A 72,089-nucleotide genomic window follows, 5' to 3' on the forward strand; every position below is an offset into this window, starting at 1 on the left:
TATGTCTAGATTGATGAATGTTGTATTTGTGATTAGTTAAGTTTATATCATATGAGCTACTAAGCTATGAAGCTTACTTTGTGTTATTTTTTTATGTTTTATAGTGAATCAAGGATAGCTCAAATCTAGGGGTCGTCGGGAACATCATCACACTATCAAACGTCTAAGTTGGTACTTTTGGATTATACATTTTTGGCATATGGCATGTATAGGCTAGTTTTGGTATTTTGGTTGTGATTATAGCCATGAGATTTGGCTTGTAAATTGTATATGTTTTGGTTTGTATATATAGCCATGAGTGATGGCTTATTTTGGTATGTTTGGTATGAATGTGATTATGGTTTTATAGTTGTTCAAATGGTTAATTGATTTGTGGAGTATAAAATGCTTGAGAAATGCTTTGATGAGGTATGATTTTAGATGTTGTGTAGTTATTTATAAGGAAGTTATGTGAGTGTGAATTATGGTAAATAAACTATATAGATTGATATTGTTTTGGCGTGTATTTGGTTAAGTAAATGGTAGTGACTCGAGATTTGGAATAGATGAAATGTAACAGCCTAATTTAGACCCTAATCGGAACGGTGGTTTCGGGACCATGAATCCGAGTTAGAAAAATATTTTAAAATTATTTTCTATGTTTACCATGTGTGAATTTATATATGTGAAACTTTCGTGTTTTAATTTTGTTGTTTGAGTGGCCGATTTAACAAAAGGGCTTAATTGCATAAAATGTAAAATTTGCATGCTAATTGTTAAAGTGCCTAATTGCTTTGTTCTTTTAATGTGGAGTACTTATAATGCAATTATACCATTGAAATTGGCATGGACACATTCGGTCACTAGTTAGTGGGTGGAAATAATATTATAATAATATTAAAGTTATAATATAAGTAATAATATGTATATATTATAACATAAATTAAAAACAACCATGCATGTTCTTTATTATTGCGAAACTAAAGAAAATAAGAAAGAAAAGAAAGCTTTAAGGGTTCGCAACTTATTAAGCTCAATCAAGGTATGTAATTAGCTCGGTTTTTGATAATTTTACGTTTTGAGATCGTTGTTAAGTTATCTACAAGACCCATGCTAGAATTTCGATTTTGATGAATGTTTTAAGTTATGCCATTGATGAATATTTGTGTTTTGAGATGTTTGATGATGAGATATTAAAATATGTTTTAGATTATCATGTTTTGTATTGGAGTTTTTAATGATTTTGAGTAATTAGGACTAAATTGTGAAAATAATAAATTGAGGGACTAAAATGTGAAATAAATGAAATAAATGGACTAGTATGAGAATAAGGAATATTCGGCCTAACAATGTTGTTGTGAGATTTTGCATATTTTGTGTTTTATGTAATAGGGACTAAATTGTGAAAAATGTGAAATATCAGGGGTAAAATTGAAATTTGCCCATTTGTGTGTTTTTGGATGAATTTGGTTGAATATTTGATTTGATAAATTTAATTTATATTAATTTAGATCAAGAAAAGAGAAAATCAGATTTAGATCGGGGAAAAAGTAAAGTTGTTGACTAGTCGATCCGTACCTGTTTTTCATAGTCCGAGGTAAGTCTTTAAGCAATTAAATATCATTTTTTTTATAACTTAGTTTAATATGCTGTTTGGAATCTATTGATTCATAAAAGAGCTAGTCGAATGTGTTTAAGCATAGAAATATTATATTTGAGTTTAATTCGACAGAGTTATATCATTTAAAAGTTTGTATGATCTATATGGAATATATGGAGTTTTTGTTATATGAATTGTGTCCGAGACAGCATTATAATAGGGATATTCGGGCTTTCAGCCTAGCAAGCTTTATTTGGTGAATGTAATCGGGCTTTATGCCTAGCGAGTTATTGCTTAGGTGAATAATATCGACTTTGAGTCTAGCAGGCCTTGTCTTGGGTGTGTGATTCAGGCTTATGCCTAGCAGGTTTTATACCGGTGATTTATTTTCAAGCCTATGCTTATAAGATTACGAGTTGATGTGGAAATTGATCAAGTAAATTGAGCTAAATGATCTTGTATTTATTCAGCCACATAGGCATGTACATATGTGACGTTATATTGAATCTTGAATATTTGACCATGAAGGTATGCACAAAAGTGATATTATATTTGAATTTGTATATTCAGCGATATGAGTAAGTACTTAGGTGATGTTAAATTTGATCTTGCATATTTGGCCATATAGGTATGCACATTTGTGATATTATCTTTGATTCTCTATAATCGACTAAATGAGTGATGTTGGCTTATAAAGTTGAGTTTGATTCACGAGTATATATATATATATTTGAATGTAAACATATTTGAGATAATGTTATTTTGAGAATGAAAAGTTGAATAACATTATGCTAAATGTGAATTGTTGGCATTCGGCCAAGGTAACCCTTTTGTGTAAAAGTATAAGTTAGAAATAAATAAAAGAGATGATATGATCGAGATAATGTACAACATCAATGTTTTAATTTGGTTAATTTTTAATGTTTGATTATTATTTTAAATGTTAAAATTGCTTATGACTTATTAAGCTAAGTTAGCTTACTCTGTGTGTGTCTTTGTTATTCTATTTTATAGATTTTGTTGTAAGTTACTGAGCTCGGGGATCGTCGGAAAAGTCATCCACTCTATCGCCAACCTTCGGTACTTTTAAAAGTCTATTTTCAAACTTATGGCATGTATAGGCTAATATGTATTTTGTTCGACCTTGAATATGTATAACTTTAGCCATGCGAAAATGGCTTAATTTTCATGATAGATTCGTTCATAATTGGATATGGTTTGAGCTTACTTTTAGTTGATGTGTTATAAATTATATGTGAATGAAGTATGTGATATATGTGGTATGTTTTAAAATGGTTAATTGATGTTAGTAAATTTGAAAGTGGATTGATGTAATGATCACTATATATATATAGATTTCATGATATAATTATTTGTTCGGTTTAGGTTTTTAGTTTGAGTAAAATATATTTGAATAATGAGTTTAGAAAATGTAATTTATAAGATGTTTATACATGTTTTCATATGTGAATATATATTTGTTAATGAAAATGTGATTATTCGAAAGGTATAGATTCGGTTGAATTTTGAGGTATGATTTGTAAATGCAATATGATAAATAAAGTATGTTTATTATTTAATTAGTTATATGCTTAATATAATTATGAGTATGACTTATATGAATAAGTGAATGTTTGGAATTTTGTTTTTGTTCAGTAACGCCTCGTAACCCCCGTCCGGCGACGGGTACGGGTTAGGAGTGTTACATGAAATTATAATGGCATTAATTGTGTATTTGGTTGATGATTTTGGCTACCTAATTGTATGATGAAATGGTACCATTTTGGTTGTTTAGGTGAGCATGAATAAGGGTAGCAAATTGGCCTTGCAAATGGCATATTTTTGTCCACACGGGTAGAGACACGGGCGTGTGTCTCAGCCTTGTGTGACACACGGTCATGTTACACGGTCGTGTGTCCCCTGGTGATGAAATTGAATTGAAGTCAGTGTACTCCACACGGTCTCATACACGGGCGTGTGACTTGCCGTGTGGTACAAGTCAGTATACCCCCTAATTGGCACATGACCTAGCACACGGGCGTGTGACTTGTTCGTGTTGTATAAGTCAGTATACCCTATAGTTTTGTCATGACCTAGCACATGGCCTGGCACACGGGCATGTGTGGCCACTTCAAAGGGCACACGGGCTAGACACGTAGGCGTGTGGTTGGCCGTGTGACCTAAGTCAGTATGTATGCCCTGTTTCCACACGGCTTGAGACACAGATGTGTCTGGAGCCATGTGCCACAGGGGCATGTGACCCCTGTAAGGTTGAAAATTTTTCTAAGTTTCCGAAATTTTCATATGTTATTGGTTTAGTCTCGAACCACTTCTAAAGTATGTTTAAGGCCTCGTAGACCCTTATAAGGAACAATGTGATTGTGTTGAATGATTTATGAGAACAAATGTTTTATGTTTGATAAATGTATGCTATATGTTGTAAATTGATCGGTAATACCTCGTAGCCCTACTCTGGCGACGAATATGAGTTAGGGGTGTTACAAATCTAAAATTAAACACTTAATTTATAATTCTTACTATAAATATCTAAAGAAATATGATTAAATCCTTGTAGTACTTATGAACAAAGCTTGGTTGTAGAGTTTTCTTCTTTCTTCACTCATTGGCTACACATTTTCCTTTGTCTACAATTTGGTCCCCTTATTTCTTCTCTTTTTCTTGATTTCCATGATAAACATATAAAATTTACTTGTTAATACCATAAACATATAACATATTTATGGTCAAATAATAAAAAATAACATGAACATCATGAAAACTTTCCATCTCTTACCTTAAATCCTTGGTAATACAAACTAACCCTAAATTTCTCTTTCCTTTCAAGTAACCATCAATTCCTTTTTCATGAAACTAAAGTAACTACCTTGCTCTACTCTTGATTTAGTTGAGAAATCATGAAAGAAAATTTAAGAAACAAGCTTGAAGGACTCAAAAATGGTGAAAATGACTTAGATGCATGGAATAAAAACAAAAGATGATGAAGGAGAGAGTAGGTGGGAGACGTTGGCTTGTTTTAGAAGGAAAATAGCTTTCATATTTTCTTCCAATTTCTACAGACTTTATTAAAAATATCTCATGATTTTTAACTTAAAAATGGTTAATTTGCTACCTAGTCTTTCATCCTCTCATCTTTGTACTTTGGCCCAATCATTATTCATAAATATCTTATTTTACTAATTACCATTTTGACCTTTATCATCTTTACAATTCTTGTAACAGCTCAACTGGTGAAATCTCTATATCTGGTTACTATTTATTGTGCTATGGTATTATGCGTAGTTCTGAGTAAGTAAAATGTTAGTTGGCTAAGTATAGGATTCCGTGTATGCTCCAATTGGCGAGTTCTGTGTTCTGGCGAGATCTATGGCTTGGCAGATTCTTCTGTCGAGTATACACCACCCTAGATGTTTAGGCGAATTCGTTAGATTAATAATTTATTAGATTTGTTTATTATTTTAGTAAGATAAATTAGTTTTCCAAGTGAGAAATGGTTAGAATGAAACTAAGAAACTGTCGTTAATAAAACTTAAATTATTATAAGAGCACATAATCACAAGAATTAAGAGTGTTAGCGAAATAATCTTATTCTTCCACTAAACATTGTCTCTGTGCTTAAGTATATAAGGATATCAGAGTCTTCACTGATAATCTGTGTTTTTTTTTGCATTCATCTTCCTCCCTGATTTCCTCTGCATTGTCTCTCAAAATTTAAGTCTAGAAACATTATTGAGGTTGGGTTCGCTGTATTTAGCCAACTTCTACGTTTGTTTAACTCTCTGGTAAATACTGATGAACCCTAGGTTATTTTCATAGTTATTTACGTGTTTTTAGATCTGCATATATTAGTCTCAGATTAGTATGTAAGGAAAGAAACTCCCTGAGTTTGGGTTAAGTGTTAATGTTTCTTGCATGCATGTTTGGATTCAATGTAGTAGTGATCTAATAAGTTTAATTATCCATATTTTAGCTCAAGATGCTATTGAAGGCTTGAGTAACAAAGGCAAAGGTCCTGCTATATAGACTTTGTTGTATTTTATGGTGAGTTCCTTCTTACTTCCATGGGTTGTAATATTCTTTGTTTTTTTTTCTAGTTCATGTAAAGTAAGTATTCATATTCTGATAAAGTGTAAAGTGTGAAAGTGATTAAGGGATTTTCTAGAGTTGTCAGTCTGGGTCTGTTATGTATGTGATAAGGTGCAAGAACCATTCTTTATGTTTAAGCCACTGCCTTATGTATCTGACAAGAATGATATGATACAGACTAATATATGGAAATGGTGTTAAGGAGATACGTTCATGGTATAGCTTTCGATGAAATGTACATCGAACTGGCATATCGCGATACATAAAAATGATTGTGTAGCCTCTATCAAGGCAAATGAATGTTGCAAACCAGATTGGCAAATCACGGTAAAGTATATGAAACCAAATGATTATGATATGTGGAGTAAAGGGGGAGAATGTATATAAATGGAAATGAATTATTTGAATCTGACTATGAATCTGGGTATGTGACTAACATGAAGAAGGTTTGTCTGTACTGTTATGTTGGTGTATTATATTCGCCAAAGGATAAGTAAATTAGCGTATAGTTTGTCTGAGTATGGTACTCGCCATCTGGTGAATTGTGTAATTGTACTTGCAGTTATAAAAGGAACTGCTTGAAGTATCAGTAAATATTTAAATGTTTTCATCTGGAACTCTCTAAGTTCTTTTTAACTTACTTAGTTACCTTTCCTTATCAGGCTTGCTGTTGAAGAAAAGGAATTTTTGTTGGACTACACTAAAGGACATCTGTTGCTGTGAGACTTTTGTTATTTTGTACTATGCTTGACATGAGGGGGCTAATGTCTAGCTGTCTATTTTGAGAAAGAATTTTTATATAAAATGTTAGATAAACAAGCTATGTTTTTATTGAAACCTCATTGAAGTTAAAATAGTTTTAAAGTGCTATATTTTGTTTAATGAATGTGTTTCATTATATTTTGAATGTTATATGGTTTATATTCTATTTTATAAAAGATAACTAGAACTACAATTTTACTAAGTCTATGTTAGATACTGTTTTTAAAGATAAATGGTTTCTAAGAAGTGACACGACATACTTGGATCCTCCTAAAGGATCGGGTTTGGCTTGTTACAATTCTCATGCATGAATCACATTTTATTTGATAAAATTTATTCCTATTCCTTCCTTGTTTTCCATCTATTCCTATGTTTCTAACTTAACTCTTTAATTTTCACTCTTTTGCCCCACTATTTTTCATTTTCCTACAATTTAGTCATTACCTTAAATCAAATTTTCCTATCCTGAAATTATTTCTAATTTCTATCAACTCTAGTTACTTTATATAATTTTACTCTAAAATTCCTATTTAATCTATTTTTGAAAATTCTCTAATTTTTCTAACCCGACACGCCACTGGACCACACCCTTTTATACTTTGAGGATGTTACAATGAAAGACATGTTGGAATATTAAATACAACAATATATAAAACTATGAGACATTGAGATAAGTATTGAATAAAAAGTTGGGAATTATATGATTAATGGTTTTTGTCATAAATTAAAAGTAGTGTATTTAATGTCATATTTATATATTTGCTTTAATTAGCCTTAATTTATTGATTTTGAATTATATTAACACCATTGAGTATTCAATACTTAGTGTACGGTTATGTTTTTTTTTGTGCGCATGTTTCAAATGAGAATTTCCATAGATTTAAAGTGGTCAAGCATCCAAATCAATAGCTCATCTCGAAAATCATCTTAACACCTCTTTTGTATTTATATACGTTTTGGTATATGACATATACCTAGGATAATTTTGTGGCTTGTTAATAAGCTAAAGTTTTGGTATTTTGGTTTAAGGTCTGAAAGTTGAACTTAATCTTGTGATTTAGAAGTTATTATGCTTGATCTTATAGACATTGAATATGCAAATTGGTTGACTATATGTTGATGCATTAGAACCTAGGCTTTGATGTTGTTGAATGTAATTTCATGTGGTGAACTGATGGCTATGCATAGATACTATGTTTGGACATTTTATAGGTACAAATTGGAATGAATTATAGGGCTTAAAATGCTCAAATTAGGTAAAGTTACTATTTAGTCTTGAGACAAGAAGAACATGTCTCGAGACCCTAAGAGTAAATTTTCCATTTTAAGGTGTTGTAGTAGGCATAGTCTTGAGACCAGTTTAAGAGGTCTCAAGACAACTGAGATTATGTCTCGAGACAAAGTAGCCTCTGTCTTTATCTCAAGACAAGAGCATATCGAATCTAAATTAGTTTTTCCCTATTCTAGGTCTTCAGACAGGGACCTTTTATCTTGAGACAGTCAAACATTGAAACTAAAATAAAAAAAAAAACAAAGGAAGCTTGTCTCGAGACATGCATTCGAATGTCTCGAGACATAGCATAGAAATTTGGAAATTGAATTTGGATTTGATTCCCAACTCCCAAATTGACTTATCTTAACTCCATAACTTGATTAATTAAATTACTAAACGCTATATATGTAAGTTTGTGATTCAAAATGGATGATTCAATTGATATAAATGATATTTGTGCATTGAATGATATGATTATGAAGTAAATTAGCCTGAGTTGCTTCAGTAACATAATGTGACATCACACATTCGAATCCAACAACCAAATCGGGTGTGGGGATTTACAGTTTATTAAGACTTGCTAGCATAATGAAGATATATTATAATCCTTACTAAACAACAGCTAAACTAGTCAAATACAATATAATAATAACAAAACAAGGTAAGCAAGGATTGCTGGCAACAATGACTTTAACGTTCCAATTCGTTCCAACTTCCTCAATCCAATGGATTTTATAGACTCAATCTAATCCAATTCAATTCTCCAAATAAGTTTCTTCAAATGATATGATCTTCATTGATCGGTTAATATAATCCACGATCTCAATTCAACCCAAAAATCAGGTTTAATAAATTTTCAATCATCTAAATATAGAAAGTAGCCTAGCAATGGTTAAAAGAAGTGGACACTTAAACACATCATAATCTAAAGCTTGTTCAAACTCAGTTCATTTACAACCTTATAAATTAATTAGAATGTAGTTCAATACATAATTTAAATATTCGCTGCTTTTTCTTCTGTTGATTTTGCCTTATGTTGGTGTTAAATTCTAACCACACCGATTCATATCAAAGCACGCATAATAATTTAAAACGAGTAAATTGAACTTACTCAATTCAATAAAATTGACTCAATTCTTAAAACATTCTAGAAAGCTTACACCTGAAGCTTGCTGACCTAGTATACAGTCCAATAACTTGTAATTTACAATGTTAATTTCAAATTTATTAGATAGAGACAATAGAGAAATTAAATTTCCTTAGAACTCTATCTTGAAGATGGATTTGCATCTAAGCCAGGGACTCAACTAGAGTAATTACTTTTAATTTTCTTACTTATTTCGTTTTAGCATTTTGGACAATTATTTGAAATTCTCAGTTTGAGTGTTGAAAGTAAATGCTTCCCCTAAAGTCATGCAACGTCTCATACAGAAGGTCAGCCAATGTAGACGGATAAATTGAAAATATTTTCTAAAAATGTTAATAAAATGATTCGAAATAATGTTTCGAGTGCATTAACATCCCGGATACGCATAAATTCAAACATGTTGTGGGTACCACTTGTGATTTTCCAGCTACTCAAAGACGTCCACAATCATAGCTGGTGTTAGCAATTTTGTCTCTAAACAGAATAATTAGGGTAATAATGCATAAGCCTCTTGCCAGCAAAGCAGAAGTATCATGCATGGTTCCCACCACAAAAGTTTCCAAAGACAACCAAAACACTCTCATTTTTCGCTCCTTTGCATATTGATCTAACGCTGCCCTTGCTGCTTTCATACCGGTTGGATCAAGGGCGATGCCCATGTTTTGCGATAAGCATCTCGCAAGCACAACCGCATCCTCTAACGATGCGGACCCACCTTGTGCGAGGAATGGAGCCATTGCATGCAACGCATCCCCGGCGAGTGTCACCGTCCCTTTACAAAATTTGGTTCGAAGCAAATCCCAAGGCGCTCGATACCTTATTTGATCAGTCAGATGTAAGGAGTCGACGTCGCTGTTGTTTATCATCTCCGTTATGTGGTTAGGGAAACCCTTTATTGCTTCCACAGTTGACTCTTTGATGAGCCTCTGGTCTTTCGAAACCATTGAATCTGCTAAATTTAAACCATTTATAGAATTTAGAAATCTGTCAAAAAATTAGACCAGAACAAGGGTTCCACTATTGGATCAGTCTAAGTCTAAAGGCTTCGAATTAAATCAAATTTAAGCTAATGCGTCAATATTATACATAAACCCGATCAACTTCGATCATGGGCTGAAAACCATGACGACATTTGATGTGATGAAAAAGTGAATAAAGTACCTGTGGAAGTTAGCTTCCGAGTTAAAAACCAATAGACGTCATTGTGATTGATGGGCAAAAGTCCAAGGCGAACACCATCATTGTCGAAAAGATAGAAGGCGGTGCCAAATGGATGAAGTGTTTGATAATGAGTCACACCTCTAATGGCGCATGTAGAGAAATGCCTCGACGAGTTTAGTCCAACAATGCTTGCAACCACTGAGTTCACACCATCACATCCAATTATAACCTGCATGCATGCATCCACCTTTATATGACTGATCCGACAGATCGAATATCGACCCCAGAGCATATATATAAAGTATTTATATACCCTGGGCATGAGCATAGTTCCATCATGTAGATGAAGAATGGAATAAGCAGACGTGTTGGCATCTACTTTTATGGAAACCACTTTGCATCCGAAGCGGACGGTATTTGGTGGCAATTCCTCAGCTAATGTCTTCATCAAGTCACTGCGTCTCAAGCATCTACATTCACCACCATTTCTGCCATTCAAACCCAGCTACCTTAGCTTTATCTCTTTAATTAATTTAAAACCATTGATTACATTATATATAGTACATGTATTTTAGTGTGATATGGGAATCTTGGTTTTGTACAATTATAAATTAACAATAATTGCATTTTTATTTGGAAAGTGTTGAATAATCTAGCCAAAAAATACAAGAACGGTAAACTTACCCAACCGGCAAATCTGTGTGCTTACCATCCTTAACCGTAATGTAATGTCCCCTACACGGAACCAAAATCATAGTCAAATTAAATACTTGGTTTTTTTTAAGCTTAAAATTTTACTTCTATTATTTGGTCAAAATATAAACAATTTGCTGGGGAAAATGAAAACCAAACATTTATTAAAGAAATCAAATAAAACCCCTGTTAAAATTAAATTTTAAAAATATATATAAGTTGAGAAAAACGAATAATCTTACGATTGTATGGGAAGAGCAGTTTGCCGAAGTTTAGAGGCAATGCCGAGTTGATTGAGAGCTCGCCACCCGTTTGGTTGCATTATAATACAAGCTCCGGTGGCTCTCAACTTCTCTGATTTTTCTAATACTATACTTTCTACGCCTTTCCTGCATTTACATTCACATTACATGATGCCAAATGCGCTGTGTGGTGTTTCATTTTGACTCAGTATATATTAACTTTTATTTTGATTTTAATGATAGAATTCAGATGTCACATTATTTTTATTTATATAATTAAATTAAAATTAAAATTTTATATATATAATTACATTAAATCAAAGTTGACACATGACATTGTATTTTGGATGAAAATATATATAATTGTGAGAGTGATCTCAAGAAAAATAGAATAAACAAAACAAATTAGACATAAAATATTTATACCATTATTTAACCTTTGACTGAGTTGATGTCATCAACTTGGTTAGAGAAATTATAAAAATATATTTCATAATTAAACTAAGTTATATTATTCAACGCTACTTTAGTTTTTTATTTTAAAGGCATAATGACATTTTTATCCTCTAACTTTACAAAAAAAATTATTTTAGCCATCTATTTAAATTTTCGCCTCTTTTAGCCCTTAAACTTGTATTTTTATCAAATCACCCCAAAATAGATAAAAAAGTTAATGTTTGTTAACTTTGTTAACGTATACACGTAGGTTGTCATATGGATGACATGTTAGAATTTAATTGATTTTTTAATTTTTTAAAATTAAAAATATAAAAATTATTTTAAAAATTAAGAAAACATTAAAATATTAAAGAAGTATAAATATTATAAAATATTTTTTAATTTTAAAAATTAATTAAATGTTGACATGTCATCCATATGGCAATCTATGTATATACTACGTTAGCAAAGTTAACAAACGTTAATTTTCCATCCATTTTGGGTTATTTTAAAATGTAAGTTCGAGAGCTAAAAGAAGTGAAAAATTAAATGGAGGGTTAAAATGATTTTTTTTTTTTTGTAAAGTTGGAGGGCAAAAAAAAAAGTCATTATGCCTATTCTAAAAAACAAAATAAAAAATATGATATGAACTCACACCAATTGCTTTAGTAAAACCTTAATTTTATCACTTAACCGAAGAGTGTTTTTTATATTTTTTATACATTTTAATTTTATTATGCATATTTATACATATTTCATATGTTATTATTATGAATTAGCTTCAAATCACACGTTTCACTATTTTTTTATGTTGTTTTTAAACGCCCTCTATGTTCTAATTAAGGACGTAATTTACACATGCATACATGTGTGATAAAATTTCTAGTATGTATAAAAGTCAATGAGACTTTGGCATTGTTGATTAAGACCAAGACCTTGGATCCTCAAGCACCTAGATTTGAGTCTCACTATGTGCAATTACAATGTAGGGCTTTCCGGCCCTATTTTGTGCACATGTTATGGATGAGTTTTGTTCAATTCTTTATCTATTATGCTTTGTATGAATTTGATTTTAAATTATAGCCACTCAAAATATGTATTTATATTTGTATGAATTTACTTTATTCATAATAATAACACTTCAAAAAAATATTTGTATAAAAAATTAACTTAAAATATTACATAATCAATTGGTTTAAATTTAATTATACAAATATAAAACTATATTATAAAAATTATTTTGATGTATCTGAAATTAAGTATGGAAGCAAAAGAAACTAGAAGCGAAGAAACGGTAGATAAATAGATAAACCTGTGAAGAGCAAGAGCAGTGGCAAGTCCACATATTCCTCCTCCAACAATCACGATCTTTTCTTCGTCACTCTTTTCCATTTCCACTCCACTCTTCTATGCTTCTATTCTTCCTCCAAGGAAACCCTTATCTTTTTATTATATGTGTATATATATATATATATATCACCTCTGCTAATGAATTGCCAAATTCTGTGTGTGTTTTTTTCTCAATAGCTTTAAAGCTACACTTAGATAGAAAGAAATTTGGTACCTCAAGGGTGAGACGCTCTTGTATATCTTGTTTGATTATAGCTTTAGGTTAAATTATTTTTAGGGCAAATTTATTTTTTATTTTTAATTTTAACTAAATGACTTTTTTTGAATTTCAAAAGAAATAATTTTAAATAATAAACTTGTGTTCGAATGCCTTTTACTGAAGCAAGGGAAATTCTAATACGCAAAGTAATTCTTACAAATATCTTAAACATGTTGACATCTAATATATATATTCATAAAAAATTCTTTAAAATAACTGTTGATAAAGTTGTTTAAAAATAAAAACAAAACTATTAAAGAATTATTTTCCATCAATTAGTTAGTTAATAATTAATTAGTGTAACATATAAAGATTGTGAACGTATCATAAACGACATCCGGAAATAGTGTCGTAGTTAATGGCCCACGCGAGACTGGTGAAACAGTGCATACATGCATAAGTTTAAAGTTTGGATAAACTACTCTAAAATAAAATTTATCATATTTTATCACTTTAATTTTTTAAATTTAATTACTCTAATTCAAATAATTATTTGAACTAATCAATACTGCGTTAAAAATTCTATTAATTAACTAACGGATTGTTGATATGATATAGCATATTAACTAATTGAATGACAAATTATTTTTTACAAAAATTTAAAGACTTCTTTATAATTATTACAAAACCTTTTTTTTTTCTTTCTCTTCTCTTTGTAAACCAGAACCGCCACCACCGTTTTCTCTTCTCTTTTGTTCACCACTGTTGCCGGCATGTGCCGAGGCAATATGTATTGCAGCATAAGGGAAAGGTTCCTTGCACATCATTAGGGCGAAGCTAGAATTGTTGAAAAGAGGTTAGGATATTTCTATGAAATGTATAAAATGCGGGGCCTACTTTTAATAAGATAATTTTAAATTTGGGATAACTAGCAAAAAATAAAATAAGTTAAAAGGTTCAATTTGTATTAGATACTATTTATATTTAGATATTACAATTGTTATATTTTATTTTACTAAATTAATATTTAAATACTAATTTGTATTAATTTATTAAATTAAACTAAAAATTACTAAATTTATCATTAAAATTGTTATGTAATAATAAAAATAATATTAATTAACCATTAATTAATTGAATATAATTGAATGAATTGAAAATAATAAAACCCCATCGATAAATAAGACATAGCACGTACATTTATGTGAAGATATGCGTTTTACTTTTTATTTTAAAAATACTTCAATATTATATAACTAATATTGTACACAAAAATTTTGAGTAGACTATTGACTTAAAATTTTGGTGTTAACAATTTTGAAAAGAGTTATAATTTTTTTTTTTGGATATTTTTTAATTATAAAGAGAATCCCTTCAAAAGGATGTAGTTTGCTTTAAGAGTTGTTGAGACTTAATATTAAAATTGAGTATGACGAGATGATTACTTGATAATTTGATTGGATTGGATTCAATGGTTTTTGAGACTTGATTTTGAATCAATAATGTTCGCTTGGTCGTCGAGACTTGATCTTGAAGTTGAGTTTATAAAAAATTTGGATCCAAGGGTTTTTGAGATCTGATGTTGGATGGTTGAGTTTGATGTTCGCTCTAAGGGTCATCAAGACTTAATCTTCAAAATGAGTTTAGACCTCCTTTATCCAGTTGATTTGGATTGAAAGACGACTTCCTTTCGATTGAACTATATTAGAAGGCACTTCTCTCACGAACGAGTATGACTTTCGTCAAAATTTCTTTAAGTCCTTTAGTTTCTTTAGAGAAGTTTTGGATTTTTGAACTTGTGCGTGTAAAATGGCTTAGGGTGATCCTTTTTTAGAATGTCAATTACTTGGATAAAAGAGAATTGTTGTAGAATTTAACTTCATTAGATGATTCTACAAGAATTTAAACTCTTTATTTATTATTTATTATTTATTAATTTATTTAATTAAAATAAAATAACCATTTAATATTATCACTTAATTATTTAATTTAATTAGTGATAATTTTCACCAATGATACTTCTAACTTTACCTCAACTGATTTTAATCTCAGCGTTATAATATTCGATCTCACTACTATAATAACTCAACTCACTCCCATAACTATTTTTAATCTCATTAAAATTAAATTAATCACCCATCAAAAGCGACTTCAAGTAATCATTATCAAAAGATAAGTAAATATATATAATACTCTAAAATTGTATTTGTACAATGTTTCAAATATGAGCACGTTGCGTATCCATATATTTTACTCTGCTTTGATGTCTCAAAAATCAATGTAAATAAATTAGTTATATTATATACACATTAAATGATAATATTATTTTGAGTTGTAAAATCAATAACTTGTATGTTATAAATTATAAGTAATATTTTTGCTTTGGTAGAGATTTCTATTTATTATTTTAATTGATATTATTAATAAAACAATTATAATTTAGTTTTTAGTCTAATCATAATATTAATAATATTTTTCATATTTATTGAAAAGAAACATGAAAGTACAAAAGTACAAATATCGTTATATTATATACGTTATACTTCTAATATACATAATAATAAAAATATTAATATTGGTTCATAAAAATAATTAATGTGTTTATTGAAAATATGTTTTTATTCAATGATTTTTTAAAAAAAATTAATGTTATAAGTGGATTAACAATATTTTTACTGTGATAAAATTACATTTGTAATATATTGTTTTAATTAATATTATTATTAAGATAATTAAGGCTTCCTTGACGATAAAACTATGGCAAATTGACAATTTATTAAACCATATCTTTAAGTTTAGCTGATATTGTGGAATGAATGAATTCCATCAGATTAGATCAAGTCCCTTGAATCAAGGAAGTTAGATTAGATTGAAACGTTGAAGTCTTAAATGTTAACAATTCATGTTTACCTTGATTGTTTATATTATATGGTATTACGCTATTTTAGTTGTTGGTCAATAGGGATTGTGATGGATTTTCATTATGTTAGCAAGTCTTAAAAACTCTATATAATTGAGAGACTTGCATAAGTTATGTACAGATTATAAAGAGCATTTATCTGTTCAAATAAGGAACATTATTTTTTAGAGTACATTTGTGATTGTAAAACCTTTGTGTTGTAATTTTACAGTCTAAGTTCTCAATAGGAGAATTTAGTAACATGTGATCTAGTCTTTAAAGGTACAAAAGTTAAGAGTCACCACAATAACATGATAGATTTAGGTTATTGGTTGTAATTATTTGGAGATAGAGGATTTTTTTCACTGAATTAGACTTTGCAGACGTAAGGAAACCAAGCTGTGTAAACAAGCTTTGTTGTCTCTTGTTTTGTTTTTGTACTATCATAACCTATTTTCACAAATCACTTCTACTAATACTTTGCTTGTTACTTGGCAATTGTTTCATGTCAATAGATAATATGTTATCATATCTAAAAAAATGTGAAAGTAGAAAACTATATGTACGATTGGATTATAGGCATTATTTTTTTTTAATATCCATAATAATATAGATAATGGTTTGCAGGAACGGATTTAGGATTTTACTATAAGGGGTGAAACTTTTAAATCTGAATAACTTTTTTTAACGTAAAAAAGTGTTAATTCTTCTCGGATACTTTTTTTTTCTTATCAAATAAATCAAACTAATGTTTTTTAAAAAGCATGAACAATTTAACTGTAAAAAAATTAGAAGAACAAAATCACATTATATAAAATTAAATTCTTTCCAATATGCAAAAAAGATAACTATTACTATACTAAAAATTTCATAAATATCATTATAATTCCAAAAATTAAATTAAAAAAACTTGGCCTTAGTCCTATTTCTCAATACTAGGCATCCTAAATTGCACATTCTGCTTTTTTATAAGATCGAACTCATCAATGATAGAATCTGTTAAAAATTCTCGAGCTATTTATTTTTCGATGTATGCCACCAAGTAAGTTGAAAGAAAATCATCCTCCATTCTGTTGCGAAGCCTTGTCTTCATAATTCTCATGGTTGAAAATGCTCATTCGGTTGTTGCAGTGGACACAGGAAGAGTTGGCACAAGACAAATAATTCTATCAAGAAGAGGATAAATATTTGACTTATTTGTCTTAGTTAGCACTTGACACAACTCGGCAATTGTAGAAGCTTTCTACAACTTCGTGTTTTGATGAACATTAAGTTGAAAATGCTCCAATTGAATCTTCATGTATAGCTTTTCTTGCTCCGTAAAATCGTCGGATAAAAATCATTCATAAGCTTACAGATATCTTTCACCCGAAAAACTTTGTAATTATTGCATGGATCCAAAGCGGAGCTGAGAACAAGTAACTCCACTACCTCATCATTAAAGCGAGAATTCATTTCTATTAGCAACGAATCGATACCAAGAATGAATATATCAAAAAGATAGTGATGCTCAACTATACAATTGTGAGGTTCTCTCTCTGGATGCGAGACCGACCTCGACCAGCTTTTTAAGAAGCACTTAAATTGGGGACTTCTATCTCATTATTTTTACAAAATAACTTCACTTTCTCAAACAAAGGATCTCACTCATGTTTTCTGAATTTCTAAAGAAGCGTTTTAGTTGATGACACCAGCTGCATCGCATTTAGTATATCCTACGATTTATACAGAATGTTGAGAAACTGATTAATTATTATTGCTTTTTGACACTCTTTTCTTGAAAAAAGACTTGATCTTTTTGTTGACCATAATTTAGTCAAAAAATTTGAAGACTGTAATAATATATTAAACAACAACATATAAGGAAAAAGAAAAAATAATAAGTCACATAAATAAAGAAAAAAAAATAGTAAGTAGCCAAGTGGAAGATAATCTATATTTTTTTTACTCTGTACTCTCAATCTCGGCATCAAACTCTTTTCTTTTTCTCTCAATAGTGTCGGCACTTTACTAGAGGAATAATTCCTTAGTAAGACGGACAAATCAAAATACAAAAAGGTCACTAAGCTAATATGTATAAATATGAGCTAAATCAATATTTGATTATTATTAAAGTTATATAATTAAAAACTGAAAAATAATTTGTTAATATAAAGTATAATCTTATAGACTTAAGAGGGCAAATTATATTAAATACAATTTGGTCAAGGGAGCGAATGTTATATAATATGGACACCAAAATTAAAATATATGATAATTTATATAAAAAATTCAAAAATTTGAAAATTCATAGGGAGTGTCCCCTCGCGCCCCTTAGATCCATCCCTTAGTTTGTAAAATATTTAATGTGAAATCCTACATTGAATTGTTTATTCAATCAACATTTTATTCAATAAATAATTTTTTTTAAGGTTTAAATAAAACATTTGACCTCAAATCGTAATGGTTTTTTCACTTAGATATTTGAAAGGTTTTGCTATTGTCAAAAATGGTACTTAAACTATGATCTTGTTACACAAATTACTCTTAACTATTTACATTGTTAAAAAAATTCTTAACTAATCCTGTTGTGCCATGTGCTAAAAATTAGTTAAACTTATTTTCTTTATTCTCTCTCTCTTCTTCTTCCTCCTCTAGCTCTCCTAGTAAACTCTTCTTTTTAACTCTCTCTCAAAACCTCACCCAACTTTTAAACCACTACTTTAAATAACACAAACTTGGCCGCCTTGTAGACATTCTCCATAGGCAGCAATTGCGGGTTTTGCTTTAAATGCACTCCTACATTGTTGTGAATGTATGGGGAACTTTGCGAACTTCAACTCGATGACAAGTTACTAATAGTTTTCATATTTTTGAAGTCGTAATCATTAGTGACATGATGAGCCATTTTATCTAATAACTTCAAGAAATTGATTGATATATTTTACTTGAATAACGTGATAAGAACATTACTTGATCTGATAGGAGAGAATAATGTGACACACCGCAATTCATTCTAAAAAAATTGCATATACAATATCATCATTATTTCTAAGTGCTTTTTGACATATATATATATATATATATATATATAAGTGGCTACACGTTCAGATTGTTTAATTTCATTGACATAAATTTTTATGTTGGTTGGGAAATGGCTTATATGTAATTTTCATTATCGTTATTTTCAATGATGCCTTTGCCTAGAAATCTTCGTTCATTATTCAATTTATTTGTCACTTGCTTAAATTTTACGAGGCCCTTATCTTATCCATAATCTCACTTGCATGTTTCATTTGTTGATGGTAGTTGTGAATGATAGGAGCAAGGAATGAGAGAGCCATTTGAGGTGTGATGGTTTGTAACACCCCCTACCCGTATCTGTCGCCGGAATAGAGTACGAGGCATTACCGAGAAGCACAAAACACTTACAGATAATTTAAATATATTTTCATAACAATTTGTTTCGATTTCATACTATTTCATATTTAAGCTTTATTCACTAAAGTATTTGAAATATCATCTTTATGCAAATAGCACACATGAGGTACATAATTCTATAATTATGAATGAACACATTTATCAAATATATTCCATGTTTTTATATATATCATAGTTTCATATTTCCATGTATCAATTACCATCACTTCCTCGTATTTCAGACAAATACGCGTAACAATTCATAAATATGCAATTCATTAACTCTTCCTACCAATTACGATTTAAATTGCCAAATCACTTATTGAGCCCAATTTCAATGTTCACTAAAATTTATCATATAAATTTTGATGTACGTATTCATCAATAAATTCCATGTACAAATATCATCATCTTATATTTCCACATACATTTGCTTTCCACATTTATGAATTCAAATAGCATATACAATACATACCAATGTATTTCAAGTACGTTTTCATGATATTTCATTTCGAACTCAGATTATTTTATACTAGAAGTTTTCTCATTAACTCTTTTGGAGTACCAATTCATACGGATAATACACTCAAGGCGTAGAAATATATAATCACAAATGAATTCATCCATCAACCAAGTTTTATGCTCATGTCTCATCAACTCGTATTTCCTTATGTCACATAATTCCATGTAATACTTACCAAACTTCTTCAAATTAGTGAACATCTTACGGAATTGAGTACTTCGTTTTTTCGATGCTATAGTTCAACTATGGTCTTACACATCTTTACATAATGATGCCATAGCCCAGCTATGGTCTTACACGTAATCACATATCTCATCGATGTCATATCCCGATATGGTCTTATACTGAGAGCATATATCACACCGATGCCATATCCCGATATGGTCTTATCTGTAAATCACTTGTCACTTGTCACTTGTCACTTGTAGCCAAAGCTACCACTATTCACCGATCGTAGCTGGTGCTATCATTTTCATCGATCGGTAGCCGGCTACCACTTTTCATCGATCGTAGCCGGGCTACCACTTTTCATCGATTAGGTAGCGAAGCTACCACTTTTCATCGATCGTAGTGAAGCTACCACTTTTCACTTGTCATTTGCCATTGATCAGATAAGTGTAGCCGAAGCTATCACTTATCACTTTCACTTGTCCTTAATCATATAAGTGTAGCCGAAGTTATTACTTATCACTTTCATTTGTCCTTGATCAGATAAGTGTAGCCGAAGCTATCACTTATCACTTGTTTCCATGGTCCAACCATGGTCTTTTCCTTCAATTCATCTTGTCACTGAACTGAAATGCTTAATTTGATCATTTATTCAATTTTCATGCTTTTACATTATTCACGATTTTATCATCAATACATATGAAATAACTCATCATAAAATTCATAAAATTAACAAATAATCACTAAAATTTAGCCATATAAACTCACAAGTTCAATTTTTTTATTATAACAATAATCATAATTTCATAATAAATATTCTAAATAAAACATTATATCATTTCTAATCCAACACTCATCGATTATAACCGGGCATGTGATCAATTTATACACGAGTCATTCATATATATGTATATTTTTCCTCCTCCTCCTCTCCATCCACATCCTTAGTATAAACAACACACTTGTAAGTAACATTATCCATAATTTTCATTATCTACTTATGTGAATATTCAAGCTATCCATCTGTGTCATAGTCACTAAATTATTTTTATTTTGAGCTATAGAACTCCAAATTAAGATCCGCTAATTTTCTATGAAACTAGACTCATATACCTTCTTACTATAAAAAATTCATAATTTTTGGTTGGGCCAATTAATACAGTTTATTCATTGAAGTCTTCCCTGTTCTGCTGTCTGACAGTTCCGACCCTTCTTTACTAAAAAATAATTATCTTCTTGTACAGGATTCGAATGATGTCCTCGTTTGTTTCTCTTGAAATAGACTCATTCAGGATTCTAAACATATAAATTTAAGCCCCTAATTATTTTTATCCAATTTTTTATGATTTTCCAAAGTCAGAACAGGGGAACTCGAAATCATTCTGACCTTGTCTCACAAAAGTTATTGTATCTGATGATTTACAATTCCATTGCTTACATAATTTCTTTTATAAGAAACTAGACTCAATAAGCTTTAATTTCATATTTTATTCATCCTCTAATTCGATTTATATAATTTTTAGTGATTTTTCAAAGTTAGACTACTGCTGCTGTCTAAAACAGTTTTAGTGCAAAATGTTTATTTCCATTTTGCCCCAAATTTCACAATTCATACAATTCAGTCCTTGCTCAATTAACCCTTCAATTAAGATAATTTTCTTAATTAACACTTTTTCTAGACATTATAAGTTATTTCATAATTTTTGAAATTCAGAATTTCCATATGAAACTTTAACTTCAAACTCTTTTACAATTAGGTCCCAAACATTCACTTTCTATTCAATTCTTTCAATAAAATCAGCATATAAATAATTTAAAGCTCTAATTCCATGCCAAATCATCATATACTTCCAGCACATATTCATAACAACTTTCAATTTCTTTCATAGAATAAAAACTAATGAATTCAACAAGTGGACCTAGTTGTAAAAGTCACAAAACATAAAAATTTCAAGGAGAAAGCAAGAATTAAACTTACATGAAGCTAGAGTATGAAAACCAGCTTGAACCCTCCTCCATGGCTGTTTTTCAGCTGATGAATATGAAGAGAAATGAAGATAATTCTAGATATTCCAATTTAGTCCCATTTTTATTTAGCCAATTTTGGCAATTTTTCAATTTTGCCCTTATTTCATCCATTTCCTGATTTTTCTCTGCTATTGCCGCCCAAAATATCTCCTTTAGGACTATTTTCACTTTGGGTCCTTCCTCATTTGACAATTGAGCTATTTAATCCTTCTAGCAACTTTTACACCCTTTTCAATTTAGTCCTTTTTATTTAATTAACCACCCAAACGTAAAAATTTTCTGACTAAATTTTAATACTACCTCACCAACACTCCATAAATATTTCTAAAATATTTATGGCTCGATTTATGAAGTTGAGGTCTCGATACCTCATTCTCGACCCAATTTACCTAATTAATTCTTTTAAATCACCAAATTCACTAATTCAAAAATGCTTTTATATTCGCATTTGACTCATAGGTATTAATTTATTAAATTTTTAACTCACCCGTCGGATTTAGTGATCTCAAATCTCTATTTCCGATACCACTGAAAATTAGGTTGTTACAACTCTCCCCCCCTTTAGGGATTTTCGTCCCCGAAAATCTTATCAGAAAAGAGGTTAAGGTTTCAGCATAAATCCTTCATCCTGTAATGTTGCCTAAGAACCTTACACTGTACTCGATTACTTTAAATTTTCTGAATGTCATTATACAATATTAATTAAGTAATCATCACTCGCAAAGTAAACAAAACTTCATTACTCAGAGCATACATATCTACGTTTACTCTTCTCAAAGGTTAATCGATAGCTACTCACAATCTTTCAACAACTCAAATCATCATCACTGTATTAAATTCAAATTTTTCTATAATATTCGATGCTTTAAACTCTTGGAATCAAGAATTTTTTTATTTTTTTTATTTTTTTATTTTTCAGACTATCCGTCTATTTACCCATGAATACATAAAATTCATTTCCAAACTCGAGGATCAATTTACATACATATATCTCAATTTACCTTCTAACTGAATAACTTGTTCTGATTAAAACATCTAATTCCATCTTAACTGTCAAACAATATTAACCTTTCAAAACAATTTCCTCTTCAAGTTGTTAGAACAACTCAAACACATAATCTTTCACAATTTCCGTAATATGCTAGTCAAAAAGCTTTATTAACGGCATTAGTTCAAACAAAACACTACATCTCGATTTATCTCGTTGACCTTAATCAATATTACCTAATAAAAGGAAATTAATATAAAAATTTAGCTTGAACAGTCACAATCCACACTTTGTCGATGCCAATTTTCTTAAGAAAACTCGAAGAATTCCTGATAACACATTCTTTAGATATCATACCTGGATAAGTTGATTGTCCTCTTCTTTAACTGTGGCATCACTTAATTTGAATGATTTTCCAAACAGTCTATCATCTCTTCCAGAACCGTTTTTACTTGCTAAACCATTTTAATCTCTGACTATATTATTAATTATTCCACTTTTTGAACTCTTTTGTTTCACACTTGTGAACTTATTCAATATAAATTTCATAAACTTTATTATATAATGTAACGCCCCGTACCTGAGACCGTTACCAGAGTCGAACACGGGGTGTTAACGGACATAATTCATTTGCTTACACAGTTCATTTAAAATTTCTAGACAAGCCATTAACGCATCACAGTCACTTTAAAATCATATCTCGAGTTCCAAAACTCAAAACCGATTCCATAAATTTTTCCTGAAACTAGACTCATATATCCATCTACAAATTTTTTCTAGAATTTTTGGTCGGGCCAATTAGTACAGTTTATTAGTTAAAGTCTCCCTGTTTGTGGTTCGACTACTCGACCTTCATGCATTACGACTTAGATATCTCCTGCATGCAGGCTTCAATACTTATGCCATTTGTTTCTAATGAAACTAGACTCGTACATATAAAACATGACTTCTAATTGTCTCGGTTAATTTATAGTGAATTTCCAAAGTCGAATAGGGGATCCGAAATCGCCTGCTGCTTTCACGAAAACTTAAACATATCATAAATTACGGCTCATATGGTCGTTCCGTTTCTTTCATATGAAAATAGACTCATCAAGATTCGATTACATAATTTATTCATTATTTAATTACATTTCTACTATTTTAGTGATTTTCAAACTCACATCATCGCTCATCGTCAAGATCTAGTTTAAGGTAAATTTCACCTATTTCATAGTTTTCCATGAATCAACTAGCCATTTGTCATACATATCACCAAAATGATCGTGATTAACCATTCCAATGGCTAATCATTACCAAGCATTTCCATACCACTCAATGAACAATATACAAAATGATTATAATGCTATGCTCAAAATATATATAAGCCATTTTCGCATGGCTATCCGAATATATACATTACCAAAAGGTACTTGATTAACAACAAAGGTCATCCTATACATGCCATTATCAAAGTTCAACTAAAAGAGTACCAAAAGGGCTTTGATAGTGTGGACGACTTCGACTTTGACACTCTCGAGTCCGATGGTGATGAACAAAATCTATAAAGCAGAGAATCAAAGCAACAGAATAAGCATTTTAATGCTTAGTAAGTTTAAGTAATGAAATTATTTACGACTAAAGTATAGCGTTCATATGACTAAATGAATAATTGCATATACGCATGTTCCCAAAATCATACTTACTTCACGCTTCAACCAAGACATTCATACACGGGGATCAAACCTAACTAAGGTAGGAAGTTTGTTAATCAATTGGCGAATACTATTTAAAAGGAGTCAACTTTACGATGCATATCTGAAACATACCTTATCGTTTGGATTTTATGAGCGTATTAACTGAAATTATTACAGCAAGATCGCTCATTTCCAAACCCAAGTACCTTCGGATTTAGCGGATATAACAACTCGCACAAATGCCTTCGGGACTTAGCAGGATATAGTAACTTCGCACAAATGCCTTCGGGACTTAGCCCGAATATAGTAACTCGCACAAATGCCTTGGGACTTAGCCGGATATAGTCACTAGCACAAATGCCTTCGGATCTTAGTCCGGTTATCATCCGAATAATCATGCACATATATCAATAAATCATAACACATCTATATTTCATTTTCATTACTAGAATTCAAACACAAGACACTTATCAACCATTACCATTTTCTACTCAATAGCCACATACAAAGGGCATGATTTTGATTTGCTTTATAACATGATCTCTATACGCATTAATTTGCCCGTTATAAGTATAAACCAATTACCTCAATATATAATTCAAGTAGAATCATTATATCACCGTTTATTTGTTATGCTTATATGTCATGACTTAATCAAATCATAAACTAAGTTCCATTACTCAAGACTTACCTCGGATGTTGTCGAACGACTTCAACGGCTATTCAATTACTTTTTCCTTTCCTTTATCAGATTTAGTTCCCCTTTGCTCTTGAGCTTAATTTAACAAATAAATTGATTTAATCATTTTGAACATCAAAGAGAAACTCAAGGTACTTAGCCCATATATACATTAGACATTAGAGTCATATATATATGAAATCATGAATCAAATTCAACATATTAGCCAATATTCTCCTTTAGCCGATTATCTAAGTCAAGATAAAATCATCAATATGCTTACCTATAGCCAAATGTGCAACATCAATCTATGTATTCATTCATGTGGTCGAATATACATATTCCAATATGATATCATTTCCATTTCATTCAACACTTAACATTTACCACATATCAATTAACCAATTTTGTTTATAATTACAAAACTCTTCATCTATTCATGCTCTCATATTCGGTCATCCATACCTATACTAACCATATAACTAAATAATTTTAAGTTTAAACACAAATACAACATTTTAGCACCATGGCGAACACCTCATGAAGTTGCTAAGACCCATCCTTTTCAAATTCTCACACACTCACATCCAATCCTTTTTATTAAGCACTCAAACTCAATCATCTTCATGCCTCATCACCACAACATCAAACACCAACCAAGAAAGACAACATCCATGGCCGAGTATCATCTCCATCAAATAGCAAAAATTTAAACCATGGGCTAGGTAGAATTTAAACTAACAACTAAAAATATGCATGAATTTCATGGAATAACATCAAACATACCTCAACCTAGTTACAAGCATGGCCGAACTTCTTCAAACCTTTTTTTCTTTCTTTTACTTGGTTTTTCGGCCAAGAAGAACCAAACTCTCACTTTGTTTTCATCACCCCCAATTTCCATTACTTTATTACTAACCTTTTATTTTATTATTTCTAACACAAAATATTAACACAAAATGTTTATAATATGTTTTAACCCATAGCATGGCCGCCACTACCTAAAATTTTGGGTAATTTGACATGCAAGTACAAGCATTTTCTAACATGCATTAATAGATCCTTATAGATTAACCTATCACATTTCAAAAGTGTCACACATAAGTCCTATTAACTAAATTCACATGCAATCGACTAAATCAAGCTTAAAACTTTTACACATTCATATTCACATATTTTAGACAATAAATATTATATTCAAATACTTGGTGACTTCGGTTTAGCGGTCCCGAAACCACTTTCCGACTAGGGTCAATTTAGGGCTGTCACATATAATACCATAATGATAGGGGTGAAGATTGTAAAGCCTAGACTTTTAGCTTTTATATATATATATATATATATATATATATACATCTAACATATCATTTATCAACAACATAACATCATATAAATACCAAACAACATAGGCGTGCTCATCACAAGATAAACTTTTATTTCATTTCATACATCATCACATCCATATCATGAACTCTTTTTCATACCTTTCCAAGTTTCAACTCATCATAAACACATTCTTACTCGGACACATTAGTGTCACTTTCAACACTTTCGAAATAACTCGATTGAAAAGTATTTATGTCTATAAGTAAAATAAAATTTGATCGATTATACACATCACTTTATCATGATTTATACGGCATGTATCTCTAAACACTTTACACATCTCATTTGATCCGAGAATCGGCTAAACCAAGCTCGATACCAATAAATGTAACACCCCTACCCGTATCATCGTCAGGAATAAAGTACGAGGCATTACTGAGAAGCACGAAACACTTACGGATAATTTAAATACATTTTCATAACAATTTATTTCGATTTCATACTATTTCATATTTAAGCTTTATTCACTAAAGTATTTGAAATATCATCTTTATGCAAATAGCACACATGAGGTACATAATTCTATAATTATGAATGAACACATTTATCAAACATATTCCATGTTTTATATATATCATAGTTTCATATTTCCATGTATCAATTACCATCACTTCCTCGTATTTCGAGACAAATACGCGTAACAATTCATAAATATGCAATTCATTAACTCTTCCTACCAATTACGATTTAAATTGCCAAATCACTTATTGAGCCCAATTTCAATGTTCACTAAAATTTATCATATAAATTTTGATGTACGTATTCATCAATAAATTCCATGTACAAATATCATCATCTTATATTTCCACATACATTTGCTTTCCACATTTATGAATTCAAATAGCATATACAATACATACCAATGTATTTCAAGTGCGTTTTCATGATATTTCATTTCGAACTCAGATTATTTTATACTAGAAGTTTTCTCATTAACTCATTTGGAGTACCAATTCATACGGATAATACACTCGTATGTAAAATATATAATCACAAATGAATTCATCCATCAACCAAGTTTTATGCTCATGTCTCATCAACTTGTATTTCCTTATGTCACATAATTCCATGTAATACTTACCAAACTTCTTCAAATTAGTGAACATCTTACGAATTGAGTACTTCATTTTTTCGATGCTATAGTTCAACTATGGTCTTACACATCTTTACATAATGATGCCATAGCCCAGCTATGGTCTTACACGTAATCATATATCTCACGATGTCATATCCCGATATGGTCTTATACAAGATAGCATATATCACACCGATGCCATATCCCGGATATGGTCTTATACGTAAATCACTTGTCACTTGTCACTTGTCACTTGTAGCCAAAGCTACCACTATTCATCGATCGTAGTTGGTGCTATCATTTTCATCGATCGTAGCTTGAGCTACCACTTTTCATCGATCGGTAGCCGGCTACCACTTTTCATCGATTAGGTAGCGAAGCTACCACTTTTCATCGATCGTAGTCAAGCTACCACTTTTCACTTGTCATTTGCCATTGATCGATAAGTGTAGCCAAGCTATCACTTATCACTTTCACTTGTCTTAATCGATAAGTATAGCCAAGTTATTACTTATCACTTTCATTTGTCCTTGATCGGATAAGTGTAGCCAAGCTATCACTTATCACTTGTTTCCATGGTCCAACCATGGTCTTTTCCTTCAATTCATCTTGTCACCGAATGAAATGCTTAATTTGATCATTTATTCAATTTTCATGCTTTTACATTATTCACGATTTTATCATCAATACATATGAAATAACTCATCATAAAATTCATAAAATTAACAAATAATCACTAAAATTTAGCCATATAAACTCACAAGTTCAATTTTTTATTATAACAATAATCATAATTTCATAATAAATATTCTAAATAAAACATTATATCATTTCTAATCCAACACTCATCGATTATAACCGGGCATGTGATCAATTTATACACGAGTCATTCATATATATGTATATTTTCCTCCTCCTCCTCTCCATCCACATCCTTAGTATAAACAACACACTTGTAAGTAACATTATCCATAATTTTCATTATCTACTTATGTGAATATTCAAGCTATCCATCGTGTCATAGTCACTAAATTATTTTTATTTTGAGCTATAGAACTCCAAATTAAGATCCGCTAATTTTCTATGAAACTAGACTCATATACCTTCTTACTATAAAAATTAATAATTTTGGTTGGGCCAATTAATACAGTTTATTCATTGAAGTCTTCCTGTTCTGCTGTCCATGAGTTCCGACCCTTCTTTACTAAAAATAATTATCTTCTTGTACAGGATTGAAAGATGTCCTCATTTGTTTCTCTTGAAATAGACTCATTCAGGATTCTAAACATATAAATTTAAGCCCTAATTATTTTTATCCAATTTTTATGATTTTCCAAAGTCGAACAGGGAACTCGAAATCATTCTGACCTTGTCTCACAAAAGTTATTGTATCTGATGATTTACAATTCCATTGCTTACATAATTTCTTTTATAAGAAACTAGACTCAATAAGCTTTAATTTCATATTTTATTCATCCTCTAATTCGATTTATATAATTTTAGTGATTTTTCAAAGTTAGACTACTGCTGCTGTCTAAAACAGTTTTAGTGCAAAATGTTTATTTCCATTTTGCCCCAAATTTCACAATTCATACAATTCAGTCCTTGCTCAATTAACCCCTCAATTAAGATAATTTTCTCAATTAACACTTTTCTAGACATTATAAGTTATTTCATAATTTTTGAAATTCAGAATTTCCATATGAAACTTTAACTTCAAACTCTTTTACAATTAGGTCCCAAACATTCACTTTCTATTCAATTCTTTCAATAAAATCAGCATATAAATAATTTAAAGCTCTAATTCCATGCCAAATCATCATATACTTCCAGCACATATTCATAAAAACTTTCAATTTCTTTCATAGAATAAAAAACTAATGAATTCAACAAGTGGACCTAGTTGTAAAAGTCACAAAAACATAAAAATTTCAAGGAGAAAGCAAGAATTAAACTTACATGAAGCTAGAGTATGAAAACCAGCTTGAACCCTCCTCCATGGCTGTTTTTCAGCTGATGAATATGAAGAGAAATGAAGAGAATTCTAGATATTCCAATTTAGTCCCATTTTTATTTAGCCAATTTTGGCAATTTTTCAATTTTGCCCTTATTTCATCCATTTCCTGATTTTTCTCTGCTATTGCCACCCAAAATATCTCCTTTAGGACTATTTTCACTTTAGGTCCTTCCTCATTTGACAATTGAGCTATTTAATCCTTCTAGCAACTTTTACACCCTTTTCAATTTAGTCCTTTTTATTTAATTAACCACCCAAACGTAAAAATTTTCTGACTAAATTTTAATACTACCTCACCAACACTCCATAAATATTTCTAAAAATATTTATGGCTCGATTTGTGAAGTTGAGGTCTCGATACCTCATTCTCGACCCAATTTATCTAATTAATTCTTTTAAATCACCAAATTCACTAATTCAAAAATGCTTTTATATTCGCATTTGACTCATAGGTATTAATTTATTAAATTTTTAACTCACCCGTCGATTTAGTGATTTCAAATCTCTATTCTCGATACCACTGAAAATTAGGCTGTTACGTGGTTGATAGACAGTTGGGAAAAGTCGAGAGTTATGGAAAAAGAAGAAGATGATGATGAACAATGATAGGTCAAAAATAGTAAAAAATATGATGTGTCAGCGGTCATTAAAAATTTAGCTTTTGAGTGATTAGAATAAAAGCATTTTCTCGCAGCGGTGATGAAATTGTAAAGTTTTTTTAAGTGACTAAAAGGAAAACACTTTAAAAATTGAGTGATTAATTAAGAAGTGTTTAACATTATTTATTATTCTTTTAAAAGTGGAAAGGGCTGATAGGTTCGGCCCATAAATCAATATTAATAACAAACTCCCGCTCGATTTCCAAACCAAAAATTCAAAACGAGATCAGTTCCAGACAAAAGGAAAAAAAAAAAAAAAGAAAAGAAGAAGAAACAGAGAAGGAAACCGATAATGAAAGAGCAAGAAATGGCAGACACACAATTGATTCGCAAAATTGCCAAAATCGTGGACGAGGCTAAAGCATCTAACGCCAGCCATCTTCGGAAGCTGAAGGAGCTCTCAGCCGTCCGTTCGAAATCCCCTTCCGTTCATCAATTCTCTGTCGCCTTCACCAAGACACTGACCCCTCTCTTTCATATTCTAAAGCGAACCGCCACCATGGAACGCGTTGTGCGCTTTGTTTCAGCATTTTCCAGCGCCCGAGATCCCAACGACACTTCCGCTAGTGATGAGTTCTTGGAGGAATTTTTGAAGTTCCTTTTGGTTGGGGCTACTGCAGCTAATAAAACCGCACGATTTAGGGCTTGCCAAATCATTTCTGAGGTCAGCTCTTTTAAATTCTGGCTTCATTTTTTAAAATCTTTTTTTAGCGTTTTGATTTTTGGTAATTATATATATCTAAACAGATAATATTACGGCTGCCCGATGACTCAGAAGTGAGCGATGAACTATGGGATGAGGTGATAGAGTTAATGAAATTTCGGGTGGTGGACAAGGTTCCGTTAATTCGTACACTTGCAGTCAGGGCGCTTTCACGATTTGTAAATGATTCTGAAAATAGCGACATTCTTGATTTATTTCTCGAAGTCCTTCCATTGGAACAGAACTCGGTCAGTTTGTAAACTTATATATTGTTTCTGTTTTCTCGATGAGTTGCGTGATTTGTTATGAATATTTTAATTTATTGGAAGGCTTATTAAACAAAATAATTGAGGTCTTTTTTTAACAATTCTGGAGATTCTGTTTATAGGAGGTTCGGAAGACCATTGTGTTATCTTTGCCTCCTTCAAATGCAACTTCCCAAGTAATCATAGATTGTACAATGGATGTAAGTGAGTCAGTCCGCAAAGCAGCATACTGTGTTATAGCTAACAAATTTCCTCTTCAAAGCCTAAGGTGAGCTGGATTTTAATCTTGTATTTGTGCTATATTGTTTGTATTTCGTTTAATGAGTTCCTAATACTTTCTTTTGCTTAATTTGCTTGGTCTGCTAGTATCAAGCATAGGACAGCAATTCTTCAGAGAGGACTTGCTGATCGTTCTTTGGCTGTTTCGAAGGAGTGTTTAAAGTTAATGACAGATCAGTGGCTTGTAAAGTGCTGCAATGGAGATCCTGTACAACTTCTCAAGTATCTCGATGTTGAAACCTATGAATCAGTTGGGGAGTCTGTTATGGAGTCCCTTCTAAAAGCCGATTTAGTGAAACTGCATAAGGTGGAAAGTATACAACAGTACATATTACGAACATCAGCAAATGAAGGAAGTGAAGGTTTGTGGAGATTTTAGATGTTTTTGCTAAATGAGTAAAGATTGTTGTCTTTTATTTTCACAGACAATTCTGCCATTTGAGTAGCCACTATAATTATGACTTTGTAAGGTATATTGTTGGTTTAACATGTCAGTTTATACAAGAAAAACAAGTTCACTTGCCTATCATCTATCTTTTCCTGATATTATAATAGGAGATTCAGCGGATTGTTCTGTTAGTATCAGGCTAATGGAACCTGAGGTCTCTCTTTATTGGAGGATGGTGTGCAAACATTTGCAGATGGAAGCACAAGTAAGCTTGTTATTCATTCATTTGTGTATCCGTTTGTATATTTTAATATTCCCCAAAGTTACCGAACATATATTTAAGCGAGCACTTTACTAATATTAAATCAATATCCTCCTTTTTTGAGCTTATATAGCATTTTTAATACATAAGCATCTGATTTTGACTGAGAAGTCCGATTGAACAATTCAAATTATCTAGTTCTTTATTTAATTATTTTGTTATGTGTTTTACCATATTTTCTAGTCTCTAGGCTATTCTAAGGTGATATTTCCTGTTCCATGTTTTCAGTCTCTGGTTTGGTTATCACTGGTTTGCTCCCCCTTGTTCTTTTGCTCCCTTCTTTTCCTTCCCTTTCTCCTTGATTGCTTCTTTCTTCTAGTTTCTGTATTTTTTTTTTGTTGATCTTCATTTCTAATGCTATATCTTGACACATCTGTCATAACATCTAGTTGTGAGACACAGTGTTTACCTATCTATGTCCCAGCCACTCATCATTAAAACTGAGTACAACACCCTAAAATATTTATTTGCGACATAACACTGCTTTTGTTTCACAGGTCTTTAATTGTTTCTTAGGTCTTTGATGGTACTGACTTGTTCAAGTATTATTCTTGAATATAACAACATTTCATGCACTTTCATGATGATATAACAAAGTAACACATTGTTGGACAGGGAAAAGGTTCTGATGCTGCCGCTACAATGGGCACTGAAGCAGCTATATATGCTGCTGAAGCTTCAGACAACAATGATTTGTTAGATAGAATTCTTCCTGAAACTGTCTCTGATTATATAGATTTGGGCAAAGCTCATATTGATGCAGGTGGGTCAGGTTCTTTTGATCAACAAATGCAAAAAAAAAAAACTTATTCTACTTTAATATTCTAATTTGACCATATAATTTCAGGGGTGAACTACCACTTTGCATCTCGACAGCTACTATTGCTTGGTGAGATGCTTGATTTTTCTGATGCTACAATCAGGAAGATTGCTAGCTCCTTTGTGCAGGACTTATTGCACAGGCCTCTTGAACATGAAGTGGATGATGAAGGCAACAAAGTTGCTATTGGAGATGGCATAAATCTTGGTGGTGACCGAGATTGGGCTATTGCAGTGGCAAGGTTGGCAAAGAAGGTTCACTCTGCTGCTGGTGAATTTGAAGAAGTTATTCTTGGGGTTGTGCAAGAGCTTGCACGTCCTTGCAGGGAGAGAACTGCTGACTTTATAAACTGGATGCACTGCCTTGCTGTTACTGGTCTTCTCTTGGAAAATGCAAAATCGTTCCATTGGGCTGTTGAACCTACTGAACTGCTTCAATCATTGCTGCTTCCTGGGGTACGGACCTGGTTGCATCTTTCAGTCTATTTGCATTGCACTTTGGTATTCATAATCAAATCCTTAAGCCTAAATCTAATATCCTCAACTTTTCAAGAGTATGGCTTTCTATTTCCACATTCTAATTATTTGGAAGACAAAATGAAGAGTTTGGTTACTAGTCTATTCATATTGCCATGTGTACTTACTGAAATATGAAGTATCTATTCAAAGAGACGTAAAATTTGAGTAGAATTTGTCACAAATGATAAGTAACTTCTCTTTAGGCATTTAACTTGATAGAATTTTACATAATATGCATTCTATTTTCATGGGTCTGTACAAATTTTAGATGTCCTAAAATGCCTACTTAAAAAATAATCTAAAACCTTTTTGGAAGGATTTTATGATTGATATGGAATACCAAATGCAGGCAAAACATGTTCACTTGGATGTGCAGAGGGTATCTGTCCGATGCCTAGGGCTCTTTGGGTTGTTAGAGAATAAACCTAGTGAAGAACTAATAAAGCAGTTGAGGATATCCTATGTTAAGGGCCCTTCTCCAATTAGCACAGTTGCTTGTAAGGCATTATTTGATATTGGGATGTGGCATGGTCCTCAGGAAGTTGATAGGGCCTTGGGACTGAACCTTTTATCACAGCTTGAAGTAGATGCTATGCCATCTGATCCTGTAAACTTTTCTGAGACAGACGGAGCTTCGAATATTCAATTGGTCGATCTCTTATATGCTGGATTCACAAAAAATAATAGGGCCAGAGCTCTGGAAAATGATGAAAATGAATCTGTCCAAGCTGTTCTTGGAGAGGGGTTTGCCAAGTTTCTTCTTCTCAGTGAGAAGTATCCAAGTATTCCTGCTTCATCTCATCCTTTGCTCTTATCCAAGCTGATTGGCTTGTATTTCAGTAATGAATCAAAGGACCTCCAGAGGTGGGCGGATCTGATTCAGTCTCTACTCTTGTCTATCTTTTACTTAAAACAATTCTTCTTTTCTACTTAATACGACAGCCATTACAACATTATTTTTCTGTCCTTTTTTTTTTTTACTAGATTGAAACAGTGTTTATCTGTTTTTTTCGAGCATTATGCTTCTCTCTCAGAAAATCACAAGGTATTTAGCATTAATTTCTGGATGATATGCATCTCTTGTCAATACAGACACGGAAGTAATATGTCCAGAGTTCTAGACTTGTTTGCTGATGACAAATAAATTTGATTTTGCAATAACAGAAGTGTCTGTCTAAGGCTTTCATTCCTGTCATGCGTTCTATGTGGCCTGGAATAGATGACAATCCTGGTGGTTCTTCTTATATGGTCTCCAACATGCGTAAGCGTGCCATACAAGCTTCAAGATTCATGCTACAGATGATGCAAACTCCCCTATATGCAAAGGGGACTGAAGCAGAGGATGATAATGGTTGTAATGGATCACCAGAAATCATAGATGGCCCTTCACAGCCTTCAGTAGAATGCGGAGAAGAGGGACTTGCAATACGCATAGCCACGGAGGTAATATCTCTATTGCTTCCAACTCAATTCTTCAGTTTTCCCAATTCAAATCTTAAATGTCATAATATCAATAATCAGATCCTAATTTCAAAATCGAGTAATACCTACACCACCCAGCTTTCCACAAACAGATAGATTAGAAATTCACTTAATAGCAAATCCCATCTGATAATTTATGTTTCTCCGTGGATGCAAAAAAAAGGGAAGTGTTTTATTGCTGCATTGAAAGCAATGAATTGCTTTGTGTAAGATGTTGGCCGTAATGGTTGGCATAACATTTGAGAAGAATAGTAATCTATGAACAAAATAATTTGTTACCTACTGTTTTGTTATTCTTCTATTTTCCCAAGGTGTTGAGGTTTCCCGCGAAGAAGACACCTGCAGAGAGGTCATATGTTGCCGCTCTTTGCAGAATACTTGCCTCTCTCCATTTCCGTTTATCAGAACAAGGACCAGTAAAGATAATGAGGAGACTTTTAAGTCGTGTGTGTGAATCTGTTTTAAGCGAGAAAGATATTCTAAAGGAGTTGAAGCTGATGGCTGAACGTCTTGAAGGACTAGATAGAAATCCAGATCAGGATTTGTCGGAAGATGAAGTTAAGTATATTTTCGGTAAGTATCTTACACTCACAGGAAAGATCATTATTTTTTTTTTTGATGTTGTGCTTTTCATGTCAAATAGAAATTTTCATTGTAAATATTATATAAAATCTGTCTGATCATATAGAAGGCATACTTTCATGTATGAAGAATGCTTTTCTGGAAACAACCTACAAAAATGTAAAATCTAATACCAATTTTGGTCTGTTATATTCGTTTTCCTTTTGGTTATTAGTATTTGTTGGGCTTGGAGAGTGTTTTTGGTCATTAACACCTAACTATGTTGTTTCCCAATATTTTTTTGCAGGAAAGTTGGAGCTGGAATTCAACTTGGATGTTGATGGTTCCACTGCAGTTCCACAAACCCCAGCGCCATGCTCAGCTAGACCTAATCGTTCAAGGAGACGAGTGAGACGTGAAGAAGTTAGTTCTGATGAAGAAAATTCACCTCCCTGTGTTAAGTCTGTGGTTCCTAGCAATGGTGGCACTATAGGTCCTCGCTCACAAAGGGCAAGCAAGACTGCAGCAATGACCAAGATAACAAGAAGTAAAGCTGTAAGGATAGAAGAAGGTTTTCATGAAGACGACGATGAAGATTCAGAAGTAACAGCTGAGGATTCTGATGAATCAGATGAGCTCACCGAATAAAGTCACGCCGCTTAGTTTGCATTACCTGAATCATCGTCATATATATACTGTGGTGCATATGTTTCAAGGTTTAGGTTGAGTTAAGCTAGATACGTAGAATGCAGTACTTATATTATATTTGTTGTATCCATGTGTATGATGTCCGTAACCCGTAAGTCGTTACATATATGATGTTGTTGTAAGCATTTTGGGTTAAGCTTTGTTTTGATATTGTTGTAACACAATTTGGGAAACGTTTGCTAGTCAAAGCCTATTCTCTTGAATCTTTCATGCATTTAAAAAGTTATAAATTTTTTATTAAAAAAATAACAATACCAACCTATTAAAATTAAATTTTTTAAAAATCATGATTAAATTTTAGAAATCTTATAACCATTAGAATAGAAAGAAATCTACTACTTAGATTTTGATATCATTTGTTCATAATTAATCAGCCCACAATAAATACATCTAGTGAAATTTTAAAATTTTCAAATATCAAAACCTCATATATATTGTGTATATTGATATACATTATTATTAAATATGAATCTGAGTTTAAAATTTCAGATATCAAAATCTCATACTCACCTTGTGAGTTTGAGACTTACCAAATTTAATTCAATTTTGATTCCATATCCTAATGTATTTTATTTGGTTTAATTTTTAATTCAAAATAATAAAAACAAATTTTAATTTTATTTAATTGATAAATATTTATGGTATAAAAATAAATATTTTATTTCAAATTAATGAAAATAGCACAAAAGGAATTGATAGAATCCGATTGAATCGATCAATCGCATCAATTGGATCGAGTATCGACTGGTTTATCAATTGAATTGATTGAATTACAATCTATTCTGAAATGTAATAAAAAAAATCAATTAGGTTGGTGAATTGAACAAACTTACTTATTTCTATACAGATAATAATATCAATAATATTCGAATTAACTTAGTCAATAATTTTATAATTTTTATTTTATTTTATAACTTTTAATAATTTATTTAAAGAACCAAACTAATTTAATAAAAGCTAGGAAATCAAAGCTGATAAAAAAAATTTGGTTTGATTATCTTTTCCAAAACCAAAATACTGTAAAATATGGAAAATGAAATTCCAAAATAGATATGAACCGAATCGTTAGAACAGTCAGAATTTCGAGTCCAGGTTGAGCTAGATCTCGACTGACACTACACTGAAATGATCATTTATTTCAGTTCTCTGATAAAACTACGTCGTTGGGTGTCTAGATCTGCCTCTCAATTTTCTTCTTCTTCTTCTTGCTGAACCTGTCCCTCCTCTCTCCCCTCTATTGACGCCTCCTCTTTCTGCCGTACTTCTACCGGCGGTGTCCGCCTCCCTCTCTTTCATTCTTTTCAACCCCCCCGCCTTCATTTGTTTTAATCCGACGCCGTTCCAGCATCCCTCCCTCTATTTCCTTGCAGATTCCTCTCGGTCTCGACATCGTATAGGTGAGCCTATTCTTTTTCTTGCTATTAATCTATAGAATTATATTCTCTTAGAACTTTGCTTCCTGTTCCAAGTAATTCATGTTTATCATTTGGACTGGCATAATGATTCTATATGATTTCTGGTCTCCATAATTTTGATTTCAATGAAAAACAAGATCAAATCAGTTGCATATTGATACTTAATTATTTATGGCGATATGTTTGCTTGCAGTAGAGGAATTGAGATCATCGAAATCTGACTTGGACTTGGATTCCTATTAAAGGGTGAAAATGCCGGATCAAATCCCATCTCCAGCCCCTAGATCCGCCACGGATCTCTTCTCCGACCCGCTCGACTCTCACCCGATGTGGTTCAAGCCCTCTCTCTTCCTTTCACCTGACTTCGACTCAGAATCCTACATTGCGGAGCTCCGAACCTTTGTCCCATTTGACACCCTCCGATCTGAGCTCCAGGCTCATCTCTCGTCTCTCAACCATGAACTAATTGATCTCATCAACCGTGATTACGCTGACTTTGTAAACCTCTCCACCAAACTGGTTGATGTGGACTCTGCGGTGCTTCGTATGCGTGCTCCGCTTCTTGAACTCCGTGACAAGATCCAAGGCTTTAGGGGAGCTGTTGAGGGTTCGCTTACTTCTTTGAAGAATGGACTGAGCCAAAGAGCAGAGGCTGCTGCTGCCAGAGAGGTGCTGGAGTTGCTGCTGGACACTTTTCATGTTGTTTCTAAGGTAATAGCAGTAGTATTATTATTGAGTCCCTTCCATTTCCATTTCCAAGAGTATTGGTTAAACAGACTCCTTTATTAGGTCGAAAAGCTTATAAAGGAGCTTCCTAGTGTATCTTCGGATTGGTCAAATGGGGATGTCAATTCAATGCAAAAGAGTAATGCTTTGAGCTCACAACATGTTGAGAATGGAACAACAAATCTCAGAGAGACCCAAAGCATGCTTCTGGAGAGAATTGCCAGTGAGATGAATCGCCTCAACTTTTATATTGCTCATGCACAGGTACCTCTTTTTCTTTTCAGTCACAAATTTTATGCCTTAGCCACCGAGAATTCCACATCTAATTATGTAATCCCCTTTTGGATTTGTTTTCTGAATTTACTTTCATATTTAGATAATAATGGCAATTCATTGCAAAGTAATTATTCTCTGGTTTGCTGTCTTATTGCTGGAAGATGTGCTTAAGACAGTTGACCATTAACTTTAGAATAAGCTTCTAAAGAATGTTGCACGAACTTATTGGTTTAGAGTCCAACATCCTCTCCCGATTCTTACATTTAGGAATTTGTTTGTACTATGTTAGTGTGGTCAATCATATCATCAAAATCACTTATCTAGAAAATCCAAAAACTTCGTAACATCACCATTAACATCATGCCAATAGTATTGCAAAACATTTAGCTCATACCATCAGGCCTTGGTGAAGAAGGATGCATTTGCATAAGAGCAGTGTGATCCTCCTCAACTATAAACTTATGTATCAAAAGCTTTACAAGCATTATGTCTATTATGTGCCTCATATCAGCTATAAACATAGTATTCATATCATAGTCTCATGACTTATGAGAATAGTTGACAATCAGTATAATTTTGCTTCGTGGTTACTGACAACAGGACAATTTTACTTAACTCTGTCTCATATGCATTATGGATATGTACCTTAGAGTGACATGAACAACCCCAGGTCAAAATCTTATTCTTTGGAAGTAGAAATTCATGGAATATCTGTTTTCTACATTATGCAAGTGCAGAGCCTGCCTTTTATTCAGAATATTGAAAAGAGGATTCAGAGTGCTAGCCAACTATTAAATGCAAGCTTGGGACACTGTTTTGTTGATGGGCTGGAACACAGGGATGTCAATGCAATTTATAATTGCTTACGTGCTTATGCTGCTGTTGATAACAATGGTAATGCAGAAGAAATTTTTCGCACGACCATCGTGGCTCCATTTATACAAAATGTTATCCCACATGGATCCTCTGGGGGAGTTGTTGCGGCATCTGGGGATGAACTTGAGAATGATTATCAGCAAATTAAGAAACATGTTAAGAATGATTTCAAATTCTTACTGGAAATTGCTTCTGCAGGTACATATCCCATATCAATTCTATTAATAGTGTACTTCATCTAGTTCATTGGTTCTTTACGACCAAGTTATATTGCATTTGGCGCTGGAAATAGGTTGGTTCCCTGAGAAGAATATATATGAACTTGGTGAATATAGGCTTCACAGTTCAAATTTAATGTCCAACTGGTGCATTATTTCAGTCTTCTCATGGTCTTTGCATATCAAACTTCAAATTTGCTACATGTGAAGGCTATTGAAGTTGTGTTGTTTGTTTTGTTCAGAAAATTCAGGATTACATGTATTTGACTTCCTGGCAAATTCAATTCTGAAAGAGGTCCTTGAAGCCATCCAAAAGGGAAAACCTGGTGCTTTTTCTCCAGGAAGACCTAAAGAATTCCTCAAAAACTACAAAGCAAGCCTAGATTTCTTGGCCTATCTTGAAGGTAGTAATCTGACCTTCATTTTGCATCTAAGAATTAATCTTTGTAAAGGAGACTTTGGTAAAGAATTAAAGTATCTTAACTATAGCCCATTTTATTATATTTAAAAGAAAATCTCACTGTCAGGCTATTGCCCAACTAGTGCTGCTGTTGCCCGATTTCGAGCCGCACCTTCTTATGTTGAATTCATGAAGCAGTGGAATGTTGGTGTTTATTTCTCGTTAAGGTATTGAGTGGAATTATTAGATATTTATTGTACTAAAACAATTTTGAAATAGTACTTAGATATGACTGCTTTTATTTTCAATCTCTCAGGTTTCAAGAAATAGCTGGTGCACTGGACTCTGCACTTACAGCCCCTGGTCTTGTTCTTGTCCAGAATTCAGATTCTGGTGAAGAATATTCCCTGAACCTAACGCTTAAACAAAGTGTTACCCTCTTGGATAGCTTGAGATCCTGCTGGAATGAAGAAGTTCTTGTCCTTTCTTGTTCTGACAAGTTTCTTCGCTTGTCCCTGCAGCTGCTCTCAAGGTCATTCCTTGGATCAAATACTTTTGGGTTGTCTTGATATACTGAACATCATCATTTGACTGTATTTTGCGTGTAATAGATACTCAAATTGGTTGTCTTCTGGATTGGCTGCTCGGAAGAAGGGTAGTGCTGGCTCCAACCCTGGATGTGAGTGGGCTCTTTCAGCTGCTCCAGACGATTTTGTTTATGTATGCCCGTGCCTTTATTCTATTATGTTTCCAAGTTAAATTCACTGAGCCTTATTTAATGCACAGAGGTTTAATCAATGGCGTTCTTTATGTTTGCATTTTGAAATTTGAAGTTTAGAGAACTGAAGAACAAATAATCAGTTTTGTTTGAGTAACTAAATGGAGAGATAAATATAGAGAAATAATTAGTTATCCGCATATCCACTTGATTCTTTCTAATGTAGAAAGATCAGAGGGAAATTAAAACTGGTAATAATACTTTCTTCTAACCTAAAAACATATTCCTAAGTTTCATCTTTAAAATGTAGAAAATAAGAGATGTAGTTATGCAATTGCTTTGGATCTACCATTTTCAGCCCCCCAAGGTCAATCTGCTGAGTTATGTATCATGCTGTTCACAGGACTTTAAGCATTCTACCATGTACTCTTTTTTTTTTAATTCTACTTGCAACTTGATGTCATTCTCTAAGTTAAGCACTATTATATGTTCAATGTAGACATAATCATTGTTGATCCAGACTTTTGAGCAGCATATGTATGAATGCACTTGTGTTTGCAGGTTATTCATGACATAAAGTGTCTGGGCAAGGAAATTTCTGGTGCTTACCTGGATCATGTACTTAGAGTTCTATCTTCATGTTCCACTGAAGTCCTTGACCTTGTAAAGCAGAGCATTTTGCACTGTGGAAAATCATTGGATGATTTGTTACCCTTAGTTATCAACACAATTAAAGAGGCTTTAGTTCAGAAGTCTGTTGAGGTAAGCATTACAATGTTAAACATATTACTTATTTGCATAAGTGTTGTCAAAGCGTGTGCCTTGGGGCTTAGCTACCAAAAAACAAAAGCCCCTTAGATCCTTCTGGGTGAGGTGCATGTCTGGTGTGCTTAGGCACATTTTTTCTGTTAGGCAAAAAGAGATCATGCAACTAATTTCTCTTGCATTTCTTCTATTTCTATTTATTTTTCATTAACTGGACCTTTAATAGTAAAAAAGAGTATAATATCAGTATCCCAACTTGAGATTATAGACAAATTGTGTATATTGCCCAAAAGAAGGAAAACTACAATTTTCATATTTTGTAGGATAAATGTCTAGACTCTTTAGAATTGATTAACAAAATTATGTATCTGAAGTTCATTTTATCTACACATTGTGCCTTCTCTAAGCTGAGCACTATTTTTTTTGGCATCTTGTGCCCAACAGCATTGAGTCACCTTGCGCTAAGAAACTACCATGAAGTGTTTTATGGTTTCTATTGTAATTTGTTTGCTTGCACTTTTATTACACTCTTGAATTTTTTGTTCATTCTGGTTTATCATAAATTCCACAGGACTTGAGACAGCTGAAAGGAATAACTGCAACTTACAGGATGACAAACAAACCTCTTCCTGTCAGGCATTCGCCTTATGTAGCAGGGGTATTGCGCCCATTGAAGGTATGCAATGACACAGACCCTGTACCTTTTTTTGTTTCTCTTTTTATTATCGCAATTTTTGGTATCTCTTTTCTTGTAAATTTTCAACAAATGAAACCATATATATATGTTGTTCAGATACATGGATAGATGTTGCCCATGATATGTATTCAATAGGAGTGCTTTTAAATATCTTGAGTTTCCCCTTATATTTGACTTTGGAGGGTCAAAACCCTATATGCATGTCCATTTTGAGGTGTTAGATATGTTACGTGACTGCACGGATACTTGAAGAAAATTGAACAGTCCAAGAAACATAGAAATGAAATATAAAATCTGATATAAATAATATTTGTTTGCTTAGAAATATAACAAATTTAAATGCAGTCCAGATTATTTACTTGTTTGGCTTGAATTTCCATGGAGAATGTGTTTATTTTTTACCTAAAGAGTTTGTTGCCTGCTGCCCACATGGGCAACCAGTGCATGTTACTTAACTTAAGCAACAAATTTCAATGCTTTCAGACTTTCTTGGATGGTGAACAAGCTACAAAGTATTTGACCAATGATGCGAGGAATAATCTACTGCTAGGTGCTGCAACAGACATAACTATTCGCTATTATGAATTAGCTGCTGACCTCGTCAGTGTGGTTAGTATCACAAACAATTTATTTCCCTAGTTTTTTCTCTAGATATTAAATATGCTTTTAATAAAACCTCTAAATTATCTTGTCCAGGCAAGGAAGACAGAATCATCACTTCAAAGAATAAGACAAGGCGCACAAAGACGGGCTGGGGCAAGCTCAGATGTCTCGGATCATAATGTGTCTGATACTGACAAAATTTGCATGCAATTGTTTCTTGATATTCAGGTGAGAATCCCTTCCTAAGAATTTGCAATCCCTCCGTCTTTGTCATTGAATATATGGTGCAGCATTGTATTGAATTGCATACTGTTACCAGGAGTATGGGCGGAACCTTGCTGTCTTGGGAGTGGAAGCTGCTGATATTGATGCATACCGATCCTTATGGCAGTGCGTTGCACCTGCTGATAGGCAGGATGAGATCAAGTTTTAAAATCAGTATCGCATTGCATGTTCTTTCACATGGTAAACTGTTTTCCCCTAACTTTAACTTGATCTTATGGTGATTTTCTTTCCCCTCCTTTTTGTTTTTAAAAAAATTAAATGGAAGTGTAAACCATTACTCTGCATATATTATTGTTGTTGTTTTGCTTACAATATAGTGAAAATTTTGTACAAAAGCCTTTTCAGCATCTCAAAGTATATTATTATTTATCTTAGAACAAAACTGTGTATGCTGAACAATGACTTTCAGTTCCTATTTTAGTCTAAAATAACGTGTTTTCTTTTTCCTCTTTTGTGGTGTATTTTAAAGATCACTTATTGTATCTCGTCACCCTTTTTTTTTCTTTAAATGGAAAAGAATTTTATTATTATTTCACCATCAACCCCTTATGCAACTTGGAAACTGTGATTCAGGAAACTTCTTCAAGCTTCAGAATATATTCTTCAGCAACAAGAGTTCAATTTTATTCACGGGCGAGACCAAAAGTCGTAGAAGCTTAATTCCATTAAAAGAAGTTACAGTATTTCAAGAGAAATGGAGAAATTGCAGAGCACTTGCACCTTCATTGCCCCTAATTTCCTGTCTATGTTGATTTCTTTATTATTTTTCTTGATAACAGAATATTTACTGCCAAGCGTTAAAATTGGTATCCCATTTAAGTATATGAAAATTTTGATTCTTTTTCCTTGAATAAGCGTAGTCGATCAAATGAGTTTTTATCTAATACATGATTGATTTAGTATGAACGAGCATTGATCAATAATTACGTGCAAAATTAGTAAAGATAATATGATATCATCTAATACACCACCTAGCGAAGCTTTATTGGAATCCATGGTACTATCATCCTCACCATTTGACCATTGTTTCTGAACTCTTAAAAGTGTCTTGAAGGCACTTGATCTGACCTGACTGAGCACACAACATGAATTGCGTTAGTATCAGAATAACCATAAATGACAATTAAGTACATCTGTCCACGGCTAAGTTGCCAGGACAAACCGATAGGCTAAGGAATTTTTCATCTCAGGTCAATCTAGTCAAATCAACCTAAATAATAAAAATATATATTATATTAACAGTGAAATGAGCCATCAGACCAGGCTAAATTTATGGGCCTGGAAATTCCTTTGAGTTGAAACCAAGCCTCAGCACATAAACATACAGGCAAAGGTGAAAGTAAAAGCACAAAGGAGAACAATTTTTCTACATGATGTTTTACAGACAATTCAGTTCAATTAGTCCCCCTAAAGGAACAAGCTTAGCGAAAGATATATACTTGAACCATCACATTTAGCGATTAAAGAAACTCGAATCCGACAAATTCTGACCCGACTTGATGTGTTTGGGTTAAATTCTTTTTGAAAAATTAGGTTCAGGTCGGGTGCAATTAGAGAATTAGTTGGATTAGATCGAGGTCAAAAGTTAGATAAATTCGTCCACTATGAGATATTTATAAAAATGCCCCTAATATATATTAAATTTTTGGTTTCAATAAATAAATAAAATATTAAGTTTTAAGTCTAAACTCAAAAATTAATCTTATTTACTTCAAAATAAAATAATTAAATTAAATTCAGGTCAAAGGAAAATCACGTCTCTTATTAAATTTCGAATTCAAGCAGTATTTTTTCTTAAGAGTTGAATCAGGGACGAATTGATTAAGCTTCGGGTCAAGGAGGGCAAAAAGCCACCACGTTGCCATCCCTAAATACATTTAATATATATAAAGTAAAAGTAAATGGCTTCTAACAAATTAACTAAAATGAAACTCATGCAAGATTAATGGTTTACAGCGCCCCCTCCCCCCCAATTGAATTCCTATATTTCTTTCACATATTAGGCATTTAACAATGGTTCATAAGGAGGTCTATAAACAACATTATCTTAGGATAAAGAACAGTCATTCAAAAATATATTGGATAAATTAACCATTCAGCTGAAGTTAAAAACTAAAATCTTAATGATAATGCCTAGTTACAAACCAAAGTCTTGTTCAGCTCGCTTCAGCACGGATGTCACCCTGTGGAAAAATTCTGGTTCCTGTTCTTTGATATCATCAAGACTCCTCTGCTCATGTTCATCAGCCTTCAAATAACAAAACATTACTAGTGTAAAGAGCAACCAGGAAGTATGAAGTTACTATTACTTTTCTATGATAAATTGATAACCCAAACCATACAAATGGAATTAGAATTTGAAAACATGGAATCTACCAAGGGATTTTTTTTATAAAAAAATTTATGATTATCAGTAAGAAAGTTAATAACAGAAAAAAGGTCCAGTCTTCAGGTGAATCCAAAAATTTCAAATTTTAAGATTGAACAAATATCGTCATGATCGTTGATGAAAGGATGATCTACAAGAACAAAGGCAATGCAACAAAATAACATATGTACTAAAGAAAAACAAAAACGTAGGATTTCATCGGACTTCCAGGCATATGCTATAACAAGACTGCCAAAATAGCACTTGGTAAAGCAAAGCCTCGAGAAAGTAAAGAATCTTATCTTTTTAACCTTTCAATCTTTCTATTCAAAACTAAACTAGGTTTAACAGAATATCAGATTAAATAGCTCATTGCGGTCATAAAGTCCCACCAAGGTTATGATAAGGTCAAATTTTCATCTTGGAGGAAGAGATAGAACAGAAATTTAATGGAAAATTGAAAATAGAAAAAAGTTACTTAAAAGGAAATAGGGAAATCAAGAGAGAATTTGAAGAACTATGGGAGAAATCCAAAAAGAATGAACAGAGGGAGACAATCCCAACAATTAGTATCTCAAATAATCATCATAAAAAACCTAATCGTAACTGAAATAACTAGATATCTTATGGGAAAACTAAAATAACCAAAATAGGATTAAAGTCAAGTCTACCATCATACTATGACTCAACACTGAATTTTTCCAATGTGTTTCAACTTTATTTTGTCTTGCCATAATACTTTCGGACAAAAATATGGGATTGTAATATTTCATGAAATATTGTATTAAGAAATGGCAAATCCATTGTAGTTCCAATTTTGTTGATTTTTTAAACAAAAAGTTGACTTTTTTGATTGCAAATGACAAATTTCCATCAATTTAGTTACTTTATGTTCAAAATCGTCAAAACTAGAATCCAGTTTAAAGATTCAATGCCAAAATTTCATTATTGACAAGTAGTACAATGGGAAATTTGGCCTTAATCCCTAACTACAGCCAAGACCCAATAAAACGCAATGCCAAATACGTTGAGAATCTTTGATTATTTGACAGCATTGAATAGCTAATCTTTAGAGATCACAGCTGAATTTCAGAGACTCTAAGTAGAGATATTCTTTCCTTAATTGATTCAATGCTTCATGTATATATATCTGTACATATTTCTAAGAAATACATACTTTTGTGTAAGTTTTTCCTCAATGCATTAGAGTATTCATCTCTAATTTCAACAAAATATGACCTTATATCCTAATATTTTAATAAGTAACATACTAAAGTTATATTAAATAACCTTTTTTTCAGTTGAGAGAAGCCAGAAAAAGCTTGATAGCAAAAGCTCTTATGGCTCTAATTAAATTAATGCGGAAAAGTACAGGGAAGAGGGATACAATAGCAATTTAGAGGGTAAATAAAAAAAAGACAAGCAATTCACAAGGAACCAAGGAAATTAGGGTAACATCTCAAAAATCATTATTTCAGATATTCATCATCCAAAACCAAATCGAGAATTAATATCATAGCTAAACCCAAAGCAAAATCCTGATACTTAGAAAAGTAAAATACTTGTATATAAAGAATCCATAGTACTTGGAAAAGTATAATATTGACTAAGAAAAAAAGAAAGCATCTTCGTTTAGAAAATACCTCTTTAAATTTTAAAAGAACTAAATTTGATACAGATGCTGCCTTTGCCTGATCCCATCTGAAATGAATAATGGATAATGTGTTACAGGTAAATCAAATATCACAATAAAGGTACAAGGCAAGTATGATCTCAGTTCATAAACTCGATATATTTATACCACATCTCAGGTAAATGATATTGTGCTTTAAGACAATAAAATGAAAGCGAAGATTATCAACCATTCAGTATCTATCAAAAAAAAGAAAAAAACCATTCAGTAGGCTACATTTTAGCTAAAACTTGTGCCAGTGCAAGATGGCCAGAAATAGACTAGTGACATAGCAAAAGAAATGGCTCTGGTAAAGTTCATGGCAGAAATTGCCTCTGAAATAAGCTTAAACTGTTATTCATGTGCTGCTTAACAAAAAGAAAGTTTATATGTTGCATTACAAATAAAATTAGCTGTATGCTATCTTAAGCTTTTAGAAATCTGCTAGACATGAAAGTTATTTGGCCTTTCCAACGTATATTTGGACACATGGATGCATCCGTAAATTGGGTTAATGAGTGCAATTGCCCCCAGTAGGATTGAACATAATAAATGATTTATATATTAAAAGGAAAATAATAGAAGGGTACTAGCTCTGTACGAGGTGAAGTCCCCTAGTCTTTGGACAAGGTACATGTTTCCAGTTTCAACATCACTAAAAGGGGCTTTATAGGAGGGAAAATTTCACTCGTTTTGTATCTTAACTGTTGGACTAAAAAATCTCCATAGTTCAGAACTACTTAGATGAAAAATAAGAGAAGCCAAGGGAGAATGAATTCTCAATTGCACAAATCTTAGTACATGGTTGATTCCACAGGAGGCAAAGTCCTCTAGTTGTTTGGACAAAGCACCATTCTGCAATTCCACCTCCACTGGGGAGGAGCTTTATAGGAAAGTATAAAATCACTGTTGGACTAAAAAAATCACCATAATTGAAAACTACCAAAAATTGAAAAAAAGATGGGCTTTATAGGCCACTCCTAAACAATAACAAATAAATAGTATTAAGAAACATGTTACTAATATCACCAATATCAGAAAACACATGCTGATTCTATCCAATCATATCAAAAAGTTTGTGAATGCCATATGCTCCAAATTACATCATGAAACAAACCATACCTAACAAGCATCAACTCGTTAACAGATCGCCACATTCCACGCCCCACATCTTTTGGAGATGGTTCTCTTGCACTTCTCCCACGCCACAACTCTTTAACAATGTATTGCACTTCTTCAACATCAACCTGCAGGAAATGGCAAAAAAGAAACAGAAAAAACAAACTTTAAGAACAACAATATTAATCTGATATAGAGCATGAACAAAAATATTAATCTGACATGCAAATGGTTTCTGAGACAAGGGAAATAGGAATGGCAAACCATAACCAGCTGGAAGGTCTGAATATAATGGCTTACTAATAATAGATTTAGGAACAACGTGACTCCCATAATTTCATGAGAACTATAGATTTCCTTTTTCTTTTTCTTGGACAAATGACAAAGACTTAAACTATATAATAAGATTATAAATACATATGATATTTTAAAAAGTTTTTAAGGGGTTATTAATCATGGCCAATTTATTACAACCCTTTTAAGAATGAGACAATCTTGGTTGACCAATTGAAAACCCATTTCAGTACCTCACTAAATGACTGAATATGGATGTGCATTATCAAAACAGAATGGTCTGTATGCTCCAGGACCATCAATGAAGAAGAATGTATACATATCATAAAACGCAAAAATAGTTTTAAGTTGCTTATATTAAAAAAATGAAGTCTTGAATTGAAATAATAAAGATGAATGTAATTATTCCAAAGTATCAAGGCTATATAGCTTCAACTAAACGATAATACATTGCCTTTATTAATAAAAATAGTTTTGAGTAGCTTAAATTCTATATCACGAGGATAATAGCTTTTCCATAAGGTGGCATCCAAAGGTTTCAACCTAGTTCATGAAATGGAAGCTCACAGAATGGCTTGAAATGGCCAAGAGAAGGCAGATAAGGAACATTTGATGACCACAGATTCCAAGCAGATTCAGTCAAAAACAAATATAGTGCCTTAGAAATTCAACTCTGAGCTTTCTTTTCCTGAAACACTTGACACTGTTATTAAAACTTAAGGTTTAATAGATGATTATAATTTTCAGAATGTTATCCTCAACTTAGTTGAGCCATCTGGTATGATAGGTCATGTTCTTCCACTATTTTGTCCAAGTCTTAGCCGAATTGATCCAAAAACCACCCTTCATCGATTCAAGCACATGTCAAAAGCCTTAAACCTAATTTGTTTCTCCCTAAAATGCTCAGTGCAAGAAGCAAAGCATATATCATATATTCTTCCTACTCCATTTTCCATCAAGAAACTTTTCGCAACAAACAGAAAATATTAATATATGAATCATCAATTAAAATGCCTAAATATTCAAGGAAAAATTGTTCATTAACTTGCAATAGGTTTCAGCACAGAGAATACTGTATTGTAATACAGTATCCACAAATTTCACATTGGACAAAGAGGTTAACTGGCTTCATATCCCTAAGATTTTATTTTACTATTAGTTTACTCTATTATTTGAGCACAGTCTATATATATTTGATTTAATGAATTTACCAAATAGAAATGGGAAGTTCCAGTATCCAACCAGATGGAAGGAGAAAGGGATGAACAAATGATAAAATATTTAAATCATAAAATAACTGCATCAAGGAAATTGAAAAAAGTACTTTACATGTCAAACAAAAAGAGCAAAATAATGACTCCTCATGCAAAGGGTGTCGAGGCAAATCCTACCTGGACTTGCATGTCTGCACCATATACTGACTCCTCATGCTCAATAAGCCGTTGAAAAAGCGTCTGATAATGGTCAACATCTAGATTTACCACTGGCTCTGTTTGAACATCCAACCCTGCAAGTTGTGTAACAACATACGAGGCCATAACCTGTCCAAATATCGCAGGGATGGTACCAAGAACTGGTATGATACGGACCCTAAACCCAGGTACTATCTGACAGCAGAATAACACATTAAATTGTTGGATTAAACATGTAGATTACATACTAATGTAAATCAACATATTTTCCTTTTCCTTCTACCCTTAAATCTAGAGATAGCAAAAACCAGGGACCTAACACTAGCAAGTTCAAATATATTGCTAAAAGAAACACAGCTTTAGCTCCATCCAAATGTACTTTCAATTCTTAAATTCTGCTGCAATATATTGGATGAATTTCCCCACTGCATGATGTTATGTGATCAAACAGAGTACTTTAAAACTGCAAAAGGAGGAAGCAAGCATCCTCACTTGATAATCTGAAGGGTTGTCTTCTTCACCACTTGGTCCTCTAAAAGGAAGCAGCTTAGCTTTAGGTTTCTCTAAAGAGAAAACAACAGGAATTCCACCCTCAATCCCATGATCTTTCCTTAAACGGTGTCTCACCTAGAAGCAAAAATTTGACAAAGAGTAAAGTGAATGATAGCTGGAAATAAACCCCTAAACAATGTCTTCTTAATGCAATAGATAACAAGAGTAAAATTTGATATCCAAAATAACAAATACAAGCATAAGTTATTAAAGTTTTTCCAAACCAAATAAAATCCAATTGGACAAGGTCCCAAAGTAAACACCAATCATAAGATCAGCAACCACCAGAAAACTACAGTAGCAAGTGTAGATTCAAAAGCCACAGATGCAAAGAGCCCCCATTTTAGAATGATTGACAACTCCAAAACAACTTCACCGTATTCAGAATCAATAATATAAAATGCCAGAAGCTCAAATCACAATAACTAATAAAAATACAAAAACATAAATATTTCATAACCCAAAGCTACTGATACTAAAATAAAATAAGTATCTAGAAGCTAAACCTAACCTTCATACATACCAAGTAGCAAAGCTGATCCTAATCCTCTATTACTGAATAAAGTAACCAAAGAATCTTAAACATCTTAAATATATATAAAAAGTACTGCCAAACGCCTAAAATATTGGAAAGAAGCAAAAACTTTAGATAATTAAACTCCTTGAGCAATTTTTTTACACCCTACATAAAACACAATGCTGGACTCAACTATAAGGACCAAATCTTCTCAGTATTTTCCATCATTCTGCCATTAAAAAAAATCCTATTATTAACCCCTCAATTTTCCTTCCATATAGTTTTGCAACCTATGTCCTATCAATATGCAGTAACCCTCTCCATCCACCCTATACTACATTCTACTTTTTAACTTGTTATTGCCTATCCAAAAGCATCAATGCCTACCCATGTCATCTTCTATAGAAGCATAATGCTCCATTCCAAATGGATAGAAAGTAGGTTTTACCTAAAATTCTGCAGCTGTAAGCTAAATCTAAAACTCTTTGTCATCTACTCTCAGTTTCCTTAAAATTAAGAAATCTGATATGTAAGCCATAGAGACTTCGAATTGAAAGAAAATGGTTAAAATTTTTTAAACAGGAGGATTGGGGAGGATTATTTTCACTAATGCTTGATGAGAGAGAAAAATAAGGCAAAAGAAAGGATGGTCATTTTCCATCCTTATTTTTTTTAAAAAAATCATTTAAATTGGAAAGATTAGATGAGAAAAAATGAGATGGGTGTGCAAGTAAAGTGATGCAAATTTACTAGATTTCCATCTTTCTACAAGCATACTGATAAAAGAAATAACATATATTCCACATTTCCAATTTTTTTCCTCCCTCAACTTCCGACTTTACATATTTCTATTCTCCCTACCAAGCAAAGCATTACAAGATGTGGAAGAAACAATGACCTTCTCAAACAAAATATAATTTGTCTACCAAAATTATATACCAATTTAGATTCACAAGAGCATATCACATATCATGGTAACGAAATCTAACAATTCCATTTCATATAGATTAGAAAGAACCAGACATTTAAAATAAATAACTAAACTAGTTAATTGGATACCATAAAACATAAGGCACAAACAAAAAGGAAAAACCAAAGCACAAACACAGAGAGGCATAGAAAAATATCTTAACAAGCTTGGGCTCTGAAAGTTGAAACAAGGCTGAGTGATTACAGATCTAGATAAAGGATCATTTGTTGACTCTCTTAAATCAGCCACGCGAATTCTTGTTGGATCAGCTCTCGCACCAGCTCCTGTCGCAGATAGTACCTTCAGACCTCTGCGTACACATGCAGCAAGAAGTGCCACCTATGACATATGATAATAGAGTCATGTTAGGTAGAACTTTTGCCATTAGAACAATCTGCGTAATTCCAGAAACAATGTTTTATGCTGACAGATTGTTAGCAATCAGCTGAAGAACTTATGTTGCTTGCTTACTCGTGCTTTAGATGGGTGCAATATCAAACAAGCATATAGAAGGATTAGCCATGCACTAACATAATAATGAAAAAAAAAAAAACATAAATTAAAGCATAACATGAACCCCATAAAGAAATTAGGAGTTCTATATATGGTGAAAAGCCAATATTTGACTGCAACGTTATATAAAATTCTTATAGCCAGTAGGTAAAACTGAAAGTTCATAAGTCATGATGATACCTTTGTGTCAATGTTATCAATGCAGTCCAAAACAAAATCAGGGTTGCCAGAAAGAATTTCTTCTTCAGATGACACATCATATAGCAGCACCTTTGCATCAACTTGGCACTCGGGGAAAATTGAAGAGAAATGCTTCTTGAGGCATTCAGCTTTGGGGATACCAACATCTGCTCGTGTTGCAACAGCGTGTCTATTTAATGATGAAAGAGATACCTTCTCATATAGTCAAGAGTAAGTAGAGATTTCTTAAGAAAAGAATTTAATGGTCATTTTTTTAAAGAAAAGACATGCTTTGCACCCACATCCAACTTACACTACCAGCTCCTTGAACTAGCAAAGCGAAATTAGAATGCATAAATAGAAGGTAAAATTTTATATAATATTATTATGTTGTCTCTTTGAAAGCTTCAAAAGGAGCAAGCCACAAAACAATGATGTTACAAGAAACCCTTGCAAAATGATAACCAGCATCCTAGAGTCCATTCTTTTGGCATATCCTTTGGGATAAAGATAGTAATGACAGAGCAAGTTATTTCCAGACTTTCTTCAATCCAATGGGCAAATTTCTCCAAATTTCAGAAACATGTTATAACATAAGAGTATGTCTGGATGCTGGATTCCAAGGAGGATATTTATTTGAGACGACAAGTTCTTTAGTTTGCCGAAATAAAAAGTGGAATTTGGATGAGGGATTTGAACACTCAAACATCTCATTTCAAATTCAACTCTTGAGGTGTAATTTATGAAATTCTTTGGTCTTTTATATCAAATATGTATTATATTCCCCAATTTGTGAATTCACAATATCTTTCAAAGTATTTAAGTCTTCCAGAAATTTCAGAAATTCAAGAACATGACAATAAATACAAGAAATGGAGGACCTAAGGAAAATAACATATTGACATATGATTTGTGATCAACCAGTAATTGTAGCTTAAAACAACTTGCAACAGAGAAGCAAAATTGCAAATACAAAGTTCAGATGAATATGCAACATTATACATGCCATATACCAAGCCTAAATAAGTTAGCACTGGATTAATCATTGATGAAACATATAAGATACCTGGTCAAAGTCCACCAATAGGAGCTTGCCAACTCCTGATCTCAAAAGCATAGATGCAGCATGACTTCCAACACCTCCAAGACCAATGACCACAACATAGGACGATGTAACCTTTTGCTGAGAATCAAGGCCAAAGAACTGGATATTCCTAGCAACAAACAATGAAGACAAAGACAAATACATGTTCACTTATTCTCTCAAAATGTTAGAGAAGGATGGTTAGGTATGTCTAAACCTCACATTGGGCATATTATATGAATACTGGCCAATCCATGAGTGCACTTTAGCTCAGGACGATAGTCTAAGAAATTTAACAGTAAATCAAACATTCTCACCTATGTTCAAGCCAAGCTCACCTATATTAAAGCTTGGTTCGTTGATTAAATGTGATTAAACTCGTCTATTTAGTTAGTAACCACACATAAAGAGAAGTTAAATTGCGCTCATTCACATGTTATTCGAACAACATATTTGTTTGCTTACACCCCCAAATGTAGACGTCCTACATATCTACTGGGTTTCCACTTGTCGCAGAGTGTGTTATTTGGAAACCTCAATTATTTTGATCCAGAAGTCCTCCCAACTGTTGAAATTTTCCAAGTTGACCATCCACTTCAAAATCTTTTTCATAACAAGATTCAAATATAGCACACTTAATATCATAGAAATAAAAAAACTTCATATGTCCAGAAAGAGAGAGTAGTGTAGATGTTATATAGACACAAAAAGATCAATACTCTCAGCTTTGACTTTTCAACTTGCCTTGACATGTTAGAATATAAGATCTAGGGAAAACATGACCTGAGAATTAGAGCAATGATAAAAGAAAGAAAACCACAACTCTCCTGTAGGCTGTAGCATTTTAATTTCAAAAAGGAGTAAACATGGTTCATCCATAGACCATGGGTTAAAGAGATTTACCTAGTCAGTTGCTCAGAAACTATTTCATCTGCTAGAAGGCTCAAGCCAGTCATCCCAATATTCCCATTTCCAAGACCAGTCGTACATTTGACAGTTGTATCTGATGCAATTTCAATTCCCGGAATAGCAATCAAAGAAATGGAACAATAACATTTTCACCAATATACTAGTATCTTACAAAAAGTTCGACGAAAGAGAGTTCAAATTTGAACTTAAAATGACATTAAAAATTTAGAATAAACACAGAATTGATAAAGATGATTGCATCTATCAGATCTAGCATATTTAGCCTTTTTCCAGTGTTGTAGTTCAGTTAGAGCATCGAATACAAGCATTAAAATAATAGCATCTTTCATCATGTGTGAGAAGCATACCACACAATAAAACAACAATCACCACATCATGCAAGTTTTCTTAGAAGTACAACTTATAGCCAACAGAAAACACCAAAAATCTTTAACTTGGTGATACTGTCACAACAGAAATCAAGACTCAAGACAGCCATATCATTTAATCCAAACTTAATCTCCTAACTTCTAACAAGTAATCTGCCAAACTCAATCTCCTATCTTCTCACAAGAAATCGACTAATCTCCCAAACTTTATCTTCTAGCTTCTCACAAGTTTAGAACTCTTACTAAAGAAATTGTAAATATAAAGGAAATAAGCAAACCACACCTTAAAAGTATATTCTCACACACCTTCAGGATCAAGAATCATTTTCAATATACTCATTTGAGAACATTCATCAAATTATAAGATGAAAACAGTTAAGGATAGAGGATCATTCATATTAAAATGAATAACTTCAGAAATTCATTGATCAACTTCAAATATAAATCATTCCTGAAATAACATATCATACAGTTAAGGTCCCATCTTTAAAAATTATAGAAGACTCATATTCGTTAGCTACCATCACTACCATAACCAATGTCTAGAGTCATATTGATAACCTTGTTCTCATAACCTTTACTAATTATTGTAACAGTTAGTACAGCCGTATGATAACTAATTCGATCAGTCAACGGGAACATGTGCTAACTGTTAATAACCCATTAGAAAGGGCATATGCTAACTACTATAACCCATTATTAAAGCATACCACTAATCCTGTATCAATTGTCCCCTTTCTTGGGAGTCGAATTCAATATTCACAGCTTTCATAAGACATCCTTTTAGTCATAATAATAAAGTTTCATATCTCATTCAATAATCCATAGTTCATCGTATTAATAAACCAAAATAATAATCATGTGTTTTAGGCTAATTCATATCCTTGAAAAAAAAAAAAAGGAATAAGACAATTAACTTATTTTTCCAAAGCCTCTTTATTAAACAGAATGATACAAAATCCTGTTAGAAACTGTTTTCTGAGCAATCATGGATTCAGTATAGGTCAAATTCATAGAGATTCATCACTCAGTAAGTAAGATGATTACTAAGAGGCTTACTACTATTAATAGCCTAGATATTTGTCCAACCTAATCATATATTCATATCTACCAGAAGAATTGCAGATATTAGTTCCCATAGCAGCAATCACTTTTCAGTTAAAAGAATAACATATTGCTGATCAATTGGGTTTTTCACATTACAAGGCATGCAGCTAATAGTTAAAAGCATGTTGAGGTCCATCAAATGAGAGAATACAACAGCAAAGCCTTTCTTTCGGACAATTACCATAGAAATCGTGTATAACAAGACAATTACTGAGTAAATAAAACTGACATTACCATTCAATTCGATTGCCTTTTTATCGCACTGGTTTGAAATCCTTCTGCAAAATACACAGAAAAATCAATCATTAAAAAGCTTCTGGTAAACTGCCGAAGGAAAAAATTCATATTCTATCTTTTATGAAACCAGATTAAATGAAAGACTCGTTCAACATACTTATATTTAATCTATTTCTAGGCAACTAAAAGGCAATTTAGTACTTCGACAAAACAACTTCACGAAAGAAAGAAAGCATAGCCTAGAAATTCTATTCAAATTTAATAATTTTAGCGAACATGGATGTGGACTAACAATGACCAATAAACATTTTCATAGAAATAAAGAAAAGAAGAAGAAGAAAGCACGATCAACGAATCAATGGACTCAACTGAGTTTCATATAGCAATGAAAGAGAGAATGAGATGATGACGATAAAAAAAAACTTACCTTGGAAGAAGCTTAAGAAGAAATAAGGTAGAAGCAGCACCGAGAAGAGCACCTCCGCCCACCAATGCCAAGCTCTTGAGCTTCTCCTCCATTTTGATTTTGCACTTCTGTTGGGTCCTTAATCTTCAATGCCTGCGGCTCAGGGTTTTAGGCGGGATATTGGCTTAGGGTTTAAGACCCGATCCGAATCCGACTAATCTGAATTGGGTAGAGCGTGAATCTGAATTCTGAAATAGCTTCCATAAAGGCTGGAATCAAAGTTATTCAAACGTGAAATGATTTGAAGTCATAAGGGTTATTACTTGTCAACTTGAATTTAATTGTTCCTAAACTAAATTGTTTTACTTCCTCCTCAATTTGAACAAAATCTTCATTGGTAGCAAACAATCACACATGGTAAAATATTAATAAAAATTTAAAATCTTTAAATTTATAAAATTATTTGCCTTTTAAAATAATCTACACAAAATGCTTAAATATGAACCTAAACATTATTGTATCACTAGTTTTATATATTTTAAATTTTCAAATTACTGTTTTAAAACGAATTTTAGAATTAGAATTCTTATTTATTTTAATTTTAAATAATTTTTTTGTAATTTTAGAAAATTCCCAAGCATTTTCTAATGTTTTTTCACTTTCCTTATTTCATCGTCAACAAACTCTTCGATTTTACTTAATTTTGCTCAGTTTTATTTTTTTATCGCTCATTTTTTATACACAAAATATATCATCATTTGTAGTCTAATCCACTTTATTTATGTATTCTCTTCTTTATTTTTCCTTAACTGTGTAATTTACTTGGAAATTTTTATTTTAACATTTTGATGATTTTGACAGGAAAAAATATTAATTTTAATCAATTATCATGACTTCTAAGAGAAATATTTAAAAAAAAACTTTTAGCTCTTACTATTTATATATCATTATGTCTTTTTTTTAATTCCTTTAAAAGTATTGATATTTTAGTATCTAATATTATATGAATCAATATTCATGCAATCAATTTTTTATATAAAAATAAATTATATAAATTTATTAAAAACATTTTTGGTATAAATTATTTTGTGATTTGAGTTTATCTGAATTTAGATAATTATTTATCCAATGAAATATTTTTTATAAATTTATATCTTTAAAATATTTTTATTAATTTTTGTGGTTATCACGTGTCGTTGTATTGTTACCTATTAGTGTCACATTATCGCTTTTTAACTACATTGTAATATAAGTAACAAAGTATTTAAGATTAGCCAATAATTCATGTAAATATGTATTATGTATTTGTATAATTTGCACTTTCAATTTAATATATTATATATCTATATCTATATTATATATAAAAATTTTGATTAAGTTGATATCACAAGAACCAAACATAAACTCAATTGAGAAAAGTCTAAAATGCGTTTTTTTATAAGTAACAAATAGGGTAAACTACATCATTAATCACTAAAGTGTGGGTAAGTTTCTATTTTGATCACTTAACTATTTGAAAGTTTTTCATTTAAGTAGTGAAATATTCAAAAGTTTTATTTAAATCACTAGGTTGTTAAGTTTTTTTTTAAGAAAAAATCCGCCAATGAACTCTAAGTGACGATTCGACGATTGGTATGATAGATTAGTACTTATCGACAGGTAGAAGAACATACCTTAGATCCAAGTCAATCTGACGATCAATGTCAAAAATCAGAGAAAAAAGTTATTTAAATTTTGGTTTGCAGATTCATGACGGCCAAAGTTGTTTCATGAAAAATATTGAATTGTAGAAGAGAAGGGGAAAAAAACTTTCGATTAGTGCAAGCATTGCAAACAGAGAAAGCCATATAGCACAGCTTCGATTTTAATAGCCTATAACTTAGACCAACCCCATCATCTCCACCCCGTAGGAACTATGAGATCACCCCAAGGACGCCTTCGGTATCCAGGGGCCGCGAACCAACCATAGAACCCTGTTCAATAAGTGGAAAGCATTAGCCATCTGCTCTCAGGTTGAGCAATAAGGGTCGGAGAACGGCAATCACTCATTCTTAAAACCAACATTCTTAAGACCAAAGAGTCGAATGGGGGAAAGCTCTCCGTCGTTCCTGGTTTTCCTGTAGCAGGATCCTTCGGAACCACAAGAATTCTTAGTTAAAATGGGATTCCAACTCAACACCTTTTGAGATTTTGAGAAGAGTTGGGTCTTTAAAGAGCACAGTACGATGAAAGTTGTAAGTTACGTTCAGGGGGGAGTTATTGTCTATCGTTGACGTCTATGGTAGAATCAGTCGGGGGCCTGAGAGATGGTGGTTTACCTTGTGGCGGATGCCATTTAAATAATTTAGTGATCAATTTGTAACTTTTTTCTAATTAAGTGGCTAAAATGAAAATTTATCTAATAACTAATGATGTAGTTTACCTAACGAATATTATTAGTGTCTTTTTAAGAAAATGTTATTTTATAATTTTATCTTTAAAATTATAAATATATATGTTTTTTTTAATTCACCTGGCAGTTAGTCATGAGTGAATGTAACATGATTTTGCAAAGCAATAATATTTTGAAGATATTATTTATTTGTTTTTATAAAATTTTAAAAATATATGATAATTTTTTATATTCTAATTTTACAATTTCAACTAATTTCATTTATTATTTATTATTAATATTGCAGCTCTTCCTTCTTTGTAAGGACAAATCGAGATTTTGGCAAATAAATAAAGACAACAAACAAGACTATAATTAACAAGAATGAAGAAATGAATGCAATTTTTGATTGAATGTTTTCTATTTGGTATAGCCTAAATATACAAACGGTATGTTGGATGTAAATCAAAATGGTTTCTTAAGATACTTGAAACCCATAGATGAATCCACGCAACAATCTACTCTATTGTTGTAAACATTGAGCAATTTTAGCAATTCCTTAACCTTCTCCTTCGTACCCTCGCCACACCCAACCTGTAAAATCACTAGCAACTTCTTAAATGTCCCCACTTGAATCGCTTCTATTCTAACACTTTCTTCATCGCAAAGCTTCCACAAAATCGACACCGAAAGCTCCGTCGCCCATTCCGAAACTCTCAAAACTTTCTTCACTAACACCGCCATAATCAAAGCATTGTTGCAGGCTTCTTCTTTCCCTTTTTCAGTATTGCAAATTTCATCCAATACACCCAAAGCTTTTTCACAAACACTTTTATCGGCCTCAACAATGGCTTCTACGATCACACCAACCAAACCCATTTCTAAAAATCTAGAGGTAATCATGTCGTTCTTCGTGGTTGAAGAAATCATGCAGTAAATAGCCATTAACGAAGCTTTTGTAGCAGTAGGGGAAATTGGTTCCTTGATCAAGAAAAACAGTGCTTCGACAACTCCTTCAATCGCCCGCAAGGTGTTCGTAATTATTCGTCTATCATCCGAATGAAGAATCTCCTTGAGTACCAAAACTGCGGACTGTCTACCAGAAAGATCTCCATTCCTCAAAAGCCAAATGATGCAACGTAAAGAAGACTCGGTTCCCAGCTTGGATCGGCCATCTTTGCCTAAAGGAGACATCCAAGACAGTACCAATAGAATTTCCACCAACAAATTTATGTGTTTCTCGAATGAATCACGGGCGAAAGACTCGAAAGAAGCTGATAAAATACAACCTGTTCCGTTCTCCATAATGCAACGCTTGTTACGTTCGCTTTCTTTGCCCCAATTCTTGATCTTCCTAACCAACTCCCCACACTTTTTTCCATCTCCACGTCGAGTAGCACCGACGATCCTCGAACAAACCTCCGAGACTTCACATTGGGACACAGGGATTCGTGGGGTAGGGATCCGTTCGACGCCGAGAGAACGGTTCTGAACGCACCAGTCTTGGATCATCCTTCGCAGTATGTGATTCGGGATCAAATCAAAAGTTTCCAAGACCTGTTTGGTGAATGGGCAAGTTTCATTTCCGGCTTCAATCCATCTCTCGATGTTCTCCCGATCATAAGTGATCCCAGTGCATAACGTGACGGGATCTTTCATCAAATCAAGAGAAATAGGACATCGGAAATGCGTCGGAACATTGATTTCCGCATCCAAATCTTCGCACAAGCGATTGTTGTTCTTCATTTTGTTGTTATGGGCTCTGCGATTTCTCCAAGATACAATCATTGCGGAGTATTTAAAGAAACAAATGCAGGCGAATTCGGTTGTGAATTTGGAGCGTTAAGGTTTGGGGGTATTTATACGAGGAATGTAAAATTATAGGCGGGTCAAAGCTAGGTAACGTTAGGGAAAAAGGTTTGGAGGTTTGACCGTTGAATGTTTGAAGATGGAAGGTAAATCAAATCAAATGAAATCAGTAGGTAAAATATTGAGATTGGAATTCAGAGTCGGCTAAGTAAGACCAGCTGACTGAGTCATCGAGTCAAAAAGTCAGTACACTGATTGGCGGCCGGCGACGGCGCGTGAGTGGCTGCTTCCTTGGTCATTTTAACGTCAGGCGGTTTTGAAGATTTTGTGCATCCGATCCAACGCAATCGGGGATGATGCACTTCCGAATTTTTTGTAGATATTTGATTCTTTTTTATGGATTCAAATAATATTATGGATATTATTAAAAGAAGGATATTTTATTAAAAGAACAAGAAAGATTTTTATAAGGAAAGGTTGTTTACAGAGAAAATATTGAAAGTAAAAGGAAAGATTTTTAAACTTTTTTCGATGCCCTATTTAGGCTCTTTACATTGCTATTTATAGTAAAATTTCTAAACTCTATTTGATTTTTCTTCAATCCCGCACAGTGTTTCTGATAAAAATGAATTTATTGTTGCCTCCACGTATGTTGTCAGTTGTCTTTGTCATATCTTTGATCGTACATGGATGCCTTGAATTTTTGTTTACCGCCAATCTTGAAAATCAGCTTGAAAGTCTTCTTGACTTTTCACGTGGTCTTTGTTTTGTCTTTATCCTTCTTGGATGTTGTCCAGGTTCCATGTTTCTATTTCATCCAGGTGTAAAGATTCTAGTGATAGTCTTGGTGAATTCCAAGTTTCCCACGTGTTATTGATTTCTTCAATCATTTCTGAAGGGAAATCGTCTATTTCCATATCTGCTATTTTCTTTAGCAGTTGTATGGATTCTTCATCTCTTGATTTTTGAATCATGTTGTTTTTATCAGCTACTATTCTTCTTCCATCGGTAGATAGTTTGTATGTTTGATCTTGAAGTACATGTCTAGCTGTTGACATTAAATCAATTCCGGCTTGGATTTGAAAATATTTTGGATTATTGTAACACTTGTCAATGGTTTTGGTTAAGTGTTTTTTATCTTCTTTGGCTGCTGATAAATAAAGACTATCAAACATTTGTTGAATAATCCATATTTGATATGGTTGATAGAATCGCTCTTTTTCAGCAATTCTAATAAGACTACTTATTTGGATATAAAATAGTAATAAAATCATCTTGATATACTAAAAGTGACAATATAGCTTTTATAATAGCGGAAAATCTTTTAATAAGTGAAAAGAAAAGTTTTGTACTACAATTTCTCTAACGAAACCCCATTCAATCTTGTTTATATCAAATGGTTCATGATCTAATCTGAATTTTATAGTAGGAATTTCTTCCCTATATCATTTAGATAAACATATGATTGTAAAAAGTATTCGAAAAGACTTTTTATATTGAGTCTGCTTGGTTGCGAGATAATTTTATTGATTTTTTAAAATTTCTTGGTAGTATTTTCCTAGCTTTATTATATAAACATATTCTAAACATTTTATTCATAATGGGACTATTTGTTCCTTTATGAATAAAGTATTGAAATATATCAATAAGATTATTTATCTCATTGATATTTGTATATTCTATTTGAGTTCTTGCCAATCTCAGTATAAAAGCAGTTTTTAATAATAATTCATGTGCTTCATTTTCTTTGGTTGTTTTTTCAACTAGAAATTGTGAAAATTTTGTAAGAGCTCGTCTAAAATTTGCTCTTTGTTTTAAAATATGGGTTTTCTATATTTCATTAATATATTTATAAATTTCAATTGGTAATCCTGGATTATAAAAATATTTTATTTCTGGAATTTGTTGTTGTTTCAACAAATTTTTTGCTCCTTTATAACCGAATAACGGCTTGATATCTGTGAATTCGGATCTTGAGACCAAGGAGATTGAATTATTCTTTTGAAGGGTATTCGTTTACCATTCTTGATGCATATGATGAAGGAGATCCAGTTGGTTGTCTTACCATTGGATAAGGAACATAATATCCTTGATTAGGATAGAATCCTGTTAATATAGGAGTAAATCCCTGATTGGGAGTCAATCCTTGATTGGGAGTAAATCCTTGATTAGGATTTGTCTGCTTTCCTTTGTTGGGTTTTTTATGGACAGTAGTTCATTCCCCGACTTGTTCTAGAGGTTTTTTACCTCTTTCCATAAGGCCTGCTAAGATAATCAGCAATAATATTATTAGTACCTTTGACATATAAAACTTTAAATTTGAAACTACATAAATCATTGTATCATCTAATTCTTCTTGGTACACTTTCTAGACTATTATTAGTCAGAAATTGTTTGACTGCCTGGTTGTCAGTTTTTATAATAAAATTTTAGGATGCTAAATATATGAGCAAGGTTTTATTGCCTTTTAATAGCTAATAATTCTTTTCATATATAGCATAATTAACTTCATTTGATTTAAATTTTCCGAACTATATCCACATATTAGTTATTCGTTTTTGCTGTTTTAGCTTTTAAAATACATCCCCAATAATTTTCTGATGCATCGGTTTCTAAAATTAATCTATCACCTTGTTTTGGTAAATAGACTTTTGGGGTATAATTTATTTCGATTTTATATTTTAATAATTTCGAGTCTTCTTTAGACCACTAAAAGTTTTATCCTTTTTAGTTTTTCATATAAATCACCTATTTTTGAGATAAGTTAGAAATAAGTTTCTTCCATAATTAACTATTCCTAAAAATTGTTGAAGTTGTTTTTGGTTTTAATTTCTTCGGAAATTCTTTTATTTTTATTATAATATGATCTTGTAGTTTAAGACCATCAGCAGATAGATTTAAACCTAAAAATTCTATTTCTGTTTTTTCTAATTCTATTTTCTTAGGGCTTAAAATAATTCCATGTTTTATGAATTCTTGAAAGATAATATTTAAATGTTTTTTATGTTTTTCCAGTGTTTCTGAAAATATTAATATATCGTCTATATAAACTACATAAAATTTTTTATATTTATTAAATATAGAATCCATCCATCTTTGGAAGATTTGAGGTGCATTACATAACCCAAATGGCATTACTCTCCATTGATAATGACCATTAGGTGCACTAAAGGCTGTTAATGGTTTAGATTCATCAGTTAGCATTATTTGCCAAAATCCTGATTTACAATCGAATTTACTGAAGTATTTTGCATGTTTAGCTTGATTAATCAAAACATCTTTTCGTGGAATAAAATATCCATAAAAAATAGTGTTTTGGTTTAGTCTTTTATAATTAATTACCATCCTAGCTTTTCCTCTTTTTATTTCAAAGATGGTTTCTTACCATAAAGGTTTGGACTTGAGTGTGGACTATTAGTTTTTCTATTAATCCTTTTTCCAATAATTCTTTGATTTGTATATCAAATTCATCTATATCTTGTTTAGAATAGATCATAGGTTTGATTCTAATTATTTTATTAGGATTCTTTAATTTTATTTCACAATATCTTGGACTATTTTCCCATAATTTTAATGGTTCTTCACTAAAATTATTTTCTAGAATTTTAAACAACCAATGATTTGTTTCTAGTTGTTTAATTTGTTCTTTTCTTATTGGTTTAAATCCTTTATCACATACAAATTTATGGTTTTCTATTAAAGGTATTTCTACTGAAGTTTTTTCATTGATAATATTACTAAATTTCTATCTATAGAAAACGGTAGATGGTGATATATAAAATTATTTCCTAATAATATGTCTCCATGCATTTCAGGAAAACACAATATTTTAGGAATTACAAACCTTACATTATTTATGTAATTTGGTATATTTCTAGCTTTAAATTGAATTATGGTTTATTTACCATCAATTCCTATAGCTCTGATTGGGTTTTTCATTAATTCCCATTTTTCTACAGGAATGACATTTTCTCTACAACTACTTGTGGTAGCTCTAGTATCTAATAAAGCATGCAAAGAATATGTTTTATAGTCTCTAAATTGAAGTGTAATTTCTATATATGTATAATATTTCCTAGGTTCGAAATTTGAAAACGTAATAATATCATTTTTTCCTATTTTCATTTGTTGAATAATAGTAGTAGATTGTATTTCTTCCATTCTAGTATTTCTAGAATTTCTAATAGGTTCAGTAAGGAAAATAGGTATTTGAACTGTTTTCATACCTATTGGTGTTGTCGAATTTGTATTAATATTATCTTCTTCTTCCTCTATTTGAGAATTAGAAGGTAAAACTAAATTATCATTTGTATTTGTTATAGCATTATTTTTAAAATATAGTCTATCTCCAGATGACATATATTCTATAGTACTTACAGGTTTTGAAGTACTAGTACCACTTATTCTATCAATCATCCAATATTTTGGTATTGACAGATCTTTTAGATGTAGTAATTTTGGTTGTATCTCTGTAGTAAATTTATTGGGTTCAAATAACTCAATTATTTTATTATTGATTTCTTTAATTTCTACTTCTGCCATGTTGGTATATTCATTAATAGAAGTCCAACTTATTACTAGATCTTCTGCTAAATCACTTATTTCAGAATTTTTTGTCTGGATTCTTAAACATAAACACTCTTCTATTAGAGGGTCTGTAATAGATATAAAATAGTTTGGTTTAACCTTAAATCCTATTACACCAGTATGTAAATTAGACTGTATTCCTCCAATAAGTGCTTTTATCGGGTTTTCAAATCTTTTATCTAATAAAACTGCTATGATAGGTATATCATGTCCTTTTCTAAATAAAGCTCTAATTGTTGTCATAATTATACCTAAATGCATATATCTAACTTGAGGGTATTTCTTTTTAATCCTCTTAATTTTTTCTTTAGTAAATAATGGAATTTCTGTTAATCCTCCTCTAGTATCCTCAGCGACTGTGTTACCACTAATCTTTTCTATATGTCTTTGACTCCATATTTTAAACTTAGATATTTTATATATTTCTTCTTTAGAAATGTGATTTTTATTTATTTTTTCTATCATTTCATCAGAAAAGTCTTTTTCTTCTCCAAGCAAATTTCCTAATTTTATGTCTTGTTGTTCAGACTTAGGAATTTCTTCTAATTGATTTTTAGAACTACTTCCTACATTAAACATAAATATATATTCTTCTTCATCTGAATCAGAATCTGTTTCTGATATTAACTCATATAATATTTCTTCAGGATTTATTTTCTCTTCATAACAAATTTCTAAATCTTGTTCTTCAAGACTTTTAATTATCTTTTTAGCACTTTTTCCTTTATTAGGACAGTTTGGTGCTATATGGCCTTCTTCATCACAAATAAAACATTTACATATCTTTTTTAGATTTTTAGAAGTTTTTTTCTAACAATTTTTTCTTTTTCTTATTATTACCAGTATATTTTTTATTTCTTGGTTTCCACCTAATAAATTTATATTTTTATTTTTCTTTTATGTTTTTTATAAGTATTAGGACGTGTTGTTTCACATCCAAATTCCCATTCATTTTCTAGAACTTTTGTACAATGACTATAAGTTAATTTATTTTTACTTGTTTAGCCGCTTTAGTTTATAGACAATGTAGAGTTATTCTTTCTCTTGCAAAATTAATTCTATTTCCTATAGAATCTATATTTTCTTTTACTATTCTGATTCTTTACTATGTTTATCTAAATAAGACACATATTTTTTATACATATCTCATCCCATGGCGGGAGTAGTTTATGAAAATATTCGTTTTTCTAAAATTCTATATTTTCATTTTTAATTTTTGATATTCATGAAGAAATTTTTAGAAAATTCTTCTAGATATCTAATATCACATAATTTAATTTTGACAAGGTATAACTAGTTATACTATCTTGATCTTTTTATCAAAATAACCACAAAATTCATTTTTAGAATATTTGTTAATCCTTTTAAAAGATCTTTAGGAGTACCTATTTGATTAATTAGTTGTCCTTTTTGGACTTTTCCTACTTCTGATTCTTCCCAACGTCTTAAAAATTGTAAAACGTCTCCTTGAAAAGTTCCTACAAAATAATTTAAAAATTTTTCTTTTGACCAAGAACCGTTGTTGTTTACAACTATTGTCATTGACTGTGCCCAATCATCTATGGTTTTTTTCATAGTCTGATATTGAAATATTAGTCAAATCTAAATATATTCCACCTTGAGCCACATTTCTTTTATTTAAATCATCTATCCTATGTGGTATAGGTATAGTTTGACTTGGTTGTTGATTAGAAGATTCGCCTGTGTATTCAGTTTTAACTTCATTAGTAGCTATATTTTCGGTTTGATTACCAAAAATTCTTGTTGTATTTTCAACTGTCTCAAAATCATTATTTAAAGCTCTCAGATAATCATCTTTTTGAATATCTGATTCTGATTTTCTTTTACCATAAGGATCTGTTTGATCAGTATCCATAGGTTCGGGACTTCTATATTTTCATCCTCATCATTGAAGTATTTTCTTCATCGATTTATAACTAGTTACATTTAAATCTTCTTGATTATCGAATTACTAGAACTACTACTTTACGTAGTATCATAATTTAACATATAGTGATAATTAAAGCGAGTAAATAGATCTTTATGTTTTTCATAAAGTTCTTCTATTAATTTTAAGTATTTTATTCTTTCATTTTTATCAGTACTTTTAGTAAATTTGACTTTCCAATGTTCTATTAATTCTTTATAAGATTGGAAATTATATTTTGTTGAGTAATATTTTTCTTCTCTGTTTTTGATTTTTGTTTCTATTAATAGTAGAAGATGACTCTTCCGAAAAAGTTTCTTCTTCTTCATCGATAAAGTTAAAATTATATTACTATTACCATAATATAAGGGACCTAAATCTATATTTGATTCCATATTATTATTATTAATAACTTTGATCTAATTTATTATTGACTTGATAAAATTTCTTTAGATTTGTTGTTTAAATCTAATTCTTTAATATCTCCCATGTAATTTACTTTTTCTTCTATATTACTTGACTTTATTATATATTTTATTATAATATATAGAAGTTATATCCATTAAACTATTAAATCCTTTACTAAGGGCGAAATATTATTTTCTTGTTTAGAATCTATATGCATAGTATGATTGCAGGTTTTATCTTTATATAAACAATCTGTCTCTTTCATGTTACTTATCTTTGGTACCTAAAACCGTCTGTTATATTATTTTGTCTTAACACACAAAGGCCTATCGTCTCTCACCTAGACTTAAAAAGGCAAAAGTTAGACAAAATAACAGATATATGGGTTTCAAGATAAATAACCACGAAATTAACTGGATTGTAAATTAAAGATAAGAACTTACAATGAGTATTATGATATGAATTTCTCCAAGAACCGTAACTCCGGGGGCCTCTGATACCAATATGTCAATTAGTTATAGAATATTTTTTAATCCTTTAAAAAGATCTTTAGGAGTACCTATTTGATTAATTAGTTGTCCTTTTTGGACTTTTCCTACTTCTGATTCTTCCCAACGTCTTAAGAATTATAAAACGTCTCCTTGAAAAGTTCCTACAAAATAATTTAAAAATTTTTCTTTTGACTAAGAACCGTTGTTGTTTACAACTATTGTCATTGACTGGGCCCAATCATCTATGGTTTTTTCATAGTCTGATATTGAAATATTAGTCAAATCTAAATATATTCCACCTTGAGCCACATTTCTTTTATTTAAATCATCTATCCTATGTGGTATAGGTATAGTTTGACTTGGTTGTTGATTAGAAGATTCACCTGTATATTCAGTTTTAACTTCATTAGTAGCTATATTTTCAGTTTGATTACGAAAAATTCTTGTTGTATTTTCAACTGTCTCAAAATCTTTATTTAAAGCTCTTAGATAATCATCTTTTTGAATATCTGATTCTAATTTTCTTTTACCATAAGGATCTGTTTGATCAGTATCCTGAATATTGCAACGGATTTCAATTTAATGCAAATAATATATTTAGGCATTTTAATTCATTATATGAATCAACTATATTACTACAGTAAATAATGAATTCAAAATTCAGATATTTTAATCGATTGAGTAGTATGAGTATTATTGCCAATACATAGGGATATCGGTTCAAGTGTGTTGAAGTGTATTATCCTCTTTTTTATGGATTGGGACGGGTTACGGTAGTTCTAGACATTATAAAAAAACAGATATGATCAAAAACTATAATGAAATTATTTTAAAAATAGATATTTTAATATTCAATTTACCTTTTAAAATGGTCAATTTATTAAATTTGGATATGTATAAATATAAGCAATTATACCTAAATTTAAATATTGGGTAGCTTTTTAAATGCGTCATTAGTTAATTTGGATCTGAATTTAATATTTTTATCTTATTTTACACCTATGCTTTTTTTTCAATTTAATACCTTAATTTGATATCTTTTTAGCTAATATAGTATTGAAGTTGTTTTCATCCAATTTGATATTTAATTTAGACACTTTTTTCCTTGGTATTTAAATTTTTTGTCCCATTTGATCCCTATACAAATTGCTCCAATAATAATAATAATGTTATTTTTGTATAAGGTAGAAAAGATAATCAATCTATAACCAACATGTAACAAATGACATTAATTATTTTCTTTTATTTTAAAAGTTCAATTACTTTTAGTTTTTTTAATTTAGCTAATAATTTTCTTTTAGGATGAGTATTTAGTAAAATGGTAATGTACGTTTTATTTCACAAGTGGTCTTAAAATTAACATTTATTTTTAAAATACTTATTTTTATAATATTTTATTATTCCCAGTAGGACACTTGTTAACTCTCTAACCCTGCTTGAGTTTAAAAACTTCACTTGCAGTATACCAAATAAATAAAAAGTAGTACACTTCAATGTACCAAATACTAACACTTCTTTTATTTTTAATTTTTAATATTGTTGTTTTCTTCTTTAATATTCATTCATTAAATACGGCTCAAATCACAATTTTTTAACATGAATTTCCTCTAACCCATATGATATTTTTGTGGAATAGAGAGCATTAACAATCAAAGTAATCTTAACCACTATAAAAAGTAAATTTGAACATATTATGTTGCAAAATAAAGGAAACTCCAAATACATGTAATCATTACTGAGAAAGGATTGTATGAAACAGTGACGCCACGTCATCTGTATCCCTTTCCAATAGTTTTATGCCACACCAGTATTCTTATCCTGAATTTCAAGATTTTATCCTGAAAAAAATCAAATCCAAATTAAAATACTGAAATTCAGGATAAAATCCTGAAATTCAGGATAATCCCTTTCCAATAGTTTTATGCCACATCAGTATTCTTATCCTGAAAAAAATCAAATCCAAATTAAAATACTGAAATTCATGATAAAATCCTGAAATTCAGGATAAGAATATTGATGTGGCATAAAACTATTGGAAAGGGATACAGATGACGTGGCGTCACTGTTTCATACAATCCTTTCCCATCATTACTATCATTAAATTTCATGTTACCTGTCACATGTCGATCATGCATAAGTTATTTTTCATCCCCTTGTAAAACCTAACATTGTTCTGAATTTTTTTTGTGAAAAAATACAACTCAAAAGTTAAACATTAAAGTGAGTCAATCTGAATAGGATCTTCCATCAGCCGTAAGACAGTTTTTCTGTTTCGTACCATCTTGACAATTCTGTCTACAAGTTTTTGATCTTCTCGAGAAACATGTTAAAGGATCCAATGACTTAGAAGCTTCAATAATATAAGAATTTTTCTTACTAAGCGGAATTAGAACCCCCAAGTATTCCATCCTGGATGATATTAACAACTTCGATGCTATCGGTCAGAATTAAGACTCTCTTAAACCCCTGATCAAGCACAAGTTTCACCCCATTGAAAATATCACAAAGTTTATAATCCAATATTGTGCAGTTACCTAAATACCTACTGAAGCCAATAATCCACTCCCCATTTTGATCATGCAAAAGCCCTTCAGCTGCAGCGAGCGCATCTTCTGATCTAACCAAACCATTTGTATTCAAGCGAACCCAACTGTTCGCCAAAGCAGGGACAACGATCGATCTAGAATGATTTAGAATGCATGAATTTGAAACATAAGCATACTACATACTACTTTGCCCAACTTAAAGAAACTTTGATTATTATATCAGAGTTCCAAGACAGTCCTTGAAAAATGAAGAGGTTTTTATTCTTCCAGATACGCCAGATTAAAATTCCGGACAGGTAATACCAATTGACTCCCCCTCCATTGAATGGCTAGTTTGTCAATTGCTAAGATTATGCTCCATCTATTCTTGTAAAGATCCAGAATAAAAAGTAGATACATGTTGGAATTAATTGATTCCAAATATCTTTTGTTGTAGTGCAATTCTTAAGAACACACATTTTCATAATCATGGCCACAAATTCCATAAGCAATACTCATTCTAATTCCTCTTCTCATCCTTTCTGCATTTGTGAGCAGCTGTTCTTTAAGGGCTAGCCATATGAAAAATCTAACCCTTTACGGACCTTGAAATTTCCACGAAAGCTACCAAATTGATTCTTTTGAATTCCATAGCCCTTCCCATAACTTCTCATATGCACTTCTAATGGAAAAAGAACCAGACGTGGTACCTCCCCAAATTATTCTATCTGCACCAAAATTCATCTCAGGTGGTGGAACACCCACAATCTA

The 72,089-nt window shown here is 31.7% G+C and overlaps 5 protein-coding genes across 7 annotated transcripts; 2 read left to right on the forward strand and 3 right to left on the reverse strand.

Annotated features, from left to right (window-relative positions):
- Positions 1-9,144: 9,144 nt before the first annotated feature.
- LOC108451635 (monooxygenase 1-like) lies at positions 9,145-12,839 on the reverse strand. The gene is made up of 6 exons (XM_017749302.2): positions 12,712-12,839; positions 10,962-11,108; positions 10,711-10,761; positions 10,340-10,514; positions 10,027-10,255; positions 9,145-9,814 (listed from the first exon to the last, which is right to left on the reverse strand). The coding sequence occupies exons 1-6, from the start codon at positions 12,789-12,791 to the stop codon at positions 9,297-9,299; spliced, it is 1,200 nt and encodes a 399-aa protein (XP_017604791.1). The 5' UTR covers positions 12,792-12,839; the 3' UTR covers positions 9,145-9,296.
- A 17,696-nt stretch (positions 12,840-30,535) lies between these two features.
- On the forward strand, positions 30,536-36,695 carry LOC108450035 (uncharacterized). Its single transcript, XM_017747462.2, has 12 exons — positions 30,536-31,109; positions 31,193-31,396; positions 31,537-31,682; positions 31,781-32,055; positions 32,249-32,346; positions 33,019-33,166; positions 33,251-33,678; positions 34,091-34,605; positions 34,726-34,786; positions 34,906-35,184; positions 35,535-35,796; positions 36,092-36,695. Exons 1-12 carry the CDS (start codon positions 30,738-30,740, stop codon positions 36,430-36,432), a joined length of 3,129 nt encoding a protein of 1,042 aa, XP_017602951.1. The 5' UTR covers positions 30,536-30,737; the 3' UTR covers positions 36,433-36,695.
- Positions 36,696-37,446: 751 nt separating this feature from the next.
- Positions 37,447-44,325, forward strand: LOC108453740 (conserved oligomeric Golgi complex subunit 2). Of its 3 annotated transcripts, none has more exons than XM_017752022.2 (14): positions 37,447-37,889; positions 38,101-38,618; positions 38,697-38,897; positions 39,647-39,983; positions 40,246-40,407; positions 40,531-40,630; positions 40,720-40,935; positions 41,015-41,123; positions 41,683-41,883; positions 42,458-42,562; positions 43,067-43,192; positions 43,280-43,414; positions 43,506-43,651; positions 44,045-44,325. In XM_017752022.2, the coding sequence occupies exons 2-13, from the start codon at positions 38,160-38,162 to the stop codon at positions 43,617-43,619; spliced, it is 2,265 nt and encodes a 754-aa protein (XP_017607511.1). In that variant the 5' UTR covers positions 37,447-37,889; positions 38,101-38,159; the 3' UTR covers positions 43,620-43,651; positions 44,045-44,325. The 3 variants fall into 3 exon arrangements, with proteins under 3 accessions (XP_017607511.1, XP_017607512.1, XP_052877813.1); XM_017752023.2 differs by having other exon boundaries at positions 37,453-37,889; positions 38,104-38,618; XM_053021853.1 differs by having other exon boundaries at positions 37,453-37,889; positions 38,153-38,618.
- Positions 44,326-45,377: 1,052 nt separating this feature from the next.
- LOC108453773 (tRNA threonylcarbamoyladenosine dehydratase 2) lies at positions 45,378-57,701 on the reverse strand. The gene is made up of 11 exons (XM_017752063.2): positions 57,222-57,701; positions 56,792-56,835; positions 55,056-55,155; positions 54,135-54,282; positions 53,069-53,281; positions 52,580-52,714; positions 50,829-50,963; positions 50,316-50,531; positions 48,634-48,758; positions 47,483-47,540; positions 45,378-45,719 (listed from the first exon to the last, which is right to left on the reverse strand). The coding sequence occupies exons 1-11, from the start codon at positions 57,311-57,313 to the stop codon at positions 45,609-45,611; spliced, it is 1,377 nt and encodes a 458-aa protein (XP_017607552.1). The 5' UTR covers positions 57,314-57,701; the 3' UTR covers positions 45,378-45,608.
- A 2,245-nt stretch (positions 57,702-59,946) lies between these two features.
- Positions 59,947-61,911, reverse strand: LOC108452359 (U-box domain-containing protein 21). The gene has a single exon (XM_017750137.2). The coding sequence runs from the start codon at positions 61,357-61,359 to the stop codon at positions 60,037-60,039; it is 1,323 nt and encodes a 440-aa protein (XP_017605626.1). The 5' UTR covers positions 61,360-61,911; the 3' UTR covers positions 59,947-60,036.
- Between the last annotated feature and the right edge of the window lie 10,178 nt (positions 61,912-72,089).

The sequence above is a fragment of the Gossypium arboreum genome, chromosome 11 (genome assembly GCF_025698485.1).
Source record: "Gossypium arboreum isolate Shixiya-1 chromosome 11, ASM2569848v2, whole genome shotgun sequence".
NCBI classification, from domain to species: domain Eukaryota; kingdom Viridiplantae; phylum Streptophyta; class Magnoliopsida; order Malvales; family Malvaceae; genus Gossypium; species Gossypium arboreum.

Bases quoted from the DNA above. Each gene is read 5' to 3' on its own strand.
- LOC108451635 (XM_017749302.2), bottom strand. From the start codon at position 12,791: ATGGAAAAGAGTGACGAAGAAAAGATCGTGATTGTTGGAGGAGGAATA. The intron at 11,109-12,711 runs GTTTATCTATTT...ATGTAAATGCAG, and splicing joins ACTGCTCTTGCTCTTCACAG to GAAAGGCGTAGAAAGTATAG. The intron at 10,256-10,339 runs GTATATAAATAC...GCATGCATGCAG, and splicing joins GAACTATGCTCATGCCCAGG to GTTATAATTGGATGTGATGG.
- LOC108452359 (XM_017750137.2), bottom strand. From the start codon at position 61,359: ATGATTGTATCTTGGAGAAATCGCAGAGCCCATAACAACAAAATGAAG.
- LOC108453773 (XM_017752063.2), bottom strand. From the start codon at position 57,313: ATGGAGGAGAAGCTCAAGAGCTTGGCATTGGTGGGCGGAGGTGCTCTT. The intron at 52,715-53,068 runs GTATCATCATGA...CATATGTCATAG, and splicing joins TTGATAACATTGACACAAAG to GTGGCACTTCTTGCTGCATG. The intron at 47,541-48,633 runs GTATGGTTTGTT...TATTCATTTCAG, and splicing joins AACGAGTTGATGCTTGTTAG to ATGGGATCAGGCAAAGGCAG.
- LOC108453740 (XM_017752022.2), top strand. From the start codon at position 38,160: ATGCCGGATCAAATCCCATCTCCAGCCCCTAGATCCGCCACGGATCTC. The intron at 39,984-40,245 runs GTACATATCCCA...TGTTTTGTTCAG, and splicing joins ACTGGAAATTGCTTCTGCAG to AAAATTCAGGATTACATGTA. The intron at 41,124-41,682 runs GTATGCCCGTGC...TTGTGTTTGCAG, and splicing joins CTCCAGACGATTTTGTTTAT to GTTATTCATGACATAAAGTG.
- LOC108450035 (XM_017747462.2), top strand. From the start codon at position 30,738: ATGAAAGAGCAAGAAATGGCAGACACACAATTGATTCGCAAAATTGCC. The intron at 31,110-31,192 runs GTCAGCTCTTTT...ATATCTAAACAG, and splicing joins CTTGCCAAATCATTTCTGAG to ATAATATTACGGCTGCCCGA. The intron at 32,056-32,248 runs GTTTGTGGAGAT...ATATTATAATAG, and splicing joins AGCAAATGAAGGAAGTGAAG to GAGATTCAGCGGATTGTTCT.